The 71,577-nt window shown below is 38.7% G+C and overlaps 6 protein-coding genes across 7 annotated transcripts in view; 4 read left to right on the forward strand and 2 right to left on the reverse strand.

The window, feature by feature from the left end:
- The first annotated feature begins 3,423 nt into the window (after nucleotides 1-3,423).
- APO3 (APO RNA-binding protein (DUF794)) lies at nucleotides 3,424-5,079 on the forward strand. Its single transcript, XM_089611102.1, has 2 exons — nucleotides 3,424-3,535; nucleotides 3,737-5,079. Exon 2 carries the CDS (start codon nucleotides 3,757-3,759, stop codon nucleotides 4,879-4,881), a length of 1,125 nt encoding a protein of 374 aa, XP_089467228.1. The 5' UTR covers nucleotides 3,424-3,535; nucleotides 3,737-3,756; the 3' UTR covers nucleotides 4,882-5,079.
- Nucleotides 5,080-5,183: 104 nt separating this feature from the next.
- Nucleotides 5,184-7,913, forward strand: LOC149401038 (transducin family protein / WD-40 repeat family protein). 2 transcript variants are annotated; one of them, XM_089611100.1, is made up of 7 exons: nucleotides 5,184-5,513; nucleotides 5,593-5,887; nucleotides 5,999-6,155; nucleotides 6,243-6,287; nucleotides 6,425-6,590; nucleotides 6,666-7,039; nucleotides 7,356-7,913. In XM_089611100.1, the coding sequence occupies exons 1-7, from the start codon at nucleotides 5,406-5,408 to the stop codon at nucleotides 7,672-7,674; spliced, it is 1,464 nt and encodes a 487-aa protein (XP_089467226.1). In that variant the 5' UTR covers nucleotides 5,184-5,405; the 3' UTR covers nucleotides 7,675-7,913. The 2 variants fall into 2 exon arrangements, with proteins under 2 accessions (XP_089467226.1, XP_089467227.1); XM_089611101.1 differs by having other exon boundaries at nucleotides 7,342-7,641.
- Nucleotides 7,914-7,932: 19 nt separating this feature from the next.
- Nucleotides 7,933-11,026, forward strand: LOC149401039 (Tetratricopeptide repeat (TPR)-like superfamily protein). Its single transcript, XM_089611099.1, has 2 exons — nucleotides 7,933-8,057; nucleotides 8,524-11,026. Exons 1-2 carry the CDS (start codon nucleotides 8,038-8,040, stop codon nucleotides 10,958-10,960), a joined length of 2,457 nt encoding a protein of 818 aa, XP_089467225.1. The 5' UTR covers nucleotides 7,933-8,037; the 3' UTR covers nucleotides 10,961-11,026.
- A 4,497-nt stretch (nucleotides 11,027-15,523) lies between these two features.
- LOC149401040 (protein BONZAI 1-like) lies at nucleotides 15,524-20,855 on the forward strand. Its single transcript, XM_089611612.1, has 16 exons — nucleotides 15,524-15,992; nucleotides 16,104-16,151; nucleotides 16,236-16,384; nucleotides 16,455-16,503; nucleotides 16,588-16,644; nucleotides 17,310-17,498; nucleotides 17,628-17,762; nucleotides 18,205-18,266; nucleotides 18,351-18,459; nucleotides 18,584-18,698; nucleotides 18,809-18,885; nucleotides 18,969-19,106; nucleotides 19,193-19,357; nucleotides 19,828-19,941; nucleotides 20,048-20,144; nucleotides 20,214-20,855. Exons 1-16 carry the CDS (start codon nucleotides 15,843-15,845, stop codon nucleotides 20,306-20,308), a joined length of 1,749 nt encoding a protein of 582 aa, XP_089467738.1. The 5' UTR covers nucleotides 15,524-15,842; the 3' UTR covers nucleotides 20,309-20,855.
- A 42,311-nt stretch (nucleotides 20,856-63,166) lies between these two features.
- Nucleotides 63,167-64,423, reverse strand: LOC149401041 (Integrase-type DNA-binding superfamily protein). Its single transcript, XM_089612600.1, has 2 exons — nucleotides 63,955-64,423; nucleotides 63,167-63,859 (listed from the first exon to the last, which is right to left on the reverse strand). The coding sequence occupies exons 1-2, from the start codon at nucleotides 64,163-64,165 to the stop codon at nucleotides 63,339-63,341; spliced, it is 732 nt and encodes a 243-aa protein (XP_089468726.1). The 5' UTR covers nucleotides 64,166-64,423; the 3' UTR covers nucleotides 63,167-63,338.
- Nucleotides 64,424-69,844: 5,421 nt separating this feature from the next.
- The window catches only part of LFY (floral meristem identity control protein LEAFY), a 1,934-nt gene continuing 201 nt past the window's right edge, over nucleotides 69,845-71,577 (reverse strand). Inside the window, exons 1-3 of the mRNA XM_089611720.1 lie at nucleotides 71,378-71,577; nucleotides 70,773-71,140; nucleotides 69,845-70,354 (exon numbers count right to left, since the gene is read on the reverse strand). The exon at nucleotides 71,378-71,577 is cut by the window's right edge and continues 201 nt beyond it. Coding sequence (XP_089467846.1) covers nucleotides 69,977-70,354; nucleotides 70,773-71,140; nucleotides 71,378-71,577 — 946 coding nt within the window. The 3' untranslated portion in view covers nucleotides 69,845-69,976. The remainder of the gene's footprint in view (nucleotides 70,355-70,772; nucleotides 71,141-71,377) is intronic.

Consider the following 71,577-nt stretch of genomic DNA (forward strand, 5'->3'; position numbering starts at 1 on the left):
TCCTAGTCCACGGGCTCGGGCTCCGTCCCCAGCTCGATGGCCTTCTTGATCTTCTCTTCTTCCTTTGTGAATCGGCTGTACACATGCTGGACCCACCAAAAATCTATGATTTGGACGTCTTGCCGATATTCGTCGAGAGCTCGTTGGCGAGCCCGAATCATGTGAATTATAGCATCAATATACTGAGAAATAACAAACATATAGCGTTACTTTAAATTAAAAGGGAATGTGAAATATAATAAGTAACGTACCGAATCATGTAGCCATTTTGTTTCTGTCAACATCGTGTCTAAGAAAATCGTGTCTCCGTCGCAAGTCTTCAGGCGAGTAGAATTCATGAATTTGTTGTCCCACTTCTTTGTCCGAAACCCCTTCACGAAATTATTAAACTCCTTTAGCCTCGCGTCCTTCAACGGGTTGAATTTGGGGATCGGCTTCTCTGAATACTTGGGCCTCGGCGGATAAGTGAAATCGGCCGAACGCGACGACTTCTATCGCACTTGCTGATCTGGACGTGGCGGGGTAAGTTGTGCCTTGTCGCTTTTCCTTTTAAGCGGAGTCGTGAGCCGGCGTTGCTTATCCGGAACGTCATCTCTACGAGGACTCGACGAAGACGTCGACAAGCTCGGCGAAGTCACCGACCTATTCCCCGATCGCTTCGACGACTCGCGAGATGGCGTGTGCGATGAAGACGACTTCTTCGACGACTCGCGATGCGAAGAAGATGGCGCGTGCGATGAAGACGCCGACTTTTGACCAAACAGAGGAGGAGGAGGAGGAAGAGGAGGAGGATGATGAGGAGGAGGAAGAGGGGTCCGGCCTTTACGACGACCATCAGCTTAGGTCGTGGGAATCTCACCCCCAGGCAAGCCTGTTTGTTCATCGAATAAAATGTTAAGCCTCGTCCACATCGAAATCTGCAATTCAAAGTAACAAAATATGTCACAAAATTTAAACTGGTCACAAAACTATAAATGAAATTTAAACTTAACCCTAAACTTAACTCTAAAATGAAATTTAAACTTAACTCTAAAACGTTAAATTAAATTTAAACTTAACTCTAAACCGTTAAATTAAATTTAAAATAAACTCTAAAATTAAATTTAAACTTAATTCTAAAATGAAATGTAAACTTAACTCTAAAATGAAATTTAAACTTAACTCTAAAACGTTAAATTAAATTTAAACTTAAACATAACTTGAATTAAATCTAACCTGGTCTCGCCTGATTCGTGCGATTCTACGCCCATTCGTGTTAAAAGCCTATAAGACCATCCCTTGTGATTGCAACAATTGTTCTTGGGAGGCTCGCATTTCTTCCCACATTTCCCGTGTTAGGACAAAGGGCTCAGGAACGTCGACACAAGGGGTCGGTGTGGGCCTTGATCCCGCTGCGGAGTGGTCGGTGTAAGCCTCGATCCCATTGCGGGAGTGGTCGGACTACGACACTCCACGTGTTCGTCGTTGGAGTCGGACTACCAAGACGAACACGTGGAGTGTCTGACACGTGTTCGTCGTCGGAGTCTCCGACGATGACATCGGCCTCGTCTGCGACAATCGCGACTCGATCTATTTCTTCTTCGATATCTCGCGGCTTTGTCGCGTATTCTCCCTCGATGTCTATGGGATACAGACATTTGCTCGTATGCGTCTCGAGGAGAGTGAAAAATTCTTTCTCTGCTGCCCTTGGTCTCAGCATTTGATGAACACCCACTTACAAAACCAAAAACAAGTATTAATATTCCAAAATAATGTAACATACATTTAATAAAAATTAAATAATAACAATTACCATTTTCTTATTCAGGACGACCTCGATGTCTTTGCCCATGATGACGACATTACTCGACCATGAGTGCATCCTGGGCACACGAATCCCCTGGTTCGACCCGAACCTCATCCCGATCTATGGGATAGCCTCGTACGCCCTGTAATGAAGGGTATGAAGATTACCCGTCAATGTGTACTTGGCCTCTTTCTGAGCCACGTCCAGCTTGTCCTTCAACTTCTTCTACAACGTCTCGTGATAATGGCTTAGGTTCACCGAGAGGCTGGAATACGTCTCCGCCCAACTTAAATTTCCCCAAGGCATCTTGAAGAAGAAGGGGATGTCTTCAACGATGTATAGAAATTTATGCCACCTTTCCTCGATGACTTTGTTGGCCGGCTGCCCCAGAAGATACCCATACACAAATACGAGCAGCCCGAGCTTGAACGCATCGTCATGGCTCTGACATATGTTGAACGCGTTGATCAACGCGCTCAACTTGCATCCGACGACGCCGTTCAAGTGGTCCGTGATCAATCGGTCGCTATTTCGCTCGTCTTGTTCGGCTTTGGTCAGACCGTCTTCGTAGCTCATCCCTGAGACGAGTGCGTACTCGAGGCGTCCGAATCTTACTCGTTTGCCTCCGATACCAAAATGTATCTCCCCCCATGCTGTCGCCTCGATCTTTTTTTTAAGGAGAGTATGTACGAGCACCGGTGAGAAATCGAGCTCACTCTCCGAAAAAATTGCTCAAACGGAGTCTTGAGGATTCAATCTTTTATCCCGAGCTCATCAAATCTCCTCCGTACCAGCTTCAAGATTCCCGTCCCACCGTAGGTGATACGTCCTGGGAATGAGACGTTGTATATGCAGTTCAAATTGTCCTAAAAAATGACAAAATTAGGTCAGAATCATAATTCATCGTACGACATCGTACAGACTCGTATAGCATCGTATAACCAAAAAATTTGATTTTTTTTATAAACTAGCATCGTACGATATCGTACAGTATCGTATGATATCGTATGGCATCGTATGGTATCGTACGAGCACTTTTTTTTGGAAATTCTTAAACCCATCGTACAGCATCGTACGACTTCGTATGCAATCGTACAGATGTATGAATTTCATCGTACGACATCGTACGATGCATCAACCTCATCATACACTGGCCCTAATTTCAAACACTAAAATTCTAAATCCGACCAAAATCAACTCAAATAAGAAAATAAATAAGTCCTAAACCCTATTCTAACTATTTTCAATGATGTTTAACAAGAAATTACATGAAAAAATGACCTTTTTATTTGATTTTGAAGCTCGGGATTTTTGAGATCCACCGCCATCGGAAACTCCATCGTGCGCCATCGTATAAGCTCATATGGACTCGTACGCTCGTATGGAATCGTACGGGTTTGATTTTGTTTTTCTCGTTTTTTTCGAGTGAGGTCGAGAGAGAGCGAAATGTTAGAGTGTTCAAATGGTCTAGGGGTATTTTTGTCCGATTTTGACTCAAAAATCCATTTTAAGATATTTCATTAAATTAATGTCTAAATTAGATATTTAATCGATTTTTAAGCTCAATTAATGAAATTTCTCCGCATAAACTCCTTGATCACTACTGCCTAGTGCCTCCTCTCCTGCCTTGCCTTGGACCATTTGATGTAAAAAAAAAAAAAAAAAAAAAAAAAAAAAAAAAAAAAACCTACTGCCTTACTGTCCGTCGCCACCGTGACCAATGTGACCACCGCCGCCATTCTACGATTGGTAATCGCTTACTCTCTCACCACGAGCAACCGTTACCATTTTCTTATAATTTTTCTCTCTCATTTCAATTTTCAAAGCTGGAAAGTTTTTCACGTATCTTTTTTATATTTTGGTATTCGGGTGTAAGGTATGTTCAGAGATTGGTTAAGCAAGATTAGGGTTTTTTGTCTGATGGGTTGGCCTTCTGTGGTGTTACCACAGATTTCGCTCTCAATTGGGTCATGTGGAGAAGAATTGTGGGCACGAATTTTCGGCGGTTTTATCAGAAAGAAGCCGCTCCTCCGTACGCGGATGTACCGAAGCCGAAGAAGAGCTCGTCGGAGCGAAAGCCGTACGTGACTCCGATGAAGACCCTGATCGAGAGAGCCAAGGCCGAGAAGGCGGCTCGGCGCCTGAACCCGTGCCGCGTCCTCCCCGACCCACCGGACAACGGCCTCCTCGTCCCGGAGCTCGTCCCCGTGGCCCACCGCGTCCACCGCGCCCGCCTCTCCCTCCTCCGCCGCCTCTCCCGCCTCGCCAGCCTCGTCCCCGTCCTCGCCTGCTCCGTCTGCCGCGAGCTCCACGTGGGCCCGCTCGGCCACCGCATCAAGACCTGCTCCGGCGGCTCCGAGCACTCGTGGAGGAAGGGCAAGCCCTCGGAGGTGATCTTCTTCCCCAAAAGCTTCCACCTTTTCGACCGCGCCGCCCGCCCCAGAGTGACCCACGACGATCGCTGGTCCCACCCGCGAATCCCCGCCATCGTCGAGCTCTGCATCCAAGCCGGGGTCGACCTCCCCGCCTTCCCCGCCACCCGAAGAACCAAGCCCGTGTACTCCATGGACGGCCGGATCGTCGACTTCGAACAACCCACCACCAATCAAGGACAAGAACGACACGAAGAGGAAGAGGAGATCGAGGAGGAAGAGGACATGGACATCCTGATCGACGACGGCGACCACGGGGCTGAGCTGGCGAATCGGACGGTTGGGTCGTGGGTGGCGATGATCGAGGGAGCGGCGGAGATGATGAAGAGGTACATGGTGTGGACGTGCGGGTACTGCGAGGAGGTCATGGTGGGGCCCAAGGGGCACAAGGTGAGGAAGTGCCGGGGGTCGAAGCACCAGAACCGCGACGGCCTGCACGCGTGGCAGGAGGCCGCCATCGAGGATCTCGTGGGCCCCAACTACGTGTGGCACGTGCGCGACTCTCCTCTACTCCACAATTGCCTCAAGAGGTACTACGGCAAGGCTCCCGCTGTGATCGAGCTCTGCGTCCAGGCCGGGGCCCACATTCCCGATCAGTACCGGAGCATGATGAGATTGGACGTCGTTCCTCCCGATCGCGACGAAGCCGACCTCGTTGCTTGACGTGATACTAGTCTTCTCTACTCGTTTGTTTTTTGGTTCAAGAATCCCAAGTTATTAATGTAGCTTAGTTTTTTTTTTTTTTTGTTTCACCAATATCCTATTTTGTTTATCCATGCTCCAAATTCAGTTTTTTTTGTTGATGTTATAACTTAAAACTGCTCTTATTGTCTAATTATTGACATGTGATCATGTCCTACTAACTGATATTCTCAAAGCAGAAAAAAAAACTGTCTACAACAAGAATTTATCATTTGAAATAAATAATCACTCAAGAAATACTCGCATAAGGAAGAAAGAAAAAGATCACGGTACAGAAGTTGTGAAAAAGAAAGAGTGTAATTACAAAATAAAATCAATGATTTTTTTTTTTTATTACAAAAGAAAGGGTTAATAATAATATAATATGGGCAGCATACCATAGGTTGAACTTGAAATGAATGTATAAAATCAAAATTGGGAATTGGAAGAGTTAGAAGGCAAAGAAGAAAGAGAGAGAGAGAGAGAGAGAGAGAGAGAGAGAGAGAATGGAAGAAGAGCGTGCAGAGCAAGAAGAGGCTTTGGTGGCTCTGATCGAACATCGCGCTCGCGAAGTTCAGCATCTCCGTCAACGTCTCTCCTATTACCAATCTCAGGTCTCTCCTATTTCCGATCACAATCTCATGTCTTTTTTTTTTCCTTCCTTTCCGACGATTAAGCAATAGTTTCCGACAGCTTCAGGAAGCAGAGTTGAGGCTGAACGATTCGCAGTCCAAATTAACTCGCCTTAAAGGCTTGTCGTCTAAAACCAACGGCAGCGTCGGCGTCGTCAAGCCAGAGATTCCTTCTCCTTCTCCGAAGAAACCCGCCGTGAAAGCTGAGCGCAGATCGACGAGTCCGGTTTCAAGAAAACCCGAGCTCGTAATCCCGGCCGTCGTTCCAAAAGCGTCCCAGCCTGAAACCTCGGTTCCTTCCAAAGCAAGGGCCGAGAAGCCCATTCCCCAACGCAAAGCCTCTAAAAGAAAGCTTGGTATAACTCAACTCACATTCTTGTTTAGTTTAGTCTCTACTTTCTTGGAATATATATATATATATATATATATATATATATGTTGTGTGTTTCTCATTTCTTGTTTTGCAGAACACAGAGAGCACAAGGAGCTGATACCTGTGGTGTGTAGCAGCTCTAGGGCGTGCACGGTTCGGTGCGAGACCAGCAATCACATCTCAAGTCAGCACAAGCGAAAGCTGAGGACTATTGCTTTATGCCCCGTCAACGATCAGCTCTTTGTCACGAGGTGATTCTGCGCTTCCCTCTCTCTCTCTCTCTAGCGCTGCCTTGTTATGTATGATTATCAGCCTAACTGTTTTTGGAATGTTTACAGTGCTTTAGATGGAGTGGTCAATCTGTGGCAAGTTCAATCCAAGGGGTAAAGTCCCAAACTTTGTATTCTTTTTCTTGATGAGAAAGATCATTAGGAAAAATAGAGATGATTAAAATGTGTTTATTATGTCAAAGAGTCTTGATGGAAGTTTTCTGATTAACGTCATCAATTTCCAAGTGCAGTTTAGGGGCGTCTCTGCTTAGCGGCACCGATTGCTCGTCTCAGAAGCAGCGGAGATGGCCGGAAGATCTGGCGTGGCACCCGAAAGGAAACTATCTATTTTCCATATATAGCGCTGACGGCGGGGACTCCCAGATATCCATGCTAGATCTCAATATAACTCAAGGGGTAATTCACGTTTTTTTCCCCTTCCTCTTCTGTATAGAGGAATCGTTTATATCTTTATCAATGCTGTGTTGACAGGGGGGTCGGGTTAGTTTCTTGGAAGACAAGCCTCACGTGAAGGGCATGATCAACAACATAAGCTTCATGCCGTGGGAAGAGAGTTGCTTCGTGACTGGCGGGAGCGACCACGCAGTGGTGCTGTGGAAGGAGAGAGAGGGCGAAGCAAATGCGTGGAAGCCAAAGGCGTTGCACCGGAGCTTCCATTCTTCGGCGGTCATGGGAGTGGCCGGAATGCAACAGAAGAACATCGTGCTCTCCGCCGGGGCCGACAAGCGGATCATCGGCTTCGACGTCGACGCCGGAAGGGCTGACTTCAAGCACCAAATCGACAGCAAGTGTATGAGCGTGTTGCCTAATCCCCGCGACTTCAATCTCTTCATGGTTCATGCCGGGTGAGAGTTAAGAATGTGATGCTGTTTTCTCGTTCGTCTCTTTGTTTTGTTTCGGTAGAGTTGGATTGATTATAGGGTGTTGTACCTATCGAGCCAATTGATATCAATGGATTTGCATAATAGCCAAAGTTTTTCATGGTTAAAATTTATGAAAATGTGCAAGTAGCAAGCTTCAATAATTGTTTTAACCTTATGATTATATATTTGAAAGTGGTAATCTTTTTACAACGTAACTTTGGAAATTTTGCTAATTAATCAGTTTCAAATGGCTACTTTGTAAAAATTTTCCTCGATTATAATAGGAAAAAATGTGCAGGACTCTACAGAGGCAGCTTCGGCTGTTTGACATAAGATTGAGGCAGACAGAGATACACGCTTTTGGGTGGAAGCAAGAGAGCAGCGAGTCTCAGTCGGCGCTCATAAACCAGTCATGGTCGCCGGACGGGTTGTACATCACCTCCGGCTCGGCCGATCCCATGATTCACGTGTTTGATATACGCTACAATGCAGCCTCGCCTTCCCAGTCCATCAGGGCTCATCAGAAACGGGTTTTCAAAGCCGTCTGGCTCAACTCTCGCCCTCTCCTTCTTTCTATTTCTTCTGATCTACAGATCGGATTGCACAAAATCACGTAAAAACACATGCTAATCTTCTTTTTGATATTTTCTTCTATCTTTTTTGTTTTTTTCATGGTCAAAAGGGCCTGAGTCAGTCACCATAGGGAACAAAGCCAATTGATTTCTTTAGCTTAGGAAAAGAAGATATCATGAGATGCCACTCTCTCACAGTTTTTAGCTGGTGATATAGATAAACACACTTCATTTTGTAAGGAAACACTTTGCTAGTCTAAAAATCAATTTTTTGATGGTGAAAACTTTGCTCATTTGTATGCCTATTATAGTAATGGAATGGATTTAACGGTTCTATTCCCTTAAATGTCCATTCGAGGTTTCCTGTGGGAGTAACATGACAGATGATTCTAAGAAACAACGCATTAAATGGCTACCACATTACTTGGGTAAGAAAATTTCATAAAAAAAAGTATACTTATGGCTACCACGCAGCTATAATGTCCGAACATTCATGCTCTGGTAATTAAAACAAAATAGAGGGAATATTTCTATATCCCACAATTAATAGTAGATGTAGTTAATCTTGATTGATTAATATATGTGTCTATTTCAAAAAAAAAATGGAATACTTTTAAGCTAAAATAAAATGACACAAGTGCTGTGCAGTTATTTTGCTGATGACAAAAGGTTTTAACTTATAAATCATTTTTGTATATACTTGTTGTAAATTATAATTTGGAAGTTCGTAATGTGATGATGATGTCAGAATGAATGTATATTTTAAAAAATATCAATGAATTTATGATATTTATTTAGCCATTGTGAAGAAAGAAAGAGAGAAAAAGGGCAATATTTTTTGTAAACAGCTTATTCATTATCTATCTATTCTAAATCCAAATAAAAAACAAACAGGCAAAGACTTGATTTTGACCCTGTTCCAATGGATGGCACGGTTTTGCCTTTGAGGCCAGTCTATCCACTCCCTTCCCCTTCCACCAAACCCGTCTCCATCCCGCCATGGAAGTTCGCCCCAAAAGCACCGTCGCCGTCGCCGTCGCCGCCGCCGCCGCTGCAGAAGTCCCAATCTTCTCTCCCCATAGACTCTCTCCTCCAACACCTTACCGCCCCTTCCCTCCGGCGTCACCCGCAGCCCCGACCCCTGGACCTCCCGGAGCCAGACTCCGAGCAGGCCTTGATCGACGTCGGCGTCGCCGAGTTCCTGACGACGAAGGGTCGGACGATGTTCAACTCCATCGCCGAGCTCCCCGTCCACGAACTCCCCTCCTTCTTCGCCTCTTCCAAGGCCGACCTCCTTGACCTGGACTTGGTCACCCTTCTCAAAGCTCTCGACCTCTCCGGGAAGTGGGACAAGTCCCTGGCTCTGTTCGAGTGGGTTGCGTCGCAGGAGGAGGAGGAGATCAGGGTCAGCAGCCACATGATGGAGCTCATCGTCAGAATGCTGGGCCGAGAATCCCAGCACACCCTCGCCTCCAAGCTCTTCGATCGCCTCCGCGTCGAGCGCTTCTCCCTCGACGTCAGAGCCTACACCACCGTGATCCACGCGTACAGCCGCACTGGAAAATACCGCCGCGCCCTCGCCGTGTTCTCCGCCATGAGAGACTCGGGCCTGTCTCCGACGCTGGTCACCTTCAACGTGGTCCTCGACGTGTACGGCAAGATGGGCGGGTGCTGGGATCAGATGGTGGGGTTGGTGGAGGAGATTCGCGCCTCCGGTCTCGAGATGGACGATTTCACGTGCAGCACGGTGATCTCGGCCTGCGGGCGCGAGGGGCTTCTGGAGGAGGCGAGGGAGTTCTTCGCAGGGCTCGACCACGCGCGAGTCGGGACGGTGACGTACAACGCGCTGATCCAGGCGTACGGGAAGGCTGGCGCGGTGGCGGAGGCGGTGGCGGTGGCGGAGCAGATGGAGCGGCTCTCGGTCCCGATGGACACGTTCACGTACAACGAGCTGGTCGGGGCGTACGTCCGCGCGGGGCTGTACGAGGAAGGCGCGGCGGTGCTGGACGAGATGAGGCGGCGCGGGGCCAGGCCGAACGCGGTGACGTACACCACGCTGGTCGACGCGTACGGGAAAGCCGGGCGCGAGGACGACGCCCTGCGCCTCGTGACCCGCATGAAGGAGTCCGGCTGCGTCCCCAACGCCTGCACCTACAACGCCCTCCTCGGGATGCTGGGAAAGAAGCGGCGCATCTCCGACATGACCCGGCTCCTGCGCGACATGGGCGCCACCGGGGTCGCCCCCAACCGAGCCACGTGGAACGCCGTGCTGGCCGTGTGCGGGGACGCGGGGCACCTGCGCCGGATCCTGGGGGAGATGCGGCGGTGCGGGTTCGAGCCCGACCGCCACACTTTCAACACGCTGATCGGGGCGTACGGGCGGTGGGGGTCCCACGCGGACGCCGAGCGCGCCCACGCGGACATGCTCCGCGTGGGGTTCCGCCCCTGCGTGGCGACCTACAACGCTCTCCTGGGCGCGGCGGCCCACCGCGGGGACTGGCGCTGCGCCCAGGCCGTCCTCGACCGCATGGAGGCCGCGGGGGTCCGCCCCAACGACGCCTCGCGCTCGCTCGTCTTGCAGTGCCACGCGCGCGGCGGCAACCTCGGGGGGATCCGCAGGATGGAGGAGGAGCACGTGTACAACGGCGGGCGGGTCGGGTGGGTGGTCCTGCGCACGCTCGTGCTGGTGAACTTCAAGTGCCGGTGCATGGGCGGGATGGTGCGAGCCGTGGAGGAGATGGGGAGACGAGGCTACAAGCCCGACCTCGTCGTCTTCAATTCCCTGCTGTCCATGTACGCGAGGAACAACATGGCGGAGCGGGCGAGCGAGACGCTGGCGGCGATGCGCTCCGCGGGGCTGAGGCCGGACCTGGTGACGTTCAACACGCTGATCGACATGGAGGCGCGGCGCGGGGCGTGCTGGAAGGCCGAGGACATTCTGCGCGGCCTTCAAGGCTCGGGATTGAAGCCCGATTTGGTGTCCTACAACATCGTCGTGAAAGGGTTCTGTAAGCAGGGGCTCATGGAGGAGGCGGTGCGGACGCTGGCTGACATGGCCGCCAACGGGATCGCGCCCTGCATCTTCACTTACAACACTTTCGTCACCGGATACGCCAGCAAGGCCATGTTCCACGACGCGGTCCACCTCATCGACTACATGGCCGCCCATAACTGCCCGCCAAACCACCTCACCTACAAGATTCTCCTCGACGCACTCTGCCGGGCCCGCCGTTACGACCAAGCCGCCGAATTGCTCGCCAATATCAGGGGCCTCGATTCACAGTCCATACAGTCACTCTCTGCTCGCCTCAGTAATTACATGGACCGCTGATTTCTCTTCTCTTCTTCTGTAAATCAAACTTACTTTTGATAATTCAATCACTCATATTTATCTCGATTCTTTCCTGCAAAATGTCAATATCTTCGTCTGCTTGATATCAACACCAACACTCATCTTTGATGTTAATAATATAAATTGGCTTGAATCGATGGATGTCTCTCTCTCTCTTACTCTCGCTCGCTCTCACACACAGTATTGGTCCATCCATCCACGTAGTGGTTGACCGTCCGTAATGGTTGACTCTCGGTCTCAGTCTCAGTCTCGACACGATATTTGCAACATCAAATCAGTTCTTTTATTAATGCTTTCCTTTTGTTATTCTGCACTTCTGCCGCGTCCCTGTGTTTGTTTGTATACATACGTCTCAGAATCAAATAGCATAAGCATACTCTACTTTAATTGGGAGATAAGTAAGTTACTCATTAAACCCTGGAATGTTGCTATCCTATTCCTTCTAAAATTCAATCGACTAAAGTGGGGAGAAAAAGAAGGAAAGGAAAAAGAACAGGGTTCGAAAAGCAAAGGACATGAATTTTAATTTGAAATGTAATTTTTGGTTTGTGTCACGCGCACGAAGCGTTTAATTGAAGAGTGTCTAGTTATCATGCCTTTTCTAAGTTTTTCTTTTATGGTGTCAATGTCAAATGTTCTCAGTAAACATACACTTTTTTTTATTTATTTTTTTGTTTTTTTTTTATTTTTTATAGCAAAATGTATGATATTGAATATATGTGCACCATTGAATAAAACCAGTTAAATTTGACGGAAATACATGTGACGACCTCGAATTAATCACATTTTAATATTTTTTTATTAAAATTAACTAAACATTAATAATATCATTTTAATAATAAAAATTTAATTATAAACGACTTTTATAATATAATTAGACATTAATAATATTATTAAAATGATTTAATATTTATCTATTTAAATATTAATAAAATATTAATATTATAATTTTTGCATTAATTATTAAAAAATGAACGACTTAAATTTTTTAATATTCAAAACGATTTAATATTTTATAATATTATTTTTAAAAAAATACTCGATTAATTCATTTTTTTTTAATAAGAAACATATTAATAAGAGATGAAACAGCGCAAGTCAATTCATAAAGTGATGAAAGATTGATCAATAATGCCATCTGCCATGTGATCATGACATTGACCCCGCTCCACTGCTTTCTTATACATATACATATATATATATATATATATATATATATATATATATATATATATATATACACTAGTTTTTTTTAGCATCGTGCTACGCGCGAATGATTTTAGCATATTATAAATGATAATAACAAGTAAAATTTGTAGAGGTTAATTTGTGTTATCAAGATTTGTAAACAATGGACACCAAAGAAACCGGCAATTAAGAAAAAAACCCTTAAAAATCATAAACGAATAATAAACTGTAAAAAATTTATTTTGTACATTGATTAGACTTTCATGGGTAAATAAGACTTGCGTTCGCTTTCCAATGAAATATGGAGACACATATAAGGTGAAGGAAAATAAATATCAAAGAGAAACTAATAAAGAAAATATAAAACTAACATATAATCAAAATAATGTATGTTATTGATATAGGTTACGTTTGGTTGGGATTAAAAAGCCTTGTTTTTGTTTTTAGAAAAAACAAAACTGTTTATCCGGTGATTGGCAAAACTGTTTTTACAAAAAATTTCAAAAACGTTTTTAGATTTTGTACATGAGATAGAAAAACTAGGATTCATAGCTTTTAGAAAAAGTGTTTTTAAGTTTGCTATATAAATGACTGTAATATCATCGTACAAAATATTATTTATATATATGTATATAAATAAGCATATCAATAATTATTATTTAATTATTAAGAACATATCTATTTTAGTTTTTTTACTATAATATATTTATTTTACCAAACGCTAAATCAGTTGTTGTTACCAGCAACAACTGTTTTATAAACAGTTTACCAAACACTTTGTCATTTTTTGAAAAAAACAGTTTTTTATAAAAGCAATTTTTTTAAAAACAAAGCTATGTCAAACGGGGCCATAATATAATATAGCATTAGTAATTATGATTATAAAATACATAAAAAAATTACACAAAATATATTGATGAGAGAGTGAGGAAAAAAATAATATATATAAAAAAAATTACAACATAGATTGGAAAAAAACTAAAAAAAAAAAAAAAAACCAACGAAATATGGAAACACATATAAGGTGAAGGGAAATAAATATCAAAGAGAAAAATAAAAGAATCTAATAAAGAAAATATAAAACTAATATACACTCAAAATAATGTATGTTATTGATATAGTATAATATAGCATCAGTAATTATGATTATAAAATAAAAAAAATTATACAAAATATATTGATGAGAGGGGGAGAAAAGAAAAACCGGAAAAGGCAAAGGCAAAGAAAAAAAAAAACCCTAAAAGGCAGGGCACAAAAAAAAAAAAAAAAAAAAACCCAACCGGAAAAGGCAAAGGCAAAGGCAAGAAAAAAAGGGCCGCCACATGTCGCCTCCTGGCGACACCACGTGGCGGCCCCAGAATGAAAGAGGGGAGTGAGTTCCTCTTTATTATCTATGTTATATATATATATATATATATATATATATATATATATATATATATATATATATATAATACTCTCTCTCTAAAAACCCAGATCTAATTTTACTAGGGTTTTCAAACCCTTTCACATCGAGCTCGGCCGTCGCTTCCCCCGGGTTGCCGGCGTCGTCAGCGGCGCCACTCCAACCTGGGGGGAGCCTTGTCCATCTCCGGTGCTTCGCGGACTCGGAGCTTTTCCGACGAAACAAATTTGAGTTTTTTTTTTCTTTGTTTTCTTCTGGCTTCCTTCTCCACCCCTCCGACCATGACCACCGCTGCCTCCTTGGTTGTGCTGTCGGCGTCGCCTCTGAACTTCTCCAGATCTCCGGTTATGTTATCGCGGTGTTGCTCTGACTCGCCGGCGTGTCCCTCTCAAGATTTGAGATCTGTGAGTTTTTCTGAGCCTATCCTCGTGGATGAGTCTGAAAGCCTCATTTTGTTGTGAATATCCTTTTCAGATTGATTCGGCGGGCTCCCTACATTATTCCTTGTGGCCATTATGTTTCTTCTGGTGTTTCCGGTGGGGAGCCCCATTCCCATCGGAGGAAATTCCGAAGTGTTGGTCCGCCGTGCCGATCCCGGTCTCACGTCGCTCCTCAACAAGGCGTTGAAACTTTGGTGCTCAGTCCATACGGAGGTTCACGATGACGCACCTCTCCGGACGTGGCGGAGCTTCTCACTGGGCCTTTTCTCGCTCATTGAAAGCTTCGTAAATGTGGCTGGTTTGTGGCGGGAAGGAGATGGTTTGAGTCAAAGTAGTCTTTTAATTTTTCTGCTATGTTTGGTTGTTGATTTGCTTAGACTAGCTTACTTTGAACCTGTGTTTTATCTAGATTTTGCTGTTATGTCCACTATTGTTGAGTGGTTTTTGTGTCTCGAAGAGGTCTTAGTCTCCTTGCGGGTTAGGAGTTTGAGTTTTCTATTAGCTTTTTGGTGGTATGAACTCTCGAATGTCTTTGTCCACAATCGGTGGTCCTCGAGCGTTTTGGTTCATCCAATACCTCTGAGGGAATGTTGAAAAAGCTATCAAGTTGCTCGAAATTCAGTGTGTTAAATCTTCCGCTTGAGGGAAGTCCACACACGATGTGCGTTCACACGATTCTAGTCTTGAATCATCATTATCTTGAGGTATCGTCCTTTGTTGTCAAAAGATGTACGATATTTGTACTTTTTGGGTGTTATGCCCTTATTCTATTAGAAAACCTCGAGCTACTGTTATAAAAAAAAAGATATATATATATATATATATAATTTTAATTTTTGGATTTAAAACGAAAATAGATGATCGGGATGAATGAGTAGTGATCAGGAGCTAGGACGGACTCTTCTTGGTCAGACGTAATTTAATTTTAAAGTGTGTTGGTCAATCACGCAATTGCCATAACACCAACAAATATTCTCTTTCTTTGACCACCCCATTTCCACTTTCACCGTGACCATGCATCGAAGAATTAATATGAAATAAAAAGGCTACAAAATACAAATGGGAAAGGACGTCTTCCGATTTTGTCACGGAGTCGAGAGAAGAATATACGCTCGAATTAAATATCCTATACAGAGCTGTCAAAGCCACGAGCATTGAGTCAGGCCAGTTTAGGTTAGAATTATTGGACAAAAGATAATGAATAGATTTCTCCCTAAATAAACCAAACAATTAATTCTACCCCCCATGCAATTAAAAAACAATAAGAACGAAAAAAATGACACATTTCTACTCTCACTTTTCCAAAACATGAAAGATTATGGTGGTGTCAAAAGCTATGCATTCAAAAACGCGCTTACTATTAGAGTCTATAGTTTTATAGTGCGTGATCTTCTATCCAAACGCGCTTCGTCTTCGTTGCAACAATTACGTCATCATTTCAAATTCAAACATTAAAAAAAAAAAATTACACTCACAAAGTATATTTGCTTAAATATCAAGCTCTACTCTCTATTTTTTATTTGTATCCGAGAATCGTATAAAATTTGAAAGGCGCTTTTCTTTCTTACAATATGCAAGTTAAGTAAGTTGGGGTTTGTGAAAAATAAAGGCGTTGGAAAGAAAGTAGGGGCAGGGACGTAATTTGAGGCGACGCTCATAGTTTCATAGTATGGAATGGAATGGAAAGAAGGAAAACAAATGAGGAGTTGATTGATGATAAGAGAAAGGGAGACAAACATCATTGCCTCGGTTTTTCCATTTCTTAATCTTCAAGCTTTTTACGAATTCATAAATACAGAAGATTAGAAGCCAATACGAGAGCGACGCAATGGGGAACTGCTGTTCCGACCACGCCGGCGGTCGGAGCGCCGTCGGAGGCACCGCCGCGTCTCACGCCAATCCCAACGGCGGTCCCAACGACGCCGTCGACAGATTCCTCCAATCCCGAGGCTACCAGGGTTTGTTCTCCCAGATCGAGGTTGGTTTCGCCTACGCTACGCCCTCACTATTTTCGGTGCATAATCGAGTTGACTTTGATGAATTCGAGTCAATTTATGCCGTTTTTTTTTTGGTGGATTGATTAATGCAGTTATCTGTCTCTGCCTCGGAATTGCGCGATCGAGATGTGCTCTCTAAGGTTAGCGATAGCGAGAATGAATTTTAGATTGACTCGGTGGAGAGCCTAACTATATGTTTGTGTACGTATGTGTTGGTGGTTCAGAGCGATCCGATGACTGTCATTTACAGCAAAGGCAGGGACGGGACACTCGTCGAGATCGGCCGCACTGAAGTGGTGGCGAACTCTTTGAATCCGGCGTGGATCACCAAACACACCGTCGCTTACCATTTCGAGGTCGTTCAGACGCTTGTGTGAGTCTCTCTTTCTTGCTCTATCAAATTTCGATTCTGATTTGTCTTATATTCAAGTGTTTGGTTACAGGTTCCGCGTGTATGACATTGACACGCAGTACCACAATGTGGATGTGAAGGTACGCGCTTGTTACGGCGAGACTCCATAATTATATGTTCGTTGGCATCAACGAGCCTTCTTAATTATATGCTTGCCTGCGCAGATGCTTAAGCTGGACGAGCAGCAATTTCTTGGCGAAGCCACTTGTGCGCTGTCTCAGGTATAGCGCTCACTATCTCTTTGCTTCCTCAACTCTCCAAGATCTCTTTGGGAGACCTAATAAAGTATTGAATCAGTTTCTATTTAGCTATTTGTGAACGATGCTCTCCGTAGAGAATTAAATACGTGAGTATGTAGAGGCTTTGAGGTCAGTCCGTTATGGATAGTGGAATGGCTTGTTCCTTGAAGTTGTCATATTATCAGATCCTCCTCAATCTGAATGAGGCGGCGTGTGAAAAATGAAGATATTGCGAGTTACAGAAAGAGATTCCGAATAATAATAGGGTTACTAATGTGGATGGAGATAAGAGAGCAGACAATACATGTAGACTAGACAGAGAGAGTACAGGGTTTTCTTCAAAAGGAACATTTGGCTCTCCAAAGTAGCTGATTTTAAATTTTTTTTTGAAATTAACTTATGGGAAGATCTGCTATCTGGCACGTCTACAAGAAATAACAAACTGCGAGTTTTTTTTTTTTTTTTTTTTTTGGGTTTCGGGGTGGCGTGTTCATCCTGCGTGTGCTCCGGCCCTTTTAAAATCCTCGCCGTCTTCTTTGAATCTTCTCGGCCTGGCCATTGATTAATAAAACTGCCCCTTGTTTCTTTGGGAATAAATAACAAATTGCGAGTTTTCTTCCCCATGAATGTTCTTTCTACCCTTGCAGATAATGACTAGCCAACACAGATCCTTGACCATTGATCTTTTAAACAGAGAAGGTTCCAGCAGATCATCTCGTACTCAAAACCATGGGAAGATAGTTGTACATGCCGAGGAATCCATGAGCTCAAAGACATCGATAGAGATAGTAATAAGCTGTATAGATTTGGAGTATAAGGATCTTTTCTCAAGAAGTGTAAGGCAGTCATTCCTCTCTTATGTATTATGCGTGTTCATTTCCCTTTATCACCAACATTTGTCATGTGTTTTACAAAAAAAAAAAAAAAAAATGAAAACTCTGATTCTAAGTCACGTGTTGTTGTAGGACCCTTTCTTGGTCATATCGAGGGTTACAGAAAGTGGGATCACTGTTCCAGTTTGCAAAACAGAGGTAAAAAAGAATGAACTCAAACCGCAGTGGAACCCAATATATTTGAGTATTCAGCAAGTTGGAAGCAAGGTGGGTTCTCCTTTTTCAGCTGTAAATCTTCTCTGGAGTACACATAAAAATTTACCATTTTCTCCTGCAGAATATGATATATCTCACTCTCTTGTGCACCAATTCACCTAGTTCAGATATATCATGATATTTATTAACCTATGGGGCTAATATGGCGTGTCTCAATCTAATAAAGTTGATTTTGTTTTAACAATGCTTTTTCTATGAAACAAATTCACTGTTGGACTTTCGAAACTGGTGCTATTATAGTGTTTTTATTTATTTCGTCTTCCTAGAAAAAATACATGTTCATCATCCAACACTCTACATGTTTCTGTTTGCAAATTTTACTTAATATAATACAAGTTGATCGCGGTTCTCAATTCTGTAATTGAAGTAGAGCATATCACAACTCTTATTTCCTTTACCTATAATAATGCATTTTCTCATTATTAATCAACAGGACCAGCGACTTATAATAGAGTGTTTCAATTTCAACAGCAATGGGAAGCATGATTTGATTGGGTAGGATTTTCTTTTTTGTTATGACCTTCCTGAAAGGAACTCAGGAGGATGCTAACAGTACATATTTGTTTTTTTCACTATCAGGAAAACTGAAAAATCACTAGCAGACTTGGAAAAAATTCACTGTAGTAAGCAAGGAGAGAATCTATTCTTACCTGTCTCAGTTGGTCATGGTCATCATTCGGAAACCAAGGTTTTTATGATACAACCGCATCCATCTTGACCCTGCTATACTTATATATATATATATATATATATATATATATATATATATATATATATATTTTTCCGTACTTATCTGCTAAATTCTGATGCAGGTATTAAAGAGTCGTCTATTTGTGGATAAGTTTTCGGAGAGTGTCCAACATACTTTCCTCGATTACTTGGCTGCAGGATTTGAATTGAACTTTATGGTCGCTATTGATTTCACAGGTCTCCATTATTACGTAGCTTTTAGCATGCTGTGCTAGTGATGATAAAAATCTATGTCTGTGTGTGGATGTCCAATTCACTGTAAATAACTCGTGTCCCTTGTTCATCAGCTTCAAATGGAAATCCTCGCCTGCCTGATTCTTTGCATTATATAGATCCTTCAGGACGACCAAATGCATACCAAAGAGTAAGAATTGCCCACATGTAGAATACTCGATGGGCTTATCTTTTTAATGTATCAAAAATAATAATGCTCTTAATTATTTCCAGGCAATCATAGAGGTCAGCGATGTGCTGCAGTTTTATGATACAGATAAACGCTTTCCTGCTTGGGGATTCGGTGCTCGTCCAATTGATGGCCCCGTTTCTCATTGTTTCTTCTTGAATGGAAGTAGCCATAATTATGAGGTTGTTGCTTCGAGAATGTTGTTTAGATCGTTTTTAAGGTTACCAGGTTTTTGTTTTCATTTCTAAGCTCAAGTTCTTCTTATCAGGTTGAAGGAGTGCAAGGAATAATGACGGCATATATGGGCGCCCTACAGAATGTTTCTCTTGCAGGGCCGACTCTTTTTGGACCTGTGATTAGTTATGCTGCTTCAATTGCGAGCCAGTCTATTGCAAATGGTAGCCAAAAATACTTTATTCTATTGATAATCACGGTAAGAAAAAGTGTCTTTAATTTTTATTTATATGATGTTCTTGATATATCTGAACTTTCATATCTTTATAGTTAATTTTTTTTATCTCTAATTCTTCTCTCACAGTAACTTGATACGACCAAGGGTAGTTGAAAACAGTAATTTTATTGATACTCTTGGTTCACTATACGAGAGGTGAACCAATCTCTACTATTACACTATTCTGCTACCAAAGCAAATAAAACAACTAACTCAATAACTCTTCTCCTCCCCCTAAAATATAATTGAAATAATTAGAAACTAAATAAATAAACTACCGCTTTGCCCATCCGGGTCTAACAAATTCATGCTCTTGCTTTTAATTTATGGGTATTATTACGCAATTAATTTCAATTATTGTATGTCGTGGCGGAACTAGATTTATCCCGTATTTTCCTTAAATTTGCATGAGTAGCTCAAGTTGATGTCTAAGAGTTGAGAGGTGTTTGTAGGACGGAGTTGTGACAGATCTCCAAGAAACGAAAGACGCGATTGTGAAAGCATCTGATCTTCCACTCTCAATCCTCATTGTTGGAGTTGGAGGGGCCGACTTCAAAGAAATGGAGGTATATAAAACACCCGATTTGGAAACTGATTGTTCTGAGCATTTCTATTTTGGGTTATGAAACTATACACTATGTATGAGGTAACTAACCACTGCAAAACATGCAGGTTTTGGACGCGGACAAAGGAGGCCGACTGGAGAGCTCACCTGGCCGTGTTGCTTCACGCGACATAGTCCAATTTGTTCCGCTCCGAGACTTGCATAGTAAGTTGCACTAACTTTGATATTCCTTTCCACATTTTTCGAAAAAGCTCTGTAACTGTTGGTTTGCAGGTGGAGAAATTTCGGTGGTTCAAGAACTTCTTGCAGAATTGCCTTCACAATTTCTGACGTACATGCGATCCAGAGATATTAAGCCAAATACATGATCTCTAAGAAAAAGCTTGTACATATGAAAATCAGTTTCACGATATCCATCCGTTAGGCAATGTGGTAATCTCAGAGCCGCATTGTGGTAATCGCAGAGCCTTGTACAACTCGCGAGAACATAGATCAATGGGGAAATCACTAAAACCCGCCAAGTTTGCCAATGGATTAGGATGGCATGAAATGTTGAAGGTTGTGTCGAGGAAAATATTTGTTTTCTCAAGAGAAGATGAATGAATTGTGATGTAAGTCAGAGCTTCCTCAAAATGTCTGCAAGTCAGAGCTTCCTCGTGTGGCTGAGGTAGCATTCCTTTTTTTTTTGTGTATTTTTCCAAGTGTTCATACTATAGATTTTGATCCTGTTTTTGGTCATCATTTCAATGAAGCATAATATTATTTTGTAGCAGCTTTGTTTCCACTTTTTTAAACAAGTTTACATCTCAAAATGCTTAAAGGCTATGAATGGCATCACATGTCGGATTGTTGTCTCTTCTTTTATTAAACCATGAGTCTTTTATAAAAGGCTTCTAGTTAGGCACTTTATTATTATCTTTTATTTTTTAGAATAATTTCTCTAATTGCTCCTCGAATATAGTGGCTGTTTTACGTGGTCATTTATTTTAAAAATCATATTTAATTAATTTAGATTGCATCACTTTATCTGTGTTAATTTTCCAACTAAAAATGCTATCAATTTAGGTTTTTGTATTGGGAAATATGACAACAAAAGAGATCCAAGTGACTTTTATGTGTAATGTTAATAAGTAATGAATAAAGCTGAAATATTCATCTACATATTTGATGTGAAAAATCTGACTATGTAGAAACCTTTCGCACGATGCGAGCGCATGTGTTGTCAAGTAATAGAGCACTTTTAGCACGAGTATCGTTCCCACGAAGACTTTGGTTTATTTTCAAACAAATTCACTAGTCGTTTTTTTCAAGCTATAAAAGTAAAAGTGGGGGTTTTTTATGTTTTGAGAACTAAAATTAAAACTAAAATATCTAACAATTAAATTATGAAATACGATAATGAAAGCAAGGGGTGTGACTTCGTTATCTCAACGAGTCGGTTGTTCTCGGTATGATTCTAAACATGGGTTGTGAAAGGCAAAACTTAATCTCAATCTCTTTTGAATACCTTAATCTCTCTCGAGTCTTTAGAAGCCTAACTAATTGGTGAACTTACACCTCCCGGCTTGGGTCATACTAAAACAATTAACCGCAATAAGTTCGGGATTTCTAGCAATTACAACCACTCCTAGTCTTCCTAGAGCCTAAGGTAGTGATGGATGGGATGGGTAGAGCACGCTCGTTTATTGTCTCTCGACATCTAAACTAGCCTAAAATACACTTGCTAGGTAGCTAAGCTAACTAGAGATTACACACAATCCAAACACATAGTTTAAACACTCTCTAACCCAACCATGAAGCACAAACCTAAAATAGGACTTAACCAACCAAACTCACCTCAGTAACTACATCACACCCCTCTAACTACTTAGCCACTCATAGATTCAATCAAACAAAGCAAAATGACAATAAGTAGCAAAGCTAAGAATGAACCAGACATTTAATAATACTCAACAACCACACAAGATTTATATTAAAACCAAATGAAAAACTATGAAATCCAACTCAACAATAGTATATGAACTCAAATCCACAATACTCAATGGTCAATAACTAAATCCAAGACAAGAAGTAATGAGTTTCCTAACACAATAATAAATGAAAAGAGAGAGAAAAGAGTAAACTATTGAAAATGGGAATGATGATGGAGTTGATGCCACTTCACTCCTTCCTCATCTCCACTCCAAAGCTTTCAAAATCTCCAAGAACAACTCTTTCTCTCTTTTCTTTCTTCTTTTTTCTAAGTGGTCATCTCTCTTCCCATATGACCTAGGCAAGGATATAAACCCTTCCAATGCATATTTTCGGAGCAATTTGGACCCTTGGATGTGATCCAATGGCTGAGAATGGTTCAAAACGCGAGCTTTTAAAAAGCTGGAAAATGAGGTGGCGCGCCGCGCCTGATGTATGGCGCGACATGCCTGGTAGTAAATTCTCAAAAGCGCGTCGCTCTTTCCAGCACGCCTCACCGTGTCAACTCTCTGGAACTTTTGTTCCCATAATTTGGACCATGGCGCGGTGCGCCGAGCTGAAATTTCAGTTTCCCTTCATAATGTTGTCAAAAATAGCCCCGTTTAGCTCCCGAATGCACCCTTAACAAAACTCTCCACAATGCTCTCTTTGACTCAAAAACCTGAAAATACATTAAAAACTACCAAAAAGACGACAAAACCCTTAAGAACAAGCTTCGATTCATGTCTATAAATGTAAGATAAGTGAGAGTGAATCTCACTTGTCAATATTCCGAGAACTAATCACACCAAAATAGTGTTAAGTATAGACTTCAAAGACACCTCTTCTAAGTCTATTTAAAACAAACATTCATAATATGAGGATCAAAAGGACATAAGAATTATGACTGCATAGTTTCTCTTACACATCTTAATGAAGATGTTGAATGAGACCACTAAGGTTTCATGACTCGAAACAAAAACTATTTAAATGTTTGAAGCCTTATTGTTGCAAACAAAAATGTATATTCATAATTAGCTCAATCCATAATGGAAGGTACAACTCCTTGTAAAGATTCATAACATTTGACTTAGTCAAAGAGAAAAATAGTAAGTGATGGATTGATAACCCAACGGTTGTTGTTATGGTTCAATCTCGTTAGACTTAAGAAATTCAAAGATACATTATATTAGTAAAAGATTTCCAGAAGTATGTTTATCACATCATGCTTTGTTCTTGGAGAATGTAAATAAATAAATTTTGGTTCTATGAATAAATTCATTGGCTGAAGCATATTTACATGCTAAAGACATCTCACTCTATATGTTTTTCTTATTCACAAAAAACAGAGTTTATGAAAACTCGAAAAATGTTTGTGAATTTTTTGGTTCGAAGTTATATTCTTACTCTTTGTTCATATGTGTCTATCAGATCTCAACACTAGACCAAAGTTTAATGAGATAATAAACCAAATTTGTTGTAGAAATAAGGGGATTATTCCTAAATTATGATTTCTTCAATACTTTTGGACCAAAAGCCAATATGTCAAAATTAATTCAAAAGTATGATTTTCTTATATTTGTTGGTACAAAAATAATCTCAATGAAATATCCTTTTATTTTTCTTTTGTATTTAGTTTTTTTTATTTACTTAATATATTGCATTTATATATTTCACTCGTAACTTATTTGACCGTACTTGAAGAGCTCTCTCTCTCTCTCTCTCCCTCTCTCTCTCTCTCTCTCTCTCTCTCTCTCTCTTATGTGGCTGAGTTCTTTTTTTTTTTTTTTTTTTGAGTTGTTGAATGCTCACGGAAGCAAGGTTAGAGATCTAAAAAATTTGAATGAAAAAAAATTGAAAAATCTGAAAATTCGTTTGAAAATTTATTGACATTTTTGTCAATAGAAAGATAAAGATGTCAAAAAATCTTCAAACGATTTTCGAGATTTTTTCAGATTTAAAAAAAAATCATAATGTCAACAATGTCAATAAATCAAATGGATTATTGGCAACCATGTAAATAAACTAGACATATTATTGACAACAATATCAATAAACAAGACAGACTAATGTCAATAATTGTCAATAATAACAATAAACAAGATAGATTAATGTCAATAATGCCCAAAATAAAATCTCAATTTAATATACACAATCTAATACAACGAAACTTTTGATGTTTTCTATAGCCCCGACGAGGACCTCGACGTGCTCGTGTCGGTCTCGTGCCACGACGATCTTGAAAACATGATGGAAGAGTACGAGAAGATGAATGAAGACGCCGAGGCCAAGCCAAGGCTCTTCCTATTCTCCCCCACGGAGCTTGACTAGTTTGGCATGGTTCGATTCAGTGACCTGAGCGATGCCAGTGAGGCGAGGTACGTCGATGCCGTGAACGGGGTCAGAGATTTCGGAGCAGTTGGAGTCGCCGCCGCGAGGAAATGAATCGTCGCAAAATCTCAACTGGATTATCTGCAATATATTCTCACTTAGATGGGTTTTTTTCGGTCCTCGGTTGTTGGGGACATGCGACGCAAGATCTCAGTCGGCGGTTAGGAGTACGCCAGAGTAAATGGTTTGGGTTTAATTCTAGGGTTTGGCCAATTAATGGGAAAAAATGTAAAACAGTAGTTACACAAAATGACAAATCATAGTTTTGGATTAATTTTGACATATTGAATTTTGGTCCAAAATTATTGAGGAAGTTATAGTTTAGAAATAATCTCATAAAGAAATTCAAAATTGGGTTTGAGCTTAATTAACTTCTAAGTTCGAAACGAGTTTTGTATTGAATTTGGGCCTATAGAATATGTAAGCATGAGTTCCGAACACAACCCAAATTCTAGCATGTGTGTTCAATATGGCCAAAAAAATTCACAAACATGACAAGTTGAATTTTTTCATGCGTTTCAAACTTTCGATGAGGACCCACATTGGTTGTGTGTATGAATGAATTGTTGGATCCTTAATCCAATGTTGGGCTTATATGTTAAATAATTATGTGTTGTGAACTGTCAATAAAGATGGCCCGTTAAAAGTCATCTAATTTGGTGTACGGATATTGGGCTTTAATATATCTAATAGGTTGTGGTCCTTTATTGTGTAGACCAATATGGCTTCTATTTCTATGATGGGCTGAAATAGGAAGCCCGCTAGGTTAACCTAATGGTTGCCTATAAATGCGGCTGGTCCCTATGTCACACGTAATGTCTTTGTCACTTTCTGATATCCCGTCGTCAGAGTGAATCAAGAGAGAAACAAAGGACTCTCTAAGGTATACGTGTTGATCTAGAAGACCAACCGTCATGGATTCATCAGGTACGCCTCCGCTATTGGTTTTATGCTTTCTTAATTATTCAACATGATTCGGTCATGGAATTAGGAGATGGATTTCACCCGTGATATTCGGATCTAACAATTGGTATCAGAGTCAATCATGTTTGAATTTTTGAGAATTTTTGCTTTAATTTTTATCGACACATATGCGTTTAGTGTCTTTTGGATATAAATAATCGTTTATGTCACACTGTTCTTTTTTGTTTTGTTTGGATGATGAGTTTATATATACATCCATCTGATTATGGTTTCGTTTTCATGCTGTGGTATTGGATATTGTTGTAGTTTAGAGAGAGAGAGAGAGTCGAATCTAGAGAGTAGATAAAGAATGAGAGAATCGGAGAAGAGAGAGAGTGTTCCGAGACTTTGAATATTTCTTATCTTTGATATTAATTTGTATCACCTATTTATACATATGGTGGGTACAAGAGAGAGTGTAATAAATACATGTGTAATAACTACTTCTAGGAAAAAGAGAATAATAAATATACACAGAGAGCAAGACATAGGAAATAACATGAGAAATAAATGCGACAATTTCCCATGTGGAATGAGTTCCAAGGAGAGGACTTCCGAGGCAAGCTTATCAGTGGAAGGGCGAGCTGGCGAGCTCGACGCGGAAGGGCGAGCTGACGAGCTCGACGCGGAAGGGCGAGCTGACGAGCTCGACGCGGAAGGGCGAGCTGACGAGCTCGATTTCAACACTCCCCCTCAAGCTTGACTGTATATGTTGAGGAGGTCAAGCTTGCTACATAGCTCGGAAAAGGTTGCTCGCGGAAGGGCTTTGGTGAGAATGTCAGCAAGCTGATGACCTGACGGAACGTATTCCATATCGATTATTTTTTCTTCAATCTTTTCACTGATGAAGTATCTGTCGATCTCGATATGTTTTGTTCTGTCATGATGGACTGGATTTTTGGCTATGCTGAGAGCAGCTTGATTATCGCAAAAGAGCTTGATTGGACCTTCGATGATGATCTTGAGGTCGTCGAGAACTCTCTTCAGCCAGATGCCTTCACATACTCCACTTGCTAAGGACCTGAGCTCGGCTTTAGCACTACTTCTTGAGACAACGAACTGCTTCTTGCTTCTCCAGGTAACAAGATTTCCCCAGACGTATGTGCACATGCCTGATGTTGATCGTCTGTATGGAACATATCCGGCCCAGTCTGCATCTGTGAATACTTCAACACCTCGACTTCGTCTTTTCTTGAAGGAGAGACCAGTCCCTGTGGCAGATTTGAGGTATTGGAGAATCCTCATGACTGCGTCCATGTGAGTTTCTGAAGGATTACTCATGAATCGACTTACCATACTCACTTCGAATCCAATATCTGGTCTCGTGTGAGTTAGGTAGATGAGTTTTCCTACGAGCTGCTGAAATCTTTCTTTGTCGGTGGCGGCCTCGTTGGTGCGAGCTAGAAGTTTGACATTGACATCCATCGGAGTGTCAACTGGTTTGCAGCCAAGCATGCCAGTTTCTTTGAGGAGGTCCAACGTGTACTTGCGCTGGGAAACAGAGATGCCCTTTTCTGATCGAGCTACCTCCATGCCGAGGTCCTTGACAAAGTTTGCTTCAGCCTCCTGATCTCTTCCAGGTCGTCTCCGGTGATGACTATATCGTCCACATACACACTAAGAATGGTGTGCTTGCCTTGTGTGGAGATTTTTTAGAAGAGTGTTGGATCTGCTTGACTCTGCTCGTAGTCACAACGTTTGAGCACGTTGGTGAATTTTCCGAACCATGCTCGAGGGGACTGTTTTAGTCCATATAGTGACTTCTTGAGTTTGCAGACTTTGTTGGCTCCTTGATCTTTGTCAAATCCTGGTGGGAGTTGCATGTAGACTTCCTCTTCCAGTTCGCCGTTTAGAAAAGCATTCTTTACATCGAGCTGGATGAAAGGCCAATCTAAGTTGGCTGCTAGTGAAAGGAGGATTCTGATGGTATTGAACTTTGCAACTGGAGCGAATGTTTCTTGATAGTCAATGCCATACGCCTGCGTGTACCCTTTTGCGACAAGTCGGGCTTTGTATCTCTCCACTGTCCCATATGGATTATGTTTGATGGTGAAGAGCCATCTACATCCAATAGTTCGCTTGCCTAGTGGTAGCTCGACGATATCCCACGTATCATTCTTTTCGAGGGCTTGGATCTCAGCATGACTTGCGTCTCGCCACTCGGGACTTTGAAGGGCTTCCTCGATGGAGTTCGGCACTTTTCCTTCATCTAACTTCGCCACATAGGCTTGGTAGCCCGTAGATAAGTTCCCATAGTACACGTAATCCTCCATCCTGTATTGACCACACGACCGAGCAGGTTTTCTTACTGCAATGCGTAAGTCTGGAGATTCGATGTTACCTTGTTCAATAGTGTCGTGGTTCAGGTTCGGAGAGACATCTTGGTCGCGAGCTTGTACCGGACTCTGGGTGATATTCAGTTCGCATGGAGAGGGTTCAGAGGCTTGCGAGCTGGGAATTTCTTGAACAGGTGAGGTCGGCGAGCTGGGAATTCTTGGAACAGGTGAGGTCGGATTTTGAGGCGAGCTGGGCGAGCTGGGAATTTCTGGAACAGGTGAGGTCGGATTTCGAGGCGAGCTGAATTCTGAGTTTATGATGAGCCAATTTGGGAAGTCATTTTCGTCATTCTCCCCCTGACGAGCTGAATTGGCGAAGTAAGGACTGAACTCATGAAAAGATACATCCATTGAGACTATGAATTTTCGTGATCGGGGTTCATAGCATTTGTAGCCTTTCTGGGTTGCTGAATAGCCAAGGAAGATGCATTTGAGCGATTTTGGTTCAAGTTTACCTTGGCCATAAGAATGGGTGAAGACTGAATAGCCGAACACTTTCGCAGGTAGGGTTGAGATGAGTCGCCAGTGAGGGTATGTCTCTAGAAGGACTTGAGATGAGATTTTATAGCCAAGGACACGAGATGGCATTCTGTTTATGAGGTAGGTGGCTGTGAGGACAGCTTCTCCCCAAAAATGAGATGAGACGTTTGAGGAGAACATGATGGCTCGGGCGACCTCGAGAATGTGTCGATTTTTCCGCTCGGCTACCCCATTTTGTTGCGGGGTATGAACGCACGAGCTAGAGTGAATTATGCCATGTGTTTTGAAGAAATCGCCGAGCTCAGAATTAAAGTAATCTCGAGCGTTGTCAGTGTGGACAATTTGAATGGATGTGTCGAACTGTGTTTGGATCATTTTGTGAAAGGTTTTGAATAGATTGGATGTTTCAGATTTTTGTTTCATCATGTATATCCAACTGAGTCTAGTGTGGTCGTCAACAAAGAGAAGGAACCATCGAACTCCAGTGATATTGGGAACTTTTGAGGGCCCCCATATATCACTGTGAATTGTGGCAAAAGGACGAGATGGTTTGTACGAGGTGGGGTGATACGAGCTTCGAGAATGTTTGGCGAACTCACACATGTCACACTGAATGGAATTGATATTTTTATTGATAAACAAAGAAGGAAACATTCTTTTGAGATACATGAAATTTGGATGCCCTAGTCTAAGGTGATTGAGCATGATCTCTTTGTACTGGGGTGAATGTTGGGCGAGCTGACACATGGGGGGCTGATCTGGCTTGATGACATAGAGTCCGGTACTCAGCTCGGCATTACCAATCTGTCTCCCCGTGACCTGTTCCTGAAACACACATGAACTTCCATCAAAAACAGTTCGGCACTTAGAGTCTTGGTTGATCTTATGCACAGATAAGAGATTGCATTGTAGTTGAGGCACAAAGAACACCGAGTCTAGCCTCATGGACTTCGTCAAGACAACGGTGCCAATACCAGTGACTTGAGTTTTGGCTCCGTTGGCGATGGTGACTGATATGCTTTTATTACAAGCGGAGTAAGTTGTGAATAGACTTCGATTACCAGTCATGTGATCAGTGGCACCGGAGTCGACAATCCATGCTGTGGGATTCTCTGAGCTTACATTGAGGGCTCTAGGAGAGTTACCTAGAGGGCCAATGCTCGAGTGTTCTCCACTGAGTTGGACTTGTTGAAGAAGCTTCTGGAGAATAGCGAGCTGGTCGTTGCTGAAGAGAGAGGAGTCTGAGGTCGAGGTCGAGGCAGCGGACGAGGTGGATACTAAGTTTCCGATTGAGTTAGGATCCTTAGTATCTTGGGTTGACTTCGAGCTCGGTGGTTTCCCATGCAGTTTCCAGCAGGTTTCTCGGAGGTGTCCAGGTCGTCTGCAATGATCGCAGTAGGGGCGAGGTTTGCGAGGTTTCTCTGTTGAGACGCGGGCTGCAAGAACTTCATCTCCATGTGTGGTGAGGGCGGACGAGTCTGAGGATGAGCCCAGAAGTGAGCTCGATTTGATAACTCCCAGCATGAGTTTCCTCCTGCTTTCCTCGTGTCTGACCGCGGAGAAGGGTTCACGGAGAGATGGTAGTGGTTTTGTACTAAGTATCCGACCTCTAACCTCATCAAGGTCTTGGTTGAGGCCGGATAGTAGTTTAAACACACGTTTGGTCTCCACTATCCTGCGGTAGATTTTTGAGTCTTCGGAGCTGGTCTACTGGTGCTGTTCGTAGAGGTCGATCTTCTGCCATAGATGTGTGAGCGAGCTGAAGAACTGAGTGTTGGAATCGATCTAGGGTTTAAGAAAAAGTTTAACGCTTCGTTAAGCGGCGGAATTTTAAAAATTTTCTTTTTAAGTAAAACTAGTTTTTACTAACCTAGACAAGAGCATGTACATATAAATAAAAACTAATATGAGCTATTAAAGTTACTAACCTTTCTTGAAGCTTGAACCTTGTAGAAGCTTTTGGAAAGTTGCAACGCTCGTCTCCCCTCGCAGCACGTCTCTCTTCCTTTCCTCGGCACCTCGAGCAACCACGAAAGTTTCTATCACTAAATCACTCGAAAAGAAGGAATCAGTGAGTGGGCACTTTTAAACACTACGACTTAAGAACGAGTCTCGAAGTCGCAGAGCTAAACACTAGGTCGAGTGAGGACCTAGGTGCCAAGACAAGAAAAATCGAAAAATATAAACTAGAGAGAGAGAGAGGAAGGGGCGGCCAAGTCTAGAGAGAGAAGCTCTCAATCTCTAAAACTTTGGATGAATGAAATGTGTGGAATGAGGCTCCTATTTATAGGAGAGGTCTCACCTTCAATAAGGTAGTTTCCTCTTCTATAGAATATCACATATTCATGAGCAAATATTGCCCATTTCCCTCTTATTCCACACGGCCAAGGCAGCCTTCTAGAAGGCTTGGATTTGTTTCCTTTTATGTGCCTTGCCTTGCCTTTTTCTTACTTGGCCGAAATTCTTAAGCATCCTTATGCAAATTTGTTTCCTCTTTTTCTTTTGGCAAGTATCTATATACATTTATGCACAAAATAAACTCTCTTTCTTTGGGTATTATGGGCGCCCAACATGTCTCTAGAAGGAGCTTCTAGAAGCTTCTTCATTTGTTCATAACAACATGAGAAAAGCCCATTAAGAATTTTCAATAAAATTCTTATGAAACGAAATTAATTCACAAGGCCCAATTAATCATATTATGGCCGAGTGACATTAAGTCATCAAATGAACTTGTCAAAATTTATTGACATCCATTTCATCCTTATGTCTCAAAAGACAAAAATACCCTTTCGACAATTTTCGTTCTTGTTTTGACTTAGCTTCCAGTTTAACTATTCCTATCGATGTGATTCGTGACAGTGACCTCATGGACCCAAATGAACAAAGCTTTAGCTAAACATTTGGACTCAAAAGTTCACAAACCTTTTCCAAGTTTAGCTTAATGCCAGCTGACTCCACTAAAGAGCTGACACTGAAAATCTCTCGGTTCAAATGAATTTGTTTTCTACTCAAGAATTCGACCTAATTATAATGAGCGGATCCACTGAATATTATCTATGCTACCCTTCATGAATGTCATCAGCTAGTCGGGATTTACTAAATTACCATTTTACCCTTCTAGCTGTTATTTCCTCAACTCCTTTGTCGCTTGTGAATAAGTTAGAAACAATGTATTGACGAGGAGCTAACAAGTCACATTGTTTCATCCAAAAGAGTCAGGACTCAATTTGGACACTGGCCAGTTCATTTATTCACACTCCAAGGAACAAAGCATGAGGTGACATACATTGCATTTCAGCAATCTTGTACATGAATTCCATATCTATGAGAACTTCACAAAGTTACTCATGACATACTCACAACTTAGTATTTCACCAATAGGCCCTGTTCGGAATGACATAGTGAGTCCGAACTCTGACTTTCTCAAATGAGAATACTAAGGTGTGAAATGGCATGTCTCATTTCAGGATTAAGGTAAGCATGATGCAATTCATACATAGTGACTTCGAGACATAAGAGGTTAAATGGTTTGTTCTTATATTGTCTCTAGAAGTGCACTGGTCAATTCAGTACCTTCGGAAGATACCTAGAAGAACTATAGAGTCCCCAACTCTCAATGCCTCATAACCAGACATCATAGATTCTTCTAACAATCATACTGAGGTCAATAGTCCTTTGACCCTAAGATTGCGAATATATCGTTTTAAGCAAACTACGAAGAGTTTGTTCATGCAAATCTACATTTGTCTCTTCGTAAGTTGTTAAGTTTGTTTATGGACTAAAAGACTAAGGTTTTATCATAAAGCTTCAAACAAAGAAAGAATGAATGAACGTTTCAACTTTATTAATGAATGAATAGGCAATTACAAGCAAGAGTCTTCGTAAGACTATATGTCATCAAATGTACATAAATAGACACTACTACTCTTCTTGTGGGCACCATTGACAACAAACTCCCACTTGACTCAAAGAAGATGTGAGTAGTCCTTTATGCCTAATCCCTCTCGATGTTGGTCGAAGACCAGGTTCGCTAGGGCCTTGGTGAATAGATCTGCCAGAGATCTACTTCACCTCCACGTCTCTGCGTTGCGCAATCTCTCGAATCAAATGGTATTTCCTCTCAGTATGTTTAGAGCGCTTATGGCTTCTAGGTTCCTTTGAGTTAGCGACAGCCCCACTATTATCACAATAAAGGGTCATGGGCTCGTCGACGTTTGGAACAATTTCCAAATACTTAAGGAATTTTCTAAGCCATACAACCTCTTTGGATGCTTCACAAGCAGCCACATATTCTGCTTCCATTGTGGAGTCAGCAATGCAAGATTGCTTAATACTTCTCCACACAACAGCTCCACCATTAAGGATGAACACAGATCCCGAAGTGGATTTCCTGGAATCCTTATCCGCTTGAAAATCGGAGTCGGTATATCCCGTCATAGTCAGGTCAGTACCTGAGTATGTAAGCATCAAGTTCCTAGTTCTTCGAAGATACTTAAGAACATGCTTAACAGCAATCCAGTGCTCGGGTCCAGGGTTGGATTGGAAACGACTAACTACGCCAACGGCGAAACAGATGTCAGGTCTAGTGCAAAGCATAGCATACATAAGGCTTCCTACGGCAGAGGCGTAAGGAATTTTCCTCATGTCTTCAATCTCTTGTGCAGTCTTGGGAGACTGGTCCTTAGAGAGTGAAACTTCATGCCTAAAGGGTGTTTGACCCCTCTTGCAGTCTTGCATCGAGAAGCGATCCATCACCTTATCAATATAAGATGCTTGAGAGAGCGACAGGGTCCGGTTTTTCCTATCTCGAAAGATTTGGATCCCCAGAATGTACGCGGCTTCTCCTAGATCCTTCATATCGAATTGCTTTGCTAGCCAGACCTTAACCTCAGATAACTTACCCACGTCATTACCAATGAGTAGTATATCATCGACATATAGTACCAGAAACACAACTTTGCCTTCGTGTATTAACTTGTAAACACAAGGCTCATCTATTGACTGTTCAAAGCCGAAGCTCTTTACAGTTTCATCGAATCTAATATTCCATGACCTAGATGCTTGCTTTAGTCCATAAATGGATTTAAGCAACTCACAAACCTTGGTCTCTTGACCTTTATCCACGAAACCGTCTGGTTGAGCCATGTAAATGCGCTCGTCAAGATTGCCATTCAGAAAAGCTGTCTTGACATCCATTTGCCAGATCTCATAGTCGAGAGCTGCAGCTATGGATAGGAGTATGCGGATGGATTTAAGCATCGCGACTGGCGAGAAGGTTTCTTCATAGTCAATCCCTTCTTGTTGGGTATAACCCTTTGCCACAAGTCGTGCTTTGAACGTCTCAACGTTCCCATCAGGACCTCTTTTCTTCTTGTATATCCACTTACACCCTACGGGTTTAATCCCTTCAGGAAGGTCTACAAGTTTCCAGACTTTGTTGACATACATCGAGTGCATCTCAACTTTCATGGCGTCAAGCCAAAGGTTTGATTCAGAACAAGCCATTGCTTGCCTATAGGAAACAGGATCATCCATGTCGGAGACGGCTACAAGAGAGTCTCCATAAGACATGTACCTGTCAGGCTTTTGAGTAGCCCTCCCACTACGTCGAAGTACTACTTGACGAGATTCTGATGAGTTAGGTTGTGTTTCAGTTGGGGTAAGAACAGTTCTTACAGACGAGGTAGAAGCTTCCTCACCCAACTTTTCTTCAAGCACAATTTTGCTTCTAGGTTTCGCATCCTTCATAAAGTCCTCCTCAAGGAAACGAGCATTCGTGCTAACGAAAGTCTTATCGTCCTCGGGACTATAGAAAGTAAAACCTTTGGTTTCCTTCGGATATCCTACAAACAGGCACAATTCTGACCTACTAGCCAACATGCTAGTCTTTTGCCTCAGCACGTGTGCATGGCAACCCCAAATTCGGATGCGGCCAAGATTCACTTTACGGCCAGTCCATCGTTCATAAGGAGTACCAGGAACCGTCTTGGACGGAACTTGGTTCAGAATGTAGGCGGCTGTTTCGAGGGCATATCCCCAAAAGGAAAGCGGGAGTGATGAGTAACTCATCATTGATCTAACCATCTCCATAAGAGTTCGGTTTCTTCTCTCTGACACTCCGTTTTGTTGAGGTGTGCCAGGCGCGGTAAGCTGAGAAGCGATACCTTCTTCTTTAAGAAAGTCATCGAACTCTCCAGACATATACTCACCACCTCGATCAGATCGAAGGGTTTTGATCACTTTGCCAGTTTGCTTTTCCACTAAAGCCCTAAAGACCTTAAATACGTTAAAGGTCTCGGATTTGTGTTTAAGCAAATAGACAAACCCATATCTTGAGTAATCATCAGTGAAGGTAACGAAGTATTCGTATCCTCCACGTGCCTGTTGGTTGAGCGGACCACATACATCAGAATGTATTAGTTCCAGCAACTCAGTGGCTCTTCGACCCTTATCGGAGAAAGGTCGCTTAGTCATTTTTCCTTCTATGCAGGATTCACAAGTAGGTAGTGAACCTATTGCAGAGGCTTGGAGTGGACCATCCCTCACAAGTCTCTTAATCCTATCTAGACTGATATGACCAAGTCTTAAGTGCCAGAGGTATGTTGATTTTGTTAGATCGGAGGATTCAGAAAGTTTGATCCTCTTTGGCTCCCTAATTAGATCGTTATCTATTTCGGTGTCTAAAAGAGAAGGTTGAGTGGGATAGATGTAAAAAAGACCATTCTTCATACATGCATCAGTGACGAAAGAATTAGAAAAAGAAATACGAATTCCATTCTTTATAAACTTTAAACAATAATCTTGCTCAAGAAGTCGAGCAACGGATATTAAGTTCTTCCCAAAGGTAGGAACAAAATAAACATTATTCAAGTTTAAAGTGCGGTCTTCAAAAGACAGCGTCACGGATCCCACAGCCTTCGCAGACACTAGGCTCCCATCACCCCATTTGAAACAGAACTCGCCTTCCTCTAAGCCTTTGGTTTTCTTGAAACCATTCAAGGAACAACAAATATGGTTAGTAGCAGCGGAGTCAAGAATCCACATTGATACATTATCAGCTACTAAGCATGCTTCGGTAACTAGTACAATACTACGTTCCTTTGCTTTGAGATAGGCAGGACAGTTCTTTTTATCGGCCTTGTAAAGTCTCTTCTCAGTTCCAGAGGCGGAGGCTTTTTGCTCAGTAGCATGTGCCTCTCCTTGATTCCTCTTTCTCTTAGTGAGACCTACAGCAGTGTGAAGTTCCTCCATAAGCTTGGTAACAGTGTACTCTAACTTGTTTATGAAGTAGTTCATCTTGGAGGCATCAAGAGATGCGGGGAGAGTTTCTAAGATCATATCTATGATATTCTTCCCATCAATCTCAGATCCTAGGATTTCCATTTTATTCAGAAAACTAATGATCAGTATCATGAAGTCTCCAACAGGAGTCCTAGCCTGCATATGACAGTTCATAAACTGTCGGACTGCTTGTAGCCTTGTTTGACGCCTTTGCCCTCCAAACATCTCAAGGAGATTGTAGAGCATGTTAGCGGAAGTCTCGATGTCACGATGTTGCTCTTTCAGCATATTGTTCATAGATGCCAAGTTATAGCACCTCACAATCTCATCGGATCGAAGCCAGGCCGCTAAGGCATCATTGTCCTCTTGAGTTGAATCATCATTCATCAGAGGAGGACACGGGGTGGTGAGTACCCATTTGTGCTTGTTAACGGTAGGTATTATGTCGAGGTTACGTTTCGAATCTACGTAGTTTTCGTTTTCGAGTTTATTCGGGGAAAGAATTGTTGAGAGAGGGTTGAGAGACATATTGCCTATAACAGTTGAAACAAGTTTATGATTAGTCTTTGGTTTAGGATTTAAGTTTCATTAAGACTTTTGTAAAACCCAAAGGTGTTATAAACCAAACGATAATTTACTCCCTCAAGAGAAGGCCGCAAAAAATCTCCATTTATAAGTAAATGACACATCATTAATGCTAAGCCAAGATGTCAATACATCTATTTTGACTAGCCACCTTGTAAATTGGTTTGATCACTCATATCCTTTCGCAGAGCCTTAAGGAAGGATACTAGGGATTGAGCCTAAGTGTGCAACCAACCACTTAGTCCAAAAGATCAGCTTTGAAAAACAATCCCCCAAGGGGAGGCCTTGCCATCATTGCATCATTCTCGGACGTAGCTCATTGAGCAATGATCGAAGCAATAACGCCTTGGAGTACTCACATTTAAGCGAGGGTCGCAAGAGCGGCTCTTAGTCCCACGTTATTGCATCTTTCACTAGTGTTGGGGATCGCGGGTTACAAACAACGAGTATAACCCTCCCACTTAGTTTTTGGAGTTGGTTCATCGACTCTTTTAAGTTCGGAAACAAATTTCCTAGTTAGAGAGCGACAGAGCGGACAACTAGAAGAGAATCCTTGATCGACATGTTCAGAGCAGTATTAGTGCATAAAGGCACAAGGTACATACTCGATCTTTTCCTATTTTCTATTTCGGGAAAGTGCGTGAGGGAAGTGTGAACTTCAACTCACTCGAACACTTGAAAGTTTGAGATTACACATCTTTTTATTTTTCGGTTTGTCTACAAGGAGACCTCCCACTCAAAATTTCAAGAGCATATAGATTTTGAACATATGTGATATAGATATAGTTTTGAAAACATTTTGAAAACTTATTTGATTTGGATGACAAAATATTTTCAAGTTTGAAAGTGAAAACGGTTTTTCAAAATTCAAACTAGTTTTGTAAAAATTCAATTTCAATTAATCTTTCAAAAATCAAAACTTTTAATCTTTACACATCATGTTTATAATCATATGAAAAACATTTTTGCTCAAGAAAATTTTCTCATTAGAGTTCTATAACTCATGGTAGTGGGGTTTGAAAATCCGGATTTCTAAAAAAACGGAGTTTCAGACAGCCGCGCACCTCGGAGTAAAATCGCCATATCTGGCGGCTCCGATGTCCTTTTGAGCCGAAACCGGTGGCATTGGACAGAGGACAGACAGAGCTTTAATTTGATTCAAGAATCATTAAATTTCGATTTCTGAGCAGAGAGTTATGCCACTTTTAATGCGGGTTTACTCCAGCTCGAAGAAAAAGAAATAAATTAAAGCTTGGTACTACTTAGGTGCGAAAAAGAATCAAGTGTAACGGAACGTTTTAAGATGTTGTTTAAAGCTTTTATTTGTGTTTTATTAGCAAGGTAATAACAAGGCATAAAAGAAAAAACAACAAGCATAAAACGATTCAAGTAAAAATAAGAAACTAGCAAGATAACAAAACTAGTCACAAAATTTTACTCGAAAATTCTCAAACTTTTAAAACACGTTTTTCAATATAAAAAATTAAAAACTTTTAGAACTGATTCTAATGTGTTTTAACATCATCCCAAACTCATAGAAAATCAACATGGTTTTTAATTTAGAGACAAGAGCAATAAATTAAAAAAAAATCTAAGATTACAATTCTAACTTGTCACAAAATTAGTAAACTTTCGAAAACGATTTTCAAGCTCATAATTTAAAAACATGCACATGCATTCCTTTGACCATAGCTCTGATACCATTTGTTGGAATCGATCTAGGGTTTAAGAAAAAGTTTAACGCTTCGTTAAGCGGCGGAATTTTAAAAATTTTCTTTTTAAGTAAAACTAGTTTTTACTAACCTAGACAAGAGCATGTACATATAAATAAAAACTAATATGAGCTATTAAAGTTACTAACCTTTCTTGAAGCTTGAACCTTGTAGAAGCTTTTGGAAAGTTGCAACGCTCGTCTCCCCTCGCAGCACGTCTCTCTTCCTTTCCTCGGCACCTCGAGCAACCACGAAAGTTTCTATCACTAAATCACTCGAAAAGAAGGAATCAGTGAGTGGGCACTTTTAAACACTACGACTTAAGAACGAGTCTCGAAGTCGCAGAGCTAAACACTAGGTCGAGTGAGGACCTAGGTGCCAAGACAAGAAAAATCGAAAAATATAAACTAGAGAGAGAGAGAGGAAGGGGCGGCCAAGTCTAGAGAGAGAAGCTCTCAATCTCTAAAACTTTGGATGAATGAAATGTGTGGAATGAGGCTCCTATTTATAGGAGAGGTTTCACCTTCAATAAGGTAGTTTCCTCTTCTATAGAATATCACATATTCATGAGCAAATATTGCCCATTTCCCTCTTATTCCACACGGCCAAGGCAGCCTTCTAGAAGGCTTGGATTTGTTTCCTTTTATGTGCCTTGCCTTGCCTTTTTCTTACTTGGCCGAAATTCTTAAGCATCCTTATGCAAATTTGTTTCCTCTTTTTCTTTTGGCAAGTATCTATATACATTTATGCACAAAATAAACTCTCTTTCTTTGGGTATTATGGGCGCCCAACATGTCTCTAGAAGGAGCTTCTAGAAGCTTCTTCATTTGTTCATAACAACATGAGAAAAGCCCATTAAGAATTTTCAATAAAATTCTTATGAAACGAAATTAATTCACAAGGCCCAATTAATCATATTATGGCCGAGTGACATTAAGTCATCAAATGAACTTGTCAAAATTTATTGACATCCATTTCATCCTTATGTCTCAAAAGACAAAAATACCCTTTCGACAATTTTCGTTCTTGTTTTGACTTAGCTTCCAGTTTAACTATTCCTATCGATGTGATTCGTGACAGTGACCTCATGGACCCAAATGAACAAAGCTTTAGCTAAACATTTGGACTCAAAAGTTCACAAACCTTTTCCAAGTTTAGCTTAATGCCAGCTGACTCCACTAAAGAGCTGACACTGAAAATCTCTCGGTTCAAATGAATTTGTTTTCTACTCAAGAATTCGACCTAATTATAATGAGCGGATCCACTGAATATTATCTATGCTACCCTTCATGAATGTCATCAGCTAGTCGGGATTTACTAAATTACCATTTTACCCTTCTAGCTGTTATTTCCTCAACTCCTTTGTCGCTTGTGAATAAGTTAGAAACAATGTATTGACGAGGAGCTAACAAGTCACATTGTTTCATCCAAAAGAGTCAGGACTCAATTTGGACACTGGCCAGTTCATTTATTCACACTCCAAGGAACAAAGCATGAGGTGACATACATTGCATTTCAGCAATCTTGTACATGAATTCCATATCTATGAGAACTTCACAAAGTTACTCATGACATACTCACAACTTAGTATTTCACCAATAGGCCCTGTTCGGAATGACATAGTGAGTCCGAACTCTGACTTTCTCAAATGAGAATACTAAGGTGTGAAATGGCATGTCTCATTTCAGGATTAAGGTAAGCATGATGCAATTCATACATAGTGACTTCGAGACATAAGAGGTTAAATGGTTTGTTCTTATATTGTCTCTAGAAGTGCACTGGTCAATTCAGTACCTTCGGAAGATACCTAGAAGAACTATAGAGTCCCCAACTCTCAATGCCTCATAACCAGACATCATAGATTCTTCTAACAATCATACTGAGGTCAATAGTCCTTTGACCCTAAGATTGCGAATATATCGTTTTAAGCAAACTACGAAGAGTTTGTTCATGCAAATCTACATTTGTCTCTTCGTAAGTTGTTAAGTTTGTTTATGGACTAAAAGACTAAGGTTTTATCATAAAGCTTCAAACAAAGAAAGAATGAATGAACGTTTCAACTTTATTAATGAATGAATAGGCAATTACAAGCAAGAGTCTTCGTAAGACTATATGTCATCAAATGTACATAAATAGACACTACTACTCTTCTTGTGGGCACCATTGACAACACTGAGTAACAGACATCTCTCCTTGACGTAGGTCGTGGAGAGTGTTCTCAGTTTCAAACAGCTCGGACATATCTTCTGAGTTGGAGAATATTTCTCTAGCTGCTTGCCAAATTTCTGCTGCCGTTCGGTAAAGGAGGAAGGTTTCTCCGATTTCGGGGAGCATAGAGTTTATGAGCCAACACATCACCATGTTGTTTTCGGCCTTCCTACTCTTGAACGTCGGATCTTCGATCACAGGAGATGTGGCCACGCCTGTGAGGTAGTCATCTTTACCTCGTCCCGATATGAACATGAGCACAGATTGGGACCACTGTAGGAAGTTGTGGCCATTGAGTTTGTGGCTCGTGATATGTTGGGAGAAGGATTCAGATTGCGACTGAGTGGGCGTGGTCTGAGTGGTGTTCATGGTGGTTGATTTTTCCTGCTCTGATACCATGTTGTAGTTTAGAGAGAGAGAGAGAGTCGAATCTGGAGAGAAGATAAAGAAAGGGAGAATCGGAGAAGAGAGAGAGTGTTCCGAGACTTTGAATATTTCTTATCTTTGATATTAATTTGTATCACCTATTTATACATATGGTGGGTACAAGAGATAGTGTAATAAATACATGTGTAATAACTACTTCTAGGAAAAAGAGAATAATAAATATACACAGAGAGCAAGACATAGGAAATAACATGAGAAATAAATGCGACAATTTCCCATGTTGAATGAGTTCCAAGGAGAGGACTTCCGAGGCAAGTTTATCAGCGGAAGGGCGAGCTGACGAGCTCGACGCGGAAGGGCGAGCTGACGAGCTCGATTTCAACAGATATTGCTTTTGTTTTCTCTTGGACATTAGGATTCATCAGACATCTTTGATTTGAGTTTTATTCAAAATTGTCCTCAAGTGGATACGTATACTCATTCAGTTTCGATTTTATTATTGTGTGTATATGTCCTTTTGTCTTTTTTGTTTATCAGGTATTGATGTTTTATGTACATGTCGATTATGGCTTATAGAGTTTTACATCACAATGCATGGTTTTTTTTTTTTCATTGAATTGATCAATGACATCAGCCAGAGACGGCTGTTTGTCAAAAGAATAGATGCCTGCTTGCCCTAATTTTTTTTTCATCAGATTAATGCCTAATGGGCCTTGGTTATTTAAAGTGGTGGGTTCTACCCATATTAAAATAAAAAAAAAATCAAATATTGGTATTTTATTTGGTATGAATATATTTTAGAATAAATTAATTGAAGCAATATGTCACCAAAGTGGCCTGTCTTGTGAAAATTTATTTATTTTAAAGTATAAAATGTTTTGTACTTGTAATTATTGTTAATATTTATCGGCCCAAAGGAAGGTAAATGTTTAACTTGATTGCATGTATGTTTGTGCTAATAAATACGTGATGATTTTTCGGTTTTTGCAATACATAATTATAAGGTTAAACATATAGCCCAAGTGCGAGATTGTTGGATCCTTAATCCAACATTTGACTTATATGTTAAATAATTATTGTTGCCAATGGTGCCCACAAGAAGATTTGTAGTCTTTACTTATGTACATTTGATGTAATAAGGTCTCACGAAGACTCTTGCTTGTAATTGCTTATTTATTAATAAAAGTTGACACGTTCTTTCATTCTTCCTTGTTTGAAGCTTTATTATAAAACCTTAGTCTTTAGTCCATAAACAAACCTAACAACATATGAAGAGACAAATGTAGATTTGCGTGAACAAACTCTTCATGGTTTGCTTAAAACAATACATTCGCAATCTAAGGATCAAAGGACTATTGATCTCAGTACGATTGTTAGGAGAATCTATGATGTCTAGTTATGAGACATTGAGAGTTGGAGACTCTATAGTTCTTCTAGGTATCTTCTGAAGGTACTGAATTGACCAGTGCACTTCTAGAGACAAGATAAGAACAAACCATTTAACATCTTATGTCTCGAAGTCACTACGTATGAATTGCATCATGCTTACCTCAATCCTGAAATGAGACATGTCATTTCATAGCTTACGTATTCTCATTTGATAAAGTCAGAGTTCGAATTCACTATGTGATTCTTAACATGACCTATTTGTGAAGTACTAAGTTATGAAGATGTCATGAGTAACTTTGCGAAGATCTTATAGATATGGAATTCATGTACAAGATTGCTGTAATGCAATGTATATCATCTCATGCTTTGTTCCTTGGAATGCGAATAAATGAGCCAGTGTCCAAATTGAGTCATGACTCTTTTGGATGAAACAATGTGACTTGTTAGCTCCTCGTCAATACATTATTTCTGACTTATTCACAAGTGACAAAGGAGTTGAGGAAATAACAGCTAGAAGGGTAAAATAGTAATTTTGTAAATCCCGACTAGCTGATGATATTCATGAGGGTAAACATAGATAATATTCAGTGGATCCACTCATCACAATTTAGTTGAATTCTTGAGTAAAAAATAAATTCATTTGAACCGAGAGATTCTCAGTGTCAACTCTTTAGTGGAGTCAGTTGACATTTAGCGAAACTTGGAAAATGTTTGTGAACTTTTGAGTCCAAGTATTTTAGCTCAAGCTTTGTTCATTTGGATCCATGAGGTCACTGTCACAAATCATATCGAGTATGAATAATTAAAGTAGAAGCAGAGTCAAAACAAGAACGAGACAAGTTTTACGAAAATTGTCTAAAGGGTATTTTTGTCCTTTTGGACAAAGGATGAAATGAATGTCAATAAATTTTTTGATATTGTCATATGATGACATATAATTACTCTGCCATAACAAGTTTATTGGGCCTTAAGGATTAATTTCATTTCATAGAATTTTACTTGAAAATTCTTAATGTGCATTTTCTTATGTTGTCATGAACAAATGAAAAAGCATCTAGAAGCCCATTCTAGATGTCTTGGTCGCCCAACCCAAAGAAAAAAGAGAGATTATTTTGTGCATTAATGTATGAAGATACTTGCTAAAAGAAAAAGAGGAAACAAATTTCCTCTAAGAGGAAAGGGAGAATTCGGCCAACAAGGAAGCTAGAAAAAAGGGAAAAAAATCCAAGGCTTCTAGAAGCAAGTCTTGGCCGTGTGAATGAGGAAGGAATTGGCAATAAAGGATTGCTCATGAATGCTTGGAAAAAAAAAAAAGAGAAAACTACTTCTTTCCAAGGCCAACCCTTCTCCTATAAATAGTACCCTCATTCCTCTCATTTTATTCATCCCACATAAGTTAGAGATTGAGAGCTTCTCTCTCTAGACCTTGTGGTGGCCGCCCCTCTCCCTCTCTCTCTCTCTCTAGTTTTCTTTCGTTTTTGTTTTGGCACCTAAGTCCACATTTGACCTAGTGTTTAGCTCTTCGACTCTTAGACTTGTTCTTGAGTCGTCGTGTTTAAAAGTGTCCACACACTAATTCCTTTCTTTCTCGAGTGATTCTTGTGATAGAAAATTTTGTGGTTGCTCGAGTTCCCGAGGAAAGAAGAGAGGCGTGCTGCGAGGGGAGACGAACGTTTCAACCTTCCTAAGGCTTAATTAGCTAATTGCATTTATAAAAAGTCAGTTTTTATTCTATACCCTCTCTCATTTTTATTTTCTTTTTCATTTATTTTTTCAGCCCAAAACATCAAAATTACTTATATGCCCATCATTTTAACCTTATTTTTTTAATTAAAAAGAAAATAAAAAACTTGAAATCTTCTGAGAACCCAAAACTTCTTCTTCCCGCTCTGTCACCCAAGAGACCTAGCACAACAAAGGAAGAAGAAGAGAGACCACCCGACCAGTAAAACCGGGAGAGAAAAATAACTTTTGGCCAAGAGAGAGAGAAAGAGAGGCGTGGGCTGAGTGAGAGGCAGAGCGAGAGTGAGCAGAGAGAGAGACACCAGCCGCACGCGGAGGACGAGGGCGGCGAGGTACAGTCCGACGAAAACTCAAGCGCGGAGAAACGAGGTAAAATCCGAGTCCTTTTAATTTTTTTTTCGAATTGGATTTCTGAGTTTGAGGCAACCGGTGACTTCATTGACCACTAATTTTCTCGCCTGATGTTTGTATCTTCGTTTTTCATCGTGAATTACGCATCTGTTTTGACTTTTGACCATGGATTTTACTTTGAAATTGAAAGGAAACTTTTAACCTCGGTATTGTATGTTTGTTTCTGAACTCCGTGGCTAAGCTGTTGAATGAGAAAAGTACATATTTTGAAGAATTTTGAATGAACGATTTTGATCTTAGTTGATATTTCGTAGAAAAATAATCCTTTTGTTGTTGATGAGTCGAGGCTTAGAGGGCTTCTTCAAATACACACACACATAATAAAATATATAATGTAGCAAAAGCTTACGTTTTGGTGATTCATCATATTCTCAAGCTAGCTTGGCTATATCTTTTGATTTCATCAGGAGTAGATAATACAGATAAAGCGTCTGGAAGAACTAATAGGGGATTGAAATTTTAGGCTTCAGATTCTTATTGTAAATGACGGTTTTATTTCGGTTCGGTAGTTCTTGGTTTTTCCATTTTTCAACCAAGTCGTTTGGCTTAATGACCTATTTTCAATACCTTCAAGAAGATTGCTTCATTCATGTTGCTGTATTGCGGTTTGATTTTGTTTAGGCATACTTGTTATGATTAGGTTCTATGATTTTGACACAGTAGATTTTTTCTTCTTGTAATTCTTCCCTCCCCCCTCAAGAATCTACTGTGTCAAAATCATAGAACATCAAGATTGCTTCATTCATGTTGCCGTATTGCGGTTCTATGATTAGGTCCTATTTTCAATACCTTTAAGAAGACATATTATGATTTTTCATATTATTCTTCAAAAATACAAGCAAATGAAGGATTGAAGAGTTTGTGACGATGAAACTTGTATAAGATGTAGTAATATAAATTAATAAATTATAAAAAAAATATAAAGTGTTGGAGACCTTGTTGTTTTGTTTATATATATATATATATATATATATATATATATATATATATATATATATATCAATTAATTAACTTATGTTGTTGTTGTGGCTTAAATAAGAGAGTTGTTGCAGTGTCTTACGTTCTCACTCCATACTATTTATCCCCTTGTTTTTCCTTCCAATTCATATATTTATTGTTATTATTCGGTTGATTCAAAGGTTCTTCATTCATTCTACCATAAGATATAGATTTTTTGGGTGTATTCATTTGTTCATTTCTTTCCACTTCCTGGCTATTTGTGTTTGAATCTTTAGAAAACTCATACTTGCTTTAACGACCAAAAAAGAAGAATAAGAATAAGTAGATGTTAAAGGTAATCAGTCCTTAACAGCTAATGTCTATTGATTTAAAGTTAAGTGGTTGTGTATTGGTTTTATATTTAGGTACCCAATGAGTTCGAGTTTTCGCCAATCCATTATAGAAGCAGAAGAACAACAAGAAGAAAATGAAAATAATCACGAAGAGTCCATGGACGAAGAGAGTGTGGAGTACACGTACGAAGAAGATAACGGAAATGATGATGGTGCATCAGAGGAAGAAGAACATGAAAGTGACGACGACGAAGAGTCGTCACATGATCGGATCATTCAGGTAAAAACACTTTTAATTTATTGCAATAAAATGCTACTCTACTGCTCAGTAGAGCAGATTCTGCTCCAGTCTACAGCTCAATAGACTACTCTACTGAACTGTAGAGTAAACAATATTAATAGAATTATAGTTTTTATTCTACCCGACCAAAGCAAAATTAAGAAAAATAATAATTATAACTTGTTTGCTACTGTTCTTACGTTTTTTCAGATAAAAGATTTAGAACCATTGAAGCAAGTTCTTAAAGAGGACGATTATTTCCCAATGAAGATCACCATAAGAAGTAATTTTGAAGAGTATTGCAAACTTATCAAGAAAGGTTTGATCAGGAATGAGTTTGAGATTCTCAAGAAGACGCAATTCAGCCATCTTCTCACTTTTCCTAAACAATACCAACACTAGAGTCAAATGATGTGGTACTTTGTTCTTCGTCATATTCAGACAAAGAAGAAAAAGGAAATGTGGATGATGGTTAATTCAACACCAATGAGATTTTCAATGGAAGATTAGCAAATGATTACGGGGCTCAGCTTCACTAATGTTTCAGATATAAAGAAAATCAAAGAAGAAGCATCTCAGAATGTACGCCTCGCGACCGAGTTTTTTGGTAGGAAAAAAATCAACATTGATAATTTGGTGTGTGAACTCAAGAAAAAACCCGCGATAACCAAGAATATTAACTACGACAAGGTTAAGACCGCTCTTCTTTTATTTTTTACTGGTGTCTTATTCGGGTATGAGAAAAAGACTCCGATTGAAGATTGGATCGTTGGACTAGTTGATGATATTGAAGTGTTCGATCGATTCGATTGGGGTGTTGAATCGTACAAGTGCACATTGACAGCTCTTAGGAAGGACGTAAAGGCAAAACTAGAAGAACACTAAAAAAATAAGGAGAAGACGTATAGGTTTTTAGGATTCGTGCATGCTTTTCAGGTATGATTTTCATGTTCTATCAATATTAATAGTGGTTCTACTGAGAATTTTAGATAATCTACTAATCGGTAGATCAATTAATCGTGGCCAGTAGAGCCGCATTTGATTTGATCTACTTACCAGTAGATCAGCTCTAATGGCCACAATTAGTTGATCTACTGACCATTAGAGCTGATCTACTGGTCAGTAGATCAATTAATCGTGGCTCTACTGACCATTAGAGCTGATCTACTGGTCAGTAGAGTAATATGAATTATTTTGAATGTTGTATTAAAATACACTTTTTTTGTAGATATGGATATATGAGATGGTAACTGCAATAGCAAAAGAATATGCTGAGTTGATTAGTGAAAGTACGTATCCACGCATTTTACGATGGAAAACTAAGATGTGGAATAAATGAAACTCTCCTAAGTTGAGCTATATTTCCAACACTATTGCAAAAGAAGAGGTAAGTTTATATAATAATGTTCATATAATATGATTAATTAAAAATATTTTAAACCATAAAAAAATTATGATTTTTATCTTATATACAATATAGATCATACTAGGTTTGTTGCTTCCAACGAGAAAAGAGAAGAAGATATTACGTGGATCCACTAAATTGTTGGACGAAGATGACGAAGCTCTTGATTCTTTGATGCTAAAATTCTGCTCGGGTGCATTAGTACAAAGAAATATGAACGATGTGCCTCACGTTCACATTGTTACTCCTCCACTTGATGTGCCTCCCGTGCCACCACCAATACCGCAAACTAGTACATCTCCGCCAAACGTATCATCTACACCTCTTTATATGAACGATGGTACGTCTCCGCCGATCGTATCATCTACACCTTTTCATGTGAACGATGTCTCGGGTGTGCTCTTTAGTCAATTAAAAAGTTATTTTGACGAAAATTTTAGTGACTTAAAGAGTCATTTTGATGAAAGCTTGAGTCAATTGAAAAGCACACTTATTCACGAGATTCGATCCACGGAGTCTCGTAGTTGCAAATTTCAAGACCGTGACCGCAACTTCACAAGCAATGAAACATTTGGGGATGATTATCATGATCATGAAGATCGCGGAGAGTATTACTTGACACCACCACGAGTTGTCGAGGAAGAGGAAAGAAATACGCACGACGTCGGTGGGCGGCCATTTAGAAACAGAAAGCGCTCCTTGTATATGCGAACTCCATATACGAGAAATATGAAGTTTCGTCGAAATCATGGCCTCGAGTTTGCTCCTTTACGTGAGGTATCGCATAGCAAGAATGCTTTGTTCTAGGAATTCATGAGAAATTTGTATAGTGGAATTCCAATTGAGTGCGGTATAACGAGTCATAACAAAGAATTCTTCGAAGGCATCATTAAGGACGGTGCATGGTTTTCGAGCGAGGTATGTATTTAGCTTTTGTAATTTTTTTTTTGTATTTAGATATCTATTTTAGTTGATAATTCATACTTTTTCGCTCTCTTTATTATGAAGCAAATCGATGAAGCAATGCGGCATACGGAAGCAGCAAAATAAGTTCAATGACATCTTTGATCAAGATGTTGTATTTTTGGACGTCAATTTCACACAACTACTCATATTTGCCATGACGGACAAAGCTCAAGATGTGAATTACAAATGTGATGAAGGTTTGCAATCTTATTGGGTAGGTCAAACACCTAAATTAGGTAAATCTTGGAAACACATGAAAGCATTATACACTATTCATCTTGTGAATGGTAATCATTGGGTGGGGGTTAAAGTAGATTTACAAATGTGTGAGATATTTTTTTTTTATTGCAACATGAAATTGTGTGATGGATTTAATGTTGGAGCTTTTATGGAACCGCTTTGCACAATGATGCCAATCATGCTTAAGCAAAGTGGTATGTTTGATGAGCTTGGTGAAAAATTAAGAAGTCCATGGCCGTGTAAGCGGGTGAAAGATTTGCCACAAAATAAGAAGTAAGTGTGTAGATGCTATTTACAATGTCTATTTGTTAGGTAATCAACTTTGTGTTATTTTTTTTAACTTTTGTTTTTTTGTAAATAGGGGAACGGATTGTGGAATATATGCAATCAAATATATCGAGTTTGATTCCGCCGGAGTAGACTTTGAAGATATAAATGCTGCTAACATTCCACTCTTTAAGAAGAAGATGGCCGTTGATATTTTTGAAGGCAATTGAGAACCTTGACTTATATTCAATATATGTACTAGTTAAGTATATTATGTGTCTTGATACTTATTGTTTTTAGAAATTAATATGATGAACAAGTCCTTGAGAAGGTATTTTGAAGGCATTAACGTTTTTATAGAAATGCAAGGTTCTACTGAGCGGTAGAGCTACTCTACAGGTCAGTAGTTTTAGTGGTTCTACCGAGCATTAGAGCTACTCTACTGATCAGTAGTTTTAGTGGTTCTACTGAGCATTAGAGCTACTCCACTGGTCAGTAGATCAATATTACTAGTGGTTCTACCGAGCATTAGAGCTACTCTACTGGTCAGTAGATCAATATTCTAGTCACTCTACCGAGCATTAGAGCTACTCTACTGGTCAGTAGATCAATTAATTATAATTAGATTCATCTATAACATTAGTGACAAATTTATTAATATTAGATAGTTTCATGTATAATAACAAAGTTATATGAATAATTTAAAATTAATGAGCTTCATCTGTTATATGTGTCCTATGATATATTTGATTAAAATTAGTGAACAATTAATTAGAATTAGATTCATCTATAACATTAGTGGCAAATTTATTAATATTAGATAGTTTCATGTATAATAACAAAGTCATATGAATAATTTAAAATTAATGAGCTTCATCTATAATATGTGTCCTATGATATATTTGATTAAAATTAGTGAACAATTAATTAGAATTAGATTCATCTATAACATTAGTGACAAATTTATTAATATTAGTTAGTTTCATGTATAATAACAAAGTCATATGAATAATTTAAAATTATTGAGCTTCATCTATAATATGTCTCCTATGATATATTTGATTAAAATTAGTGAACAATTAATTAGAATTAGATTCATCTATAACATTAGTGACACATTTATTAATATTAGTTAGTTTCATGTATAATAGATTTTAAGTTTTATATGACTCTACTGAGCAGTAGAGCTACTCTAGTCGTCAGTAGATCACAATTACTAGTGACTCTACTGAGAATTAGAGCTACTCTACTGGTCAGTAGATCAATTTTACTAGTGGTTCTATCGAGCATTAGAGCTACTCTACTGATCAGTTTATCAATATTACTAGTGTTTCTACCGAGCATTAGAGCTACTCTACTGATAAGTAGATCAATATTACTAGTGGTTCTACCGAGCATTAGAGCTACTCTACTGGTCAGTAGAGCAATATTACTAGTGGTTCTACTGAGCATTAGAGCTGCTCTACTGATTAGTAGATCAATATTAATATCACTACAATTTAAAAAAATGAAAGCAATAATGCATGGTAACAAACATCCATGGACATACGACAAATAAGTCAATTCAAAAAATACATATAAGCATCTTTTTTTTATCAGTTCTTGCGTTTTTTTGTTGGTGTCGACCTAGCTTCTCCTCCATTCAAATGGCATCTTGATACGTTATGTCCAAATTGATTGCATTTTGAGCATCTATTCTTCTGCATCTTCTCTCCCACTGAAGGAATTCTCTTTGTCTTATTCCTGCCTTTTCTCTTATGAACTATTGGAGGTATAACATCAACCAACTCTGCTTCTTTAGGGATATCCCACTCGCATTGTGATGGAACCGGGTATATTTTTTCTAAATACGCAAGCGACCATAAATCCACTGTGTAATACTCAGAGCTGTAATCACGCACATTCTCTAAGGTCTTTAAAGCTGCTAAAGCATGTGCACATGGAAGTCTATCGAGATCGAATACACAACAAGTACAACTTTTTTGACCCAAATCTACAACCGCATCGTACGTCCCACCAATGACCGAGAACTCATACATGTTGTCACGACCCGCATGACACCCGTCGTCCTCGGATCGCGACCTTTCCCGTAACATTTTCACATTCCATTATATTTTCAACCAAAAGGAAAATAAAACGTTTTCAAACATCATTTACAAAACGTTCATTAAACAAATAACGGAAATAAAATTAATTTACATATAAGGAATAGCAAGGGTTCCTAGAGCTAGTCCGCTAAAAACCGGTAAAAAATTTCGCTTCTAAAAGAGTTACAAAAACGCAGACTACCCTAGTTTGCTATTCATAAGCACGGGCCCATAATCGTGCTAACCGAGTTTCAAAACGTAAAAAGAGTTTCGGGCCGATCATCTAAACGTTAATATATTATAAAAGTTCTTTCAAAGGCTATATAAAACTTTTACGAGCATACAAGCTCGGTTTTTATTAACATGATACCCATTTCCCAAAAAAGACACTTCATATGCCACAGGTCGTCATGAGATCTACCTTGACTAGCACTCCTGCTTCGCCTGAGCTTTTCCTTTATCAACAAGGGGAGAGATTTATGGGGTGAGTCACACCGACTCAGCAAGTAGGATATGTAACCTACTACTACATGATATGCAAAGATGCAGATGATGAACGCAGATGACAGATTCAGAAGAATAAAGAAGTTCAATCATTCAAGCTGCATAGCAAAAGATCTTTCAATCAACAGAGACATATATAGTTTTAGAACTCAGTTCTAAAACAATCAATCACACAATCATATAGGAATCCGACTAACAATCGATTTCCTAGGAACTCATCCATCTCACTCATCCCGACGCCTTACATCAGTGGACTGGCCAATTAACACTTCAGTCCGCAGCCGTTCATAAGAGATGAGTAAACCATTCCGAGAACTTGAGCGTAGTCCTTGGAAGGCCGAAGCTTTAAACATCTGGGATTCACTAGCACATGTAGGAGGGCCTTAATGCGCGCTTGGTAGAGGGGAGCAAACCCTCACCAATCCCCGGTTGCTCCAGGGTTTATATTTTCTTCAGGACAGGTAAGTCACCCGTCGACTCACTTGAAGCCACCCATCGACTGTAAGATTTAATAGTCTCTAATCCGAACATATATGACTAGAAACATGAACCCAAAAGCGGAAGCGAAATGGATCAAGCGTTTACCTCCGGCCATTGTTATCGGAATATCGTCGGAGCTTTAACGGTGACTCGGAACGTCGGCGGCGGCGTCCCAATGAACACGAAAAACGAAGTTTTGCTCTTCTAAACCTTGATAATCTCGAACTAGATGGTGTATATTCTCTATATGAGATTATTGGCTTAGGGACCATAACTAACTCTCTCAATTTATAACCATTCTCTTTCCATCAAAGAGAAACGGAAATGAGAGCTATTATGGCATTAATTTGTGGCTGAAATAATGGGATTTAATATGCCATAAATATGAGATTTGTCATAACATATATTTGCTTGATATAATAGATCAAATATACGGTACTTAATATATTTGATATGCAAATAAATATTATGAAATCCTACATTCTCCCACTTGGTCTATTATTATCCAATATATGTCACAAGAAATTTAATATATGAATCATAGCGATAGGTCCTCTATAAATGAGTATTATCTTCCATGTATCACATATATTATTTTTCCAATAATACCCCATCACACATAATGAATAAACCATATGTTTATTCTAGGTCCGAACATAAGAAAATATTTCTCAAATCAATAAAAAAAAAAATGTATGTGCACAAACCATATGAGAAATATCGAAATGAATACGAGTTTCATAAATAGAAATATAGCGTACAATGAAAAATTACATCATGGAACCAAGTCCCATGCGTTCCACATGATCCTTAAATTTCTTTGGTGGCATGCCTTTAGTCAAAGGATCGGCAATCATCAACTCGGTGCTAATGTGTTGGATGATCACTTTATCATCTTTAACACGTTCTCTTATGACTAGATATTTAATGTCGATATGCTTACTTCGACTTCCACTTTTGTTATTCTTAGCCATAAAGACAGCAGCCGAGTTGTCACAGTACATCTTAATAGGCCTAGAAATAGAGTCTACAACTCTAAGCCCAGATATGAAACTCTTCAACCAAACACCATGCGATGTAGCTTCAAAACACGATACGAACTCAGCCTCCATAGTGGAAGTAGCAGTCAATGTCTGCTTTGTGCTTCTCCAAGACACGACTCCACCAGCTAGCATAAAAACATATCCTGAAGTGGATTTTCTTGAATCAATGCAGCCAGCGTAGTCAGCGTCAGAGTAGCCAACCACTTCCAATTCATCGGTCCGTCTGAACATAAGCATGTAATCCTTTGTTCCTTGAAGGTATCTCATAACCTTCTTTGCAGCTTTCCAATGGTCAAGACCTGAGTTACTCTGATATCTACCCAATACTCCAACAACATATGCAATGTCAGGTCTGGTACAAACCTGAGCATACATAAGGCTTCCTACAGCGGAAGCGTATGGAATATTCTTCATTTGTTCCCTTTCAAGGTCATTTTTCGGACATTGGTCCAAACTTAATTTATCACCCTTCACAATGTGTGCTACACTTGGTGAACAATCTTTCATCCGAATCTCTCAAGAACTTTGTTGATATAGGTCTCTTGAGACAAACCCAAAATGCCTCGTGATCTTTCTCTATGGATCTTAATGCCAATAACATAAGATGCATCACCCATATCTTTCATATCAAAGTTCTTTGAAAGAAATTGTTTCACCTCATACAGCATTCCATTATCATTAGTCGCTAGCAGAATATCATCCACATATAAAACAAGAAAACATATCTTACTCCCACTAACCTTTTGGTATATACATTGATCCATGACGTTCTCTTCAAAGCCAAATGAAGTGATGACATCATGAAACTTTAAATACTATTGGCGGGAGACTTGTTTCAAACCGTAAATGGATTTATTAAGCTTGCAGACTAAATGCTCACGATCACTAGAGGAGAATCCTTCAAGTTGTTTCATGTAAACCTCTTCCTCTAGATCTCCGTTAAGGAAGGCTGTTTTCACATCCATTTGATTTAGCTCAAAATCAAAGTGAGCTACTAATGCCATAATCGTGCGAAGAGAATCTTTCTTTGATACAGGAGAAAATGTCTCCGTGTAATCGATTCCTTCTCTTTGAGTGAACCATTTGGCTACAAGTCTTGCCTTATGTCTCTCGATGTTGCCTTGTGAGTCTTTCTTTGTTTTAAAGACCCATTTGCATCCAATGGCTTTTAAACCATCAGGCAACTCGACGAGATCCCATACTTGATTAATTGCCATAGAGTTCATCTCCTCAATCATAGCTTTGTGCCATAAGTTAGATTCTTTAGAACTTACAGCTTGTGAAAACGTTTCAGGATCATTCTCGGCTCCAATGTTGCAGTCCGTCTCTTGCAGATACACTTCATAATCACTAGGAATTGCTGATCTTCTAACTCTAGTAGATCTTCTTAATGTTGCTTCATTATTCTCTTGAGGATCTTGTTGTACAATGGGATGTTCGATTGGTTGTTCAACATGATCTTGATCAGCAGCTTGATCTAAAGGATCATCATTATTAACTTGTGGAATCTCAATAGCTAGTTGTCTTACACACGATTGAGCTTGAGGAGTGTGTACGATAATCAGTCTATCACTTGAACTAGAAGGTTCAGCTTCATTGTGATCTAATGCAGACACTGAGTCATGCAATTGGTCACTCCCACTAATCAAGTCATTCTCAAGAAATTTTGCGTTTCTTGATTCCACAATCCTAGTATTGTGAGATGGACAGTAGACCAATATGGCTTCTATTTCTATGATGGGCTGAAATAGGAAGCCCGCTAGGTTAACCTAATGGTTGCCTATAAAAACGGTTGGTCCCTAGATCACACATAATGTCTTTGTTACTTTCTGATATCCTGTCGTCAGAGTGAATCAAGAGAGAAACAAAGGACTCTCTAAGGTATACGTGTTGATCTGGAAGAACAACCGTCATGATTCATCAGGTACGCTCCCGCTATTGGTTTTATGCTTTCTTAATTATTCAACATGATTCGGTCATGGAATTAGGTGATGGATTTCACCCGTGATATTCGGATCTAATAATTGGTATCAGAGCCAATCATGTTTGAATTTTTGAGAATTTTTGCTCAAATTTTTATCGACACATATGCGTTTAGTGTCTTTTGGATATAAATAATCGTTTATGTCACACTGTTCTTTTTTTTTTTGTTTGGATGATGAGTTTATATATACATCCATCTGATTATGGTTTCGTTTTCATGCTATGGTATTGGATATTGCTTTTTTCTTCTCTTGGTCATTAGGATTCATCAGACATCTTTGATTAGAGTTTTATTCAAAATTGTCCTCAAGTGGATATGTATACTCATTCAGTTTCGATTTTATTATTGTGTGTATATGTCCTTTTGTCTTTTTTGTTTATCAAGTATTGATGTTTTATGTACATGTCGATTATGGCTTATAGAGTTTTACATCACAATGCATGGTTTTTTTTTCATTAAATTGATCAATGACATCAGCCAGAGACGGCCGTTTGTCAAAAGAATAGATGACAGCTTGCCCTAATTTTTTTTCATCATATTAATGCCTAATGGGCCTTGGTTATTTAAAGTGGTGAGTTCTACCCATATTAAAATAATAATAAAAAATCAAATATTGATATTTTATTTGGTGTGTATATATTTTAGAATAAATTAATTGAAGTAATATGTCACCAAAGTGGCTTCTCTTGTGAAAATTTATTTATTTTAAAGTATAAAATGTTATGTACTTGTAATTATTGTGAATATTTATCGGCCCAAAGGAAGGTAAGTGTTTAACTTGATTGCATGTATGTTTGCGCTAATAAATACGTGATGATTCTTCGGTTTTTGCAATACATAATTATAAGGTTAAACATATAGCCCAAGTGAGAGATTGTTGGATCCTTAACTGGATTATCTGCAATATATTCTCACTTAGATGGGTTTTTTTCGGTCCTCGGTTGTTGGGGACATGCGACGCAAGATCTCAGTCGGCGGTTAGGAGTACGCCAGAGTAAATGGTTTGGGTTTAATTCTAGGGTTTGGCCAATTAATGGGAAAAAATGTAAAACAGTAGTTACACAAAATGACAAATCATAGTTTTGGATTAATTTTGACATATTGAATTTTGGTCCAAAATTATTGAGGAAGTTATAGTTTAGAAATAATCTCATAAAGAAATTCAAAATTGGGTTTGAGCTTAATTAACTTCTAAGTTCGAAACGAGTTTTGTATTGAATTTGGGCCTATAGAATATGTAAGCATGAGTTCCGAACACAACCCAAATTCTAGCATGTGTGTTCAATATGGCCAAAAAAATTCACAAACATGACAAGTTGAATTTTTTCATGCGTTTCAAACTTTCGATGAGGACCCACATTGGTTGTGTGTATGAATGAATTGTTGGATCCTTAATCCAATGTTGGGCTTATATGTTAAATAATTATGTGTTGTGAACTGTCAATAAAGATGGCCCGTTAAAAGTCATCTAATTTGGTGTACGGATATTGGGCTTTAATATATCTAATAGGTTGTGGTCCTTTATTGTGTAGACCAATATGGCTTCTATTTCTATGATGGGCTGAAATAGGAAGCCCGCTAGGTTAACCTAATGGTTGCCTATAAATGCGGCTGGTCCCTAGGTCACACGTAATGTCTTAGTGACTTTCTGATATCCCGTCGTCAGAGCGAATAAAGAGAGAAACAAAGGACTCTCTAAGATATATGTGTTGATCTAGAAAACCAACCGTCATGGATTCATCAGGTACGCTTCCGCTATTAGTTTTATGCTTTCTTAATTATTCAACATGATTCGATCATGGAATTAGGTGATAGATTTCACCCGTGATATTCGGATCTAACATGAACATGTTTTATATATCAGTTGAGCATCTCCACTTATTACAAATTGGTTTTAAGATGGAATTTTATATGGTATCAGAACATTGTACATTCACACAACTTGAATTTGTCCGACCCACGCAAAGCGTGAGAGGGATTGTTACTCAACCTGGTCACGCTACGTCTGAGGGGGAGTATTGAAGTGGGATAGTCTCACAATTATTGTGTGTATGAATGAATATGTATTTATATATCAGTTGAGCATCTCCACTTAGTACCAATTGATTTTAAGATGGAATTCAACAGTGTCACCTCAATATTCAGCCATGAATTAATTTGAAGAGCTATGACCGTGTATGATGAGTCATTGAGGAGTTTGAATTTGGCTAGAGTAGTCTTGAATGTATCCAAATAGTTAGTTCGCATGAAACCTTTGCAAAATTTTAGAACGTTGAAATTTGTATTTAAGTAAGGGAGAGAGAAAGAGAGCTTTTTAAATTCTTTTCTTTTTTGGCAAGCTCGACATTTCATTCCTCTTCTCTATCCACTTGTTGGTCATGCTTAATTTTAATTTTGTGCTTGGTGACTCGAAAAATAATCTAAGTCAATATTGCCTGCTTAGATACTTACGTACAAAATTTGAGTTTATGATGTCGATTCTTCACTTATAGTTATTTGGTGTTCTTAATTGTAGGCTAATATGTACTAAAAGATCAGACAACGGAGATTCAGACACATAAGGTCGTCATTCAAATTGGTAAATTTAAGTCATCTGAATGGATCTTAGACGTTAATTTGCATGTTTCTTATTATGATTTTCTTCAAATAAATATGTTTGAATGAATCTATTTTTTTTAATGCGGGCATATGCAATTATATGTTTAAATTCATATAGTTTTTGCAACATTTTGGCCTAACTATTATGGACGAATTTGATCTTCGCGGTCAGGTTCCAAATGTCGTCGTCTCACATTATTTATTTTGGGCGAGCAAGTAGTGTAGATAATTTTCAGTTGAAAAATCTAACGTAATAATTAGAGTAATGACTTGTAAGTTGTAACTTGCAAGAATGGTCTTTTTTTAATCGCAGACAAATAACACAGCCCGCCATGTTTTGGAAGCAAAGCGATTCCTTAAAAATTTCTTTGGTTGAAAAAAGAAGAAGAAAATACTAGTAAAGCTACCCGTGCTTATAAGGGAAAGGCATGCACAACTTGAATATTTTATGACAAAAATGAAAGACGCGACTTCAATAAACTTGACTCGTTGAATTGAACGTTGTAAGCGTATAATACTATGCTAAAACATGTATACTTTAATGCTTGTATTATTGGTGCAAGAGGAGCATATGTTACTTTAAATATATATATATATATATATATATATATATATATATATATATATATATATACAGGCACGAAGCCACATAGAGGTGAGAGGGGGCTATAGCCTCCCCTCAATTTTTTTTTTTTTTGCATTTTTTGCTTATTTTTATTTTATTTTTACATTTTTTATCTTCAAAATTTACAAATCAACCCCCCCTCAATTTTTTCTTGCAAATTAGCCCCCCTAACCTAGATTTCTAGCTTCGTCCTTGTATATATATATATATATATATATATATATATATATATATATATTATATATATATATATATTTAAGGCAGCAAAAATGCTGCAGTGGGGACTCCACATAGAGGTACTAGCCTATCTTAAGTACCACTACTTTAAATATATATTTTTAAATCGTTTATATTTTGTTATGCTAATTTAAGAGCGATATAATATTGCTTCTCTCTCATACGTACACGTACGTGTACGAACACAACCCAAGTTTGGCAAAGTTCCACTAACTTTTTAGTCACTTTTTCTTTTATGTCCCTCGGTTTCCAAGTTTTACATGCAAAAATAGACAATGTAGAATAACAATTGATAACAAAAAGGCCGAAATATTTGAAATTCGAAGTTGTCGAGGCCAAAAACTAAAAAGAGTAACAAAGAAGCAAATCAAAGTCAAATATTGATTTTAGAGTTCCAAATATCATTATTCATTGAAATTTAAAATCTCACACTTGCCAATTCGCATGCCACTCGTCATCTTATTTCTCTCCATTTTCACATACCACGCTCAATAAAAAATAAATAAAAAAATATGATATTTACTTTGATTTAATGATAATCTCACATATATTTCGACGGAGAAATCTTAGGTTCGAACCCCTTGGAATGGAAAAATGTATTCCTTTTACCAGTGAAAAATTTATTATTTTTCAGTAAAACACCCTTAATAATATATCATATTATATAATCTTGGTTAATAACACCACTTTTAAAAAAAAAAAAAAAACCTTTAAAAACATTATATTACACACATACACGCACACACACACACACACACAAAAAAAAAAAAAAAAAAAAAAAAAAAAAGACAGACAAATTTACCACCGTTTGTTCACAAAATTATTTATTATTTAGTAAATTATATTCGAGGCATTGCACGAAGTTAGATCTAAATTTGTCAACATCACCGAAACTATTCTTATCTTATTCGAAAGAAGAAGAAAATAAAACTTTTTATTTAGAGTAAGGAAGCGACATAATAGTGGGATGTAAAATCAGCCGTCGAAGTCAATCGATGATATGTCATTATTGGAGTATGGAAGAATGTCAGAGTTTGATTTCAAATTCATTCCGTGTTCAACAGTTAGTTTTGACAATTTGTTATAAATAATAAATTACATACAACTACTTTATCGTTTTTGGACTTTGTTATTATTTTGAAGGTTGAAGCTTGAAACACGAAAGGGCCTTCTCAGTTGATCGCCATAACAATATGAAACGCAAGCAACCTTTTGAAAAATAAATTAAATTAATTAGTATCTCATTAAAATAGTAGATATACAGTCGACTTTAACTCTAGTTTAACAAAAGGATTTATTATATCTTATTCTTAGAACACTTATACGGAGCCGGAAAGTTTAAAAGATATCTGATTGTTGAATTTAATTAAATACCTTTTTTCACTTTTTATGAAGATGCATTGAATGGTGTAGTTTTTGGTAGACAAACTATATTACATTGTTAGAACTTGTTTACACCTTGAATCAAAAGAGGATTCACCAGACCACTAAACGCAAAGTTTACACCTTCAACCAATTAATAAGATTCTTTTCACTTTCAATCTCCATACTATTAATATATATATATATATATATATATATATACACATATATATATATACATATATATATATATAATAAAGTACAGTAGCTCATCTGCTGAAAGTTTGTTTCCCTTTTACCCAGATAAGCAACATGAATTATATCTACTGCAAACACCACAATTAATTTATTTTTTTTACTCATATAAATTCTTTATATCCAGGATATTTCTAATGTTTATAATAAATTAAATATTATTAATTAATTATACCATACATATATAACATCACATATTATTCACATTAATTTATTTGTTGCTCAAATACACCGTGAAATACTTTTTTAAGTTTACCAATGTGATAACGCATCATGAAATATCATTAACGATAGTTGAATACTATATTACAGTATGGGCGGTACATGGATTACTTTTTAAAATCAAAGGTGCGGAACGGCATTTGGTGAGTGGTCCTTTAATTATCGTTGGTGTCATATACGCTCTCACGCGCGTGAGAGAGAGTAAAAAAAGCAGGAAAAAAATAGAGAGAAAAAATAATAAGATAAAAAAAAAGTCACGTGTCAATGTCTGACGAAGCGAGGATTCTGTGCACAAAGCTTTAGAGGATTTTGTCCATGTGTGTGTTAAAACTACTTAAAAGACACAAAGGTCCAAAAAAAATCCAAATAAGACATTAAATATAGAGATTTGAACTGTTTGGTAGTTAACTCAAAAAGTTTTTGTTTTCTAATTTTTGTAGTTGTACTGAAAAATTATTTTGCAGTTGTTTTCAAAAAGCTGTTTGGTACAGTTTTCATTTTTGTTTTTGAGAAATTGAAAAAACTGAAAAAAGTGTTTGGTACAGTTTTCATTTTGTTTTTGAAAAAATGAAAAGAGAAGATGAGGAGAAGGAGGAGAAAAGAGAATATTTTTTTTTTCTTTCCAAAAACACATTTTATTTGTTTTCAGTTTTCTTTACTCTTTTACAAAACAATTGCAAAAAAAAATTTAAAAAATTTTCCGGAAAATTAAACCAAACGCAATTTTCGTTTTTTGTTTCCAATTTTTTTAACTCAAAAACTCTTTTTGAGATGAGAACCAAACACACCTTTATATTTTCTGGTTAATGGTGTACATAAGACAATTTTCACAGGCACTTAATCGTTGACTATGTATTCTACATAAGAAATATGAAATTAAGGTTAGTACAAAATAACCGGCAACTAAATTAATCAATAATCGATTCAACCTACAATTTAAAGTCTAGCAAGTAAAAGGAAAAGAGATCTTGACTGCATTTGGTTCAGATTAAAAAGTCATGTTTTTGTTTTTAGAAAAAACTAAACTGCTTATCTGATGTTTGGTAAAATTGTTTTTACAAAAAACTTCAAAAACGATTTTAGATTTTGTACATGAGATGGAAAAGCTAGGATTCTTAGCTTTTACAAAAAGTGTTTTTAAGTTTAGTATATAAATTACTGTATTATCCTCGTACAAAATATTATTAATTTAAATGTATATAAATAAGCATATTAATAATTATTAAGAACATGTCTATTTTAGTATTTTTACTATAATATATTTCTTTTACCAAACACGAAATCATTTTTTGTTACCAGCAACAATTGTTGTATAAACAATTTATTAAACACCTTGTCAGTTTAAAAAAAACAGTTTTTTTTTCAAAAACTAAATTTAAAAGCACTTTTAAAAAAAAACAAAGCTATGCCAAACGGGGCTCTTATGTTGTAGATTTGACAACAAGCAAATAATTTTTTTTTAATTAGACACTTTGAAGACCATTTTTTTTTTTTGTTGTTGATATTTTTGGAGAAAAATATCCTTTCAAACTAATACATCTTCTTTCAAATACTTTTTTTTTTTTTGTTTCCTTATTTTCTCTCTTCTCTTTCTCTCTAACTCTCAATTTTTAGTCCACATTGCTCCGTTCAAAGATCTCCGATGACCGCATACAAATGCCCACAAAATCAATGTTAAATAAAATCAATTTTTTTTATAAAAAAAATTAAGTAAATAGATAACTAAAACGTTTGGAATTGCTATATAGCCAACGTTTTGTAACTCTTAAGTAAATAGTCATAAAGATGAAGTGACCTAATAAATAGAAGTTGTTATTTACCTAAGATTTACGTCTGTAAACATATGAAAATAGCTATTTACCTAACATTTACGAAACGTTTGCTATTTAACAATGTCAAACTTTAAATATGACTATTTACGTAATGGACTATTTTTGTATTCATTTTGAACTCTATCATTGAAGAACAAATTGAATTTTATGGGATTCAATCAAAATTAATCATATTTAAATGAAACATCAACTTCTTTTGGGGCAACATCAACGACTCTTTTGGGGCAACATCGACTCTAAAACGCAACAAAAACGCAACATCGACTCTAAATAAAAAAGCTCATTCACGATTAATTATTTCCTACTCACAACCAGTCTAGAAAATGAACTTTCTCATGAAAAATGTGGTCCGCGATCAATTCAATCTATATAATCGGCTAAACTATCCATTTTGTAAAGAAGAAAGAAATAAAATAAGAAACGATTGTTTAATATGTTTGGTATCACTTTATTTTAAACTTTTTTCTTTGAAACTGATTCTCTAAAAATAAGAACTATTGTTCTCATGAATATAATCGTCCACTTTATTTTTCGCATTTACATATACGTTCTGATTATTTTTTGTTAGAGAAGTCTTACACAATCGGGATACTAAATCAACTCGTGTTCAAAGTTTTGTCAACTGATTCGATAAATATAGATTAATAACTAATGCCGATGGAGTTGTAATCTAGAAGCCGCATTTGAAGTTCAAAATCTTCGTACGATTTTATATAATTTATGATTTAACCATTGTAATCTAACTAGTATAATGAATTGTGATTAAAAATGTCTAGTGGTAATCCAATAAAACATTATTCTGAGATATAACAACTTTCATCTGAGAGCTTAACTTTCAAGTCTCTTGATTTTTATGGATCCATATACGTCAGCTGTATTATATAGATATATAGTTTTTTTTTATTCGGGGTATTATAGATATATATATAGTCGTAATAATAACCTAACCATTAATTTATATAGTACGCATATCGGAAATTAATTTGCTCATATTTGAAGTGATATATGAGACGTAGAGCACGAATGTGATAGGTCCCATTATAAGTTAAATACACGGCGAGATTATCGGAATAATATTTGATTCCGTTCATTCAAATTGTAAATGGGTACTAAACATCACTATTTGTTTTGTCACTTCAGTGCCGAATTCCATGACTAGCATTGCGCGTTTAAATTTTGGCGTCTTTCCAACATATTTAAAGTTTTTTTATGCAACGACACGTATGTTAGTTCTTCAACGTACAATACAATCACAACAACCGCCATTACATTAACATGTCGCTTTATTTTAATTTTTTTTTAATTCTACACCTGGGACATAATATAAAGGTCCAAAATATATATCCGTATTGTTTACTATTTAATCAATGTTTAATAAATATTTGGTAAATAATCATAAATATAATATTTACTAAATGTTATATATGAAATCAGTATGGCAAATATGGGAATTAATTGTAAATCATTCATTCACATGGTGATACATAATCATTTGTGACTATTTATCAAATATTTACTAAAAATTGAGTATATAATAATTTAAAAGTGTAAATATAACTAGTTGACTAATTATTTGATATATAATTAAGAGTAAGAGTATATACTTACCTTAAATTATGCACAAATTAGAATGAAATATATATATATATATATATATATATATATATATATATATATATATATAAGTAATATCGATTGGCATACAAATTAGAATCCAAACTCTCACATCAAAATAAGGTATAGGTTGAGATACACACACACACACACATATTATCTCATCATGCATGTAAATCAATTTTTTTATAAACATAAAACAGCAACAAAACAAGAAGACACTCTTAATTAATAACAAGCAGAAAGACAATCACGTATATGAATATGAGTCAGTAATATGGGCCTGAGGCGGGATAGTTATTGTATGATGAGGAATCAGAGGCATAGAGCCGAAACAGCTCGTCCTGCTGAGACGACGCCATGGCTTGAGTCGAAGTCTGGTGATCTACCGACGATGACCCGTACAGACTATTCGCAGCATTGGAAGCTTCATAAGTGTGATAATCAGTAGGATAATAAGCTTGGTAGTTAGTAGTAGTAGCAGTGTTAGCATCAGTATAAGCAGTTTGAAAAGGGGTATTGTTGTAATTATGAGCTGGAGCGGTGGTGGTGGCTGCCGGGAATTGGAGGACTCTCTCGGGGAAGTTGAGTTTGGCTTTGCTTCCTTTGAATCGCAGCGCGGCTTCGTCGTAAGCCGCGGCCGCGGCCTCGGCGGTGTCGAAGGTCCCGAGCCAGACCCGAGCCGCCTTCTTCGGGTCCCGAATCTCCGCCGCCCATTTCCCCCACGGCCGTTGCCGGACCCCTCTGTAGTGCCTCTTTCGAATACCCTCGCCGCCGCTCGCGTTGTTTCCTGATCATCATCACCATCGGCCATCGCCGTGAGAACCTAGCTATATATACAAATTAAGAGGATATATGTCTGTGTGCGTGTGTGTATATATGTACCTGAATTAGGTTGATGATCTTGAGATTGGGATTGATCTGGAGGAGAGTTATTGATCATGTGCTGATGATTGGGAGTAGCTCCGCCACTGATGACTTGGCTTAGGGCTGACACCATCGCTGACGTGTCGTTTTGGGAGCGGGCTGAGTAAATCCCTGGGAACATCCCTTCTTCTTCCGATTCCCATCCGAACGCTCTCTTCCCATTTGACATCACTATAATTCAACGATCGACGACTTTCTCGACCTAATTTTTTTTTATTTGTACCGAATATTATAACCACCACCACTAATAATTAATTACTTGATGCCAAAACTGAGAGAGAGCAAACGAGAGAGAGAGAGAGTGTTGGTCCTATGGATAGGAAGTGATCAGGTTACTATATATATGTTGGAGATGATGATGAAGTCATTTAGGGGTTAGGGTTTCGGTACAATTATATATGTCTCTTTGTGTGTGTGTGTGTGAACGTAAGACAAATTTCTTTGTTATTCCTATATTCCCTGCACGTTAGGCATATATTTTTTTTTTTATCTATATCTTTATTTTTATGTATTGTTTGTTATATTTCCATCTTAATAAATTCATCACTTGCTTTTTCCTCTTTCAACTCGATCCTTTACAAATAATGTTACAACACGTCTGACTTAAAAAAAAAGGTGCAAATTCTAATGAATAATGAACATTTCATACAGTAGACAAGTACAAATTAATTTCATGTAACCTTCTATTCACATTGCCGGAAAAATAAAAACAAGTTGATTCGATGAATACAATACAATGTGTTGTTTATCACCGTTACACGTGTACCATCATATTATATTTATACGCCAATAAAAAGTTGAGACTATTTATTATTTTGACCGAAAAATCAGAAGCACGGGTAGCTTCCTTTTTAATTTTCTTTTCGTTACAGAACAAAATAGTCAAAATGTGGCAGTGTGATTTACACTGAACGCTGCAATGTCTGGGCTTCAAACCAAACTGTTTTCAATTTTCGGACCTCGTGAAACATAAAAATGTGTGACTTTATGAGTTGTAATGTTGACATAGAGAGAGCAACATTCCATTCATTGTACGTTACGCTTCCAGAAAATTAATACAACCGAACGAAGAGGAATCACAAATTTCAAGGGAAGCAGAGACAGCCCATTTGCTGACTGGGCTCCATCATTATTGGCCCAATTGCACAGATTGACTCTCGATCACCTCTGTACTGAATTTTGTCGTTTTTTTTCAATGCCAAGTCGATATTAGTCTATAACTTTTTCGTTACGTACGTACGGTTAACCTAAATGCAGAGCTTTATTAACTGCTTTTGTTGTACCAATTCCAAATTAACAATACCGTTTGGTTAAATTGCATTGCATGAAAATTTATTAATGTACTATAAAAGAAGGAGAATTATTCAATTAATAACCTTTTTTTTGCTACATGAAATTACTTAACTTAACGGGTAAAGAAATAATTGTTTAGCTATTAGGTTGAATAACTATTTATGCAAGATAAATAAAATAAACGATCAGCAAAGTTAAAAAAAATAATAAATTTTTTTTGAAGGATACGGATAATTGATAACACAATTTATTAACAAAACATCTAATCTGGACGACAGTGTAAATCCGATGGTGGATAATAATTTAAGTATAATAATCAGAGGTAACAAGAACTGAATTTTTTTGCAGACTCTCACTCAAACTGTGCCTCCTCAAATCTTCAGATGAACTGCAATCTAAGCCCTCATTGGATCCAAGATCTCTCCCTTTTTCATACGACCCTACCTGCTGAAAGATCATCTTAGTGAAATAAATGCAAACACGCTCTACAATCAAGTCTTTGCCAGTACATTACCACTACTACAAACACAATTTTAGAAGCTGGAATGCTTTTAGAAGCGACATGTTGCTTCTAATTATAATAGAAAATTGACTTTTAGAAGCGAAATCTTGCTTTTAAAGGTATCACCGAGATTTAGGAAAAATCAGAGTGTGTCGCTTCTAAATTTTTTCCACATATTTAGAAACGACTATATTTTTGTGTAAAATTAAGTGGGTCAAAAGAAAGTAATTGTCCCACTCGTTGTAGATGAAGATCTCATAACCAAAAGAAATGAGTAAGAGATAAGTTTGACGTGTACGACTTAAACTTAATTGACCTTATAGTCCAATTCAAGTTTTGTAAAAGTCAATAGCAGAATTTTCTATGAATCGGGAAATCTAGTCAATTTTAAAATTACATGATCCAAAATGGCATTCTCCATGAATTCATGTGTTGATACTCTGTCCCAAAATGGAGTTGGTGAATGCAAAAATCGACTAATTCTCGAAATCGCACGAGCCTTGCTATTTCAAACAGGTGTTCCAAAATATTTATGGGCTGATGCCATCTCTATTGCATGTTTTCTTATCAATTGTATGTCATCATCTGTTCTTTAAGGTGCGATTCCATACAAAACATTGTTTCCTCAAAACCCTCTATTCCCAGTTACTCCAAAAATCTCTGGTAGTATGTGTTTTGTCCGAGATGTTCATCCAGGTCTTACGAAATTAAATCCAAAATCCTTAAAATGTGTGTACTTGGGGTACTCTCGTCTTCAAATGAGGTATCGATTTTATTGTCCTAGTCTCCAAAGGTATCTTGTGTCTATCGATGCACCTTTCTAGAACACTTACCATACTTTACATCTGAGAAACCAGTCTTACCACCACCTGAAGATGATTATCTTTTAGTCTATTGCATTAATTCCCTAAACGTTCCATCACCCTCACAGGTATCCCCTCTTTTAGCACATGACTCCACAGACACCACTGAACCCGCTCCCATTGTTGCACCACCTCGTCATCCTCAACCACCTATTGTCTACACTCATCGTGTCCTTCCAATACCACAAACGCTAATTGATTCTCCAAAGACATGTCCTAGACCGGGTCCTTCGTCATTAGATCCACATCCGACCGATGATCTTCCCATCGCGTTGCGAAAAGGTAAAAGACAATATACTAATCCCATCTCTACATCTATCTCATATAATCTTCTGCCATCTTCTTCATATGCCTTTGTTTCATCCCTTGATTCCATCATAATTCCTAAGACTATCCGTGAAGCCTTAGATCACCCAGGTTGACAGAAAGCAATGACATAGGAAATGAATGCCTTAGATGACAAATGGTACTTGGGAGATGGTCACTCTTCCCTCGGGAAAATGGGCAATTGGATGTAAATGGGTCTTCACAGTAAAAAATAATCCGGATGGCACACTTGCTCGATTGAAGGCCTGCTTAATCGCCAAAGGTTTTGCCCATACCTATAGCGTTGACTATTATGATACCTTCTCTCCGGCTGCCAAGTTGACATCGGTCCGACTTTTCATCTCCTTGGCGGCAACTCATGAATGACACATTCACTAACTCGACATTAAGAATGCATTTCTGTACGGGGATCTACACGGAAAATTGTATATAGAGCAATCTCCTGGTTTTGTTGCTCAGAGAATGGCCGTGTGTGTCGTCTTCGAAAAATGTTGTATGGGCTGAAACAAAGCCCTCGTGCTTGGTTCGGAAGGTTTAGCCAAGCTCTTGAACAATTTGGGCATCGAAAGAGCAAATCTGACCACTCTTTATTTTTCTGGAATACGAAAGATGGTGTCATTCTCTTAGCTGTTTGTGTTGATGACATAGTAATTACAGGAACTGACACTACTAGCATATCGTCCCTCAAACCTTCCTCCACATGCAGCTCCAAATGAAGAACTTGGGCACGCTAAAATACTTCTTGGGTGTTGAAGTATAGAGAAGCAGAAAAAGTATATACTTATCGCAAAGTTCTTGATTTGCTTTCTGAGACAGAAAAATTAGGAGCCAGGCTGTGCAATGCCCCAACGACTACCAACATGCAACTGACGAAGGAAGGAGAACTAATGGATGATCCTGAATGATGCAGAAGATTAGTCGGCAAGTTATACTACCTCATCGTTACTCGCGCAAATATTGCATACTCCGTCGGCATATATAGTGAGCCAATTATTGGCGTCTCCGACAGTTAACCATTGGGCAGTTTTATAACAGATCTTGTGTTATTTGAAATGAGCACCAGGACATGGTATCTTATACTCAAATCATGGTCATACTCAGATTGAATGTTTTACAGATGCAGACTATGGAAGGTCCAAGATGGATAGAAGATCGACTACTAGATAATGCGTCTTTGTCGGAGGAAACTTGATCTCATGGAAAAGCAAGAAGAAAAATGTTGTATCAAGGTCCAGTGCTGAGTCGGATTACAGAGCCATGACAAACGGAACATGTGAGATAATGTGGATACATCAATTATTGATAGAGTTAAGCTTCGACATCAATTTGCTAGCAAAATTATGGTGCGACAATCAAGTTACCATCCATATCGCATCCAATCTTGTTTTCCACGAGAGAACAAAACACATTGAGATCGAATGTCACTTTGTTCGCGAAAAGATTCAACAAGGCTTGATCTCCACATCATATGTAAAGACAGGTGATCAAATAGGAGACATTTTGACAAAGGAGCTTACTGGATTACGTGTCAAGTATCTTCGTTTTCAAAAACAGCTTTCCTTTTTTTAAAAGGCTTCTCACCATCATCGGGCTCATAAATGGCAGGAGCCTCAACAAATCTTTCTTAACACTAGCCTCTGTTATAGAAGCAATATGCCTTGAAGGAGTAGGGGTATCATTCTCGACATTAGGAGCACCAGCTAGACTGAATAGATTTCCCTACACCAACAAGATTAGTCACAACACTTGACAAACCAAAAATTCCTCCAATACCGTTTGCACTAAGAGGATCAACAACATCTAAGATAGATTCTAAGTTATTTGAATCCATGTGCAAATTCTCAGTATTATCAGCCCTAACTTTTGTATTCTTCTCAGCACCAACATCATCATCCCTAGTCTCTACATTCTCTTTCCATACCAATACCAGACTCAGAGACATTAAGTGCAGGATTATCTCTAACCATCATATGAGGATCATCAAGGGGCGAGACGGATGAGTGATCTTTGGAAAGAGCATGAAGATTCTTATCTTTAGTTGCTGTAGACGAAGACTCAATCTCATCTTCAAAGGTTTCGCTAGAAGACACCAAATCGGTGATATCTTACATGGACAAGCCAACATTCCTTGGCGTGAGTTTCACAATGGTTTTTCGAGGAAGGATCTTTTCCTTGTAAGTGTGAGTACTCTTGGGTGAGGTACCTTCGGACTGACCATTGGCACCTTCCCCAAAAGTCAATCCCATCACTTGAACATCGTTCGTGTTTGTATTGACATTAGTGGCTTTCTTCACAACATCTTTCTTCTTCGGATCTCGGATATTTTGGATGTGGTTGGGTTGGGTGTAATTAGAGATTGTATCCATAGAGGTTTAGAGACGGTTTAGGTGTGGTTAGAGATAGTATTTATATAGGTTTGAGACGATCGTGAACCTCAAACCACATTCAAACCGTCTCAAACCACACTCAAACCGTCTCTAAACCTCTATGAATAAAATCTCTAGCCACACTCAAACCGTCTCAAACCACATCCAAAATATCCGAAATTTCAAATGACAAAACCTTAAATCTAATTTAAATCATTCCCAAATCAACCATAATTCAACCTAAAATTCAAGTAAATATGTAATAAACAAAATTAAATATACTAACCAGTATTTTATACTAATAGAATCCTCGTTTTCAGAGAGAATACTCGTTTTAGAGTGTGAGAGAAGCGAGAAAATGAAAAAAAAAAAAAAAAAAAAAAAAAGGGAGGAGAATATAGTGTTTATAATACATTTAAAATGAAAAAGGAGAATTATGACATACACGATATCTGTTTTAATTTGATGGACAGATGATCTAATTCATTTTCTACCAGTACCAATATCGTGTAGTTGCATTGCATTAGAAGATTATAATAATGTAAGACAAATTAAAAGGAGCCTATTAATACAACTAGTTCCCATGAATGAAATAAGCAGCTTGGAAAGTAATTAATGATCGTAAGAGGTCAGGCGTTTGAGGAGAAGGAGAGATGATGCGGCGGCGGCGGCGGCGGAGGAGGTAGAGAGGAGGCGGTGCGGTGGGAGTGGCAGAGGTGGCGGAGCTTGGTGGGGACGTACCAGACGGAGAGCAGAGGGTGCGAGTTGAAGATGGAGTCTATGTCCCACGCGGCCTGACGCGCCGCGATCCCCACCAGCGGCGCGTAGCACGCGAGTCTCCACGCGCCCACGTTCTCGCCGCGCTCCTTGTAGGCGCGTCGGAGCGCGTTGGAGGCCGCCACGTCGAGGCAGTGCAGCGCGTAGCAGTGCACGTAGTGCCTCATCTTCGGCTTGTTTATGTGGCTCGCCCCTGCCCTCTTCGCGTACCTGAACACCTCGTTCGTCACCTACACTCACATCCAAACGACGTGTCACACTCACGCTCTTACAAAACTAATATTTTATTGCTTCGAGAATCTAGCCTCTTCTTGAATCTCATTCAATTATGTACGTTGAGTTGTCAACTTCAGAGCCCCCCTATTCCCCATGCATCTACTGTGGGTCCCACTTCTTATATCTCACGTTTAATTAATATGTCTTCAAACTTGTACTATACTATATGTTAACCTAGCTAGCCTATTTATTAAATAATATAGGAATAAGATAGCCAGGGGGGAAGCTAATTGTATATATGCAACATGAGTTATATATGTTTCTAAAAATAGAGGATATACATCTCATTCTCATCCCTCTAGAATGAGCATATAATTATTATTTTATAGGGTTTGCATTGCATATAGATGTTAGAGTAGCTGTAATACGTGCCTTGGTGGGACATTTGTCGCCGCGCTCCTTGGCAATGTTCTGAACCTGAATCAAGAAGTCGCGGCACTGGTCGTAGAGGTGGAAGAGGTAATCCAGGCCGTTCTTCTTGCCACGTGCCACCTCCCCAGGCTCAGTCACTATGAAAGGGTGTTCCCTCTGCCGCTCGCAGCTTACAATCATCTTACTATTGTTAGTGATTCCGTCATCACCACCCTCGTCGTCTTCATCATCCTCTTGATCATCCTCTTCATTACTCATCTTCTTCTTGCTCCCTTTCCGCCGCTGCTTCTTCCTCTTCTCCGCCGTCCCTCCGCCGCTCACCACCGTCTCCTTCTCTATTTGCTGCACTACTCCCTCCTCCGAAAACTCTGTCCAATCCTCATCAACCACATCAATATATATATATACTCTTTTGTTATCAACCAACATCACGTCAACAGTATATTGAGCTTGCTATCTTAAATTCTGAACAGTGTATGTATACAGAATACAGTTCTTCTTATTTAATGATGAAGATATGTCATATCCATGTTTGCTTACGTATATACGCTGTAGAGGATAATGTATATATATATATATATATATATATATATATATGTATATACCTTCGAGAGATAGGCCGTCGTTGGAGATGATGTTGAGGTCGTGGAGGCGCCTCCGCTCGGCCCTGACGGCGGATTTGATGCCGTACCTTTCTCCGACGAGGAGATCCCAACGGTAGAGGTGAGAGAGGCTGGTCATCATGTCGTCAAGCTCTTGGTCGGTCATGTTGACCAGAGTCCTCGCAGTGAAGCCCAGCTCAGCT

The sequence above is a fragment of the Urtica dioica genome, chromosome 4 (assembly GCF_054948205.1).
Source record: "Urtica dioica subsp. dioica isolate 48M chromosome 4, U.dioica_male_clone48M_v1_H2, whole genome shotgun sequence".
In the NCBI taxonomy this organism is placed as follows: domain Eukaryota; kingdom Viridiplantae; phylum Streptophyta; class Magnoliopsida; order Rosales; family Urticaceae; genus Urtica; species Urtica dioica.

Coding starts and splice junctions, on each gene's coding strand:
- APO3 (XM_089611102.1), top strand. CDS start 3,757: ATGTGGAGAAGAATTGTGGGCACGAATTTTCGGCGGTTTTATCAGAAA.
- LOC149401038 (XM_089611100.1), top strand. CDS start 5,406: ATGGAAGAAGAGCGTGCAGAGCAAGAAGAGGCTTTGGTGGCTCTGATC. Junction 5,888..5,998: donor AGCCTCTAAAAGAAAGCTTG/GTATAACTCAAC, acceptor CTTGTTTTGCAG/AACACAGAGAGCACAAGGAG. Junction 6,156..6,242: donor GATCAGCTCTTTGTCACGAG/GTGATTCTGCGC, acceptor GAATGTTTACAG/TGCTTTAGATGGAGTGGTCA.
- LOC149401039 (XM_089611099.1), top strand. CDS start 8,038: ATGGCTACCACATTACTTGG. Junction 8,058..8,523: donor ATGGCTACCACATTACTTGG/GTAAGAAAATTT, acceptor AAAAACAAACAG/GCAAAGACTTGATTTTGACC.
- LOC149401040 (XM_089611612.1), top strand. CDS start 15,843: ATGGGGAACTGCTGTTCCGACCACGCCGGCGGTCGGAGCGCCGTCGGA. Junction 18,267..18,350: donor GGGAAGCATGATTTGATTGG/GTAGGATTTTCT, acceptor TTTCACTATCAG/GAAAACTGAAAAATCACTAG. Junction 19,358..19,827: donor TTATTCTATTGATAATCACG/GTAAGAAAAAGT, acceptor AGGTGTTTGTAG/GACGGAGTTGTGACAGATCT.
- LOC149401041 (XM_089612600.1), bottom strand. CDS start 64,165: ATGTCAAATGGGAAGAGAGCGTTCGGATGGGAATCGGAAGAAGAAGGG. Junction 63,860..63,954: donor AGATCATCAACCTAATTCAG/GTACATATATAC, acceptor GATGATGATCAG/GAAACAACGCGAGCGGCGGC.